The 60,948-nt window shown below is 51.8% G+C and overlaps 6 protein-coding genes across 14 annotated transcripts in view; 2 read left to right on the top strand and 4 right to left on the bottom strand.

Annotated features, from left to right (window-relative positions):
* The first annotated feature begins 6,446 nt into the window (after positions 1 to 6,446).
* On the top strand, positions 6,447 to 10,718 carry FICD (FIC domain protein adenylyltransferase). Of its 3 annotated transcripts, none has more exons than XM_041488275.1 (3): positions 6,447 to 7,348; positions 7,947 to 8,273; positions 9,564 to 10,718. In XM_041488275.1, exons 1-3 carry the CDS (start codon positions 7,255 to 7,257, stop codon positions 10,634 to 10,636), a joined length of 1,494 nt encoding a protein of 497 aa, XP_041344209.1. In that variant the 5' UTR covers positions 6,447 to 7,254; the 3' UTR covers positions 10,637 to 10,718. The 3 variants fall into 3 exon arrangements, with proteins under 3 accessions (XP_041344209.1, XP_041344211.1, XP_041344210.1); XM_041488277.1 differs by having other exon boundaries at positions 7,176 to 7,348; positions 7,933 to 8,273; XM_041488276.1 differs by having other exon boundaries at positions 7,333 to 7,348; positions 7,921 to 8,273.
* A 23-nt stretch (positions 10,719 to 10,741) lies between these two features.
* On the bottom strand, positions 10,742 to 27,970 carry SART3 (spliceosome associated factor 3, U4/U6 recycling protein). 6 transcript variants are annotated; one of them, XR_005956904.1, is made up of 20 exons: positions 27,372 to 27,970; positions 26,748 to 26,874; positions 25,980 to 26,084; positions 24,333 to 24,517; positions 23,221 to 23,326; positions 22,395 to 22,519; positions 21,834 to 21,989; positions 20,899 to 21,037; positions 20,432 to 20,539; positions 19,962 to 20,039; positions 19,698 to 19,756; positions 19,148 to 19,257; positions 18,825 to 18,937; positions 18,258 to 18,334; positions 17,717 to 17,882; positions 16,554 to 16,996; positions 15,746 to 15,898; positions 14,467 to 14,654; positions 13,246 to 13,587; positions 10,742 to 11,979 (listed from the first exon to the last, which is right to left on the bottom strand). XR_005956904.1 is itself a non-coding variant. In XM_041488272.1 (19 exons), exons 1-19 carry the CDS (start codon positions 27,537 to 27,539, stop codon positions 13,407 to 13,409), a joined length of 2,787 nt encoding a protein of 928 aa, XP_041344206.1. In that variant the 5' UTR covers positions 27,540 to 27,970; the 3' UTR covers positions 12,533 to 13,406. The 6 variants fall into 6 exon arrangements, 3 of the variants coding, with proteins under 3 accessions (XP_041344206.1, XP_041344207.1, XP_041344208.1); XR_005956905.1 differs by lacking the exon at positions 10,742 to 11,979 and adding an exon at positions 12,186 to 12,433; XM_041488272.1 differs by lacking the exon at positions 10,742 to 11,979 and having other exon boundaries at positions 12,533 to 13,587.
* Positions 27,971 to 28,033: 63 nt separating this feature from the next.
* On the top strand, positions 28,034 to 30,162 carry ISCU (iron-sulfur cluster assembly enzyme). The gene is made up of 5 exons (XM_041488278.1): positions 28,034 to 28,192; positions 28,266 to 28,379; positions 28,576 to 28,686; positions 29,270 to 29,348; positions 29,770 to 30,162. The coding sequence occupies exons 1-5, from the start codon at positions 28,109 to 28,111 to the stop codon at positions 29,862 to 29,864; spliced, it is 483 nt and encodes a 160-aa protein (XP_041344212.1). The 5' UTR covers positions 28,034 to 28,108; the 3' UTR covers positions 29,865 to 30,162.
* A 108-nt stretch (positions 30,163 to 30,270) lies between these two features.
* TMEM119 (transmembrane protein 119) lies at positions 30,271 to 34,301 on the bottom strand. Its single transcript, XM_041488280.1, is given in 4 exon segments — positions 30,271 to 32,738; positions 33,619 to 33,730; positions 33,733 to 33,819; positions 33,822 to 34,301. Coding segments are annotated over 4 exon segments (1,182 nt in total). The 5' UTR covers positions 34,033 to 34,301; the 3' UTR covers positions 30,271 to 31,966.
* Positions 34,302 to 36,952: 2,651 nt separating this feature from the next.
* On the bottom strand, positions 36,953 to 39,888 carry SELPLG (selectin P ligand). The gene is made up of 2 exons (XM_041488271.1): positions 39,761 to 39,888; positions 36,953 to 39,002 (listed from the first exon to the last, which is right to left on the bottom strand). Exon 2 carries the CDS (start codon positions 38,995 to 38,997, stop codon positions 37,792 to 37,794), a length of 1,206 nt encoding a protein of 401 aa, XP_041344205.1. The 5' UTR covers positions 38,998 to 39,002; positions 39,761 to 39,888; the 3' UTR covers positions 36,953 to 37,791.
* A 1,297-nt stretch (positions 39,889 to 41,185) lies between these two features.
* The window catches only part of CORO1C (coronin 1C), a 46,919-nt gene continuing 27,156 nt past the window's right edge, over positions 41,186 to 60,948 (bottom strand). For both annotated transcript variants that reach the window (XM_041488269.1, XM_041488270.1), the window contains exons 3-11: positions 54,249 to 54,371; positions 48,826 to 48,955; positions 47,900 to 48,081; positions 47,250 to 47,369; positions 46,299 to 46,403; positions 45,266 to 45,411; positions 44,697 to 44,754; positions 44,370 to 44,615; positions 41,186 to 43,706 (exon numbers count right to left, since the gene is read on the bottom strand). In XM_041488269.1, the coding sequence (XP_041344203.1) occupies positions 43,587 to 43,706; positions 44,370 to 44,615; positions 44,697 to 44,754; positions 45,266 to 45,411; positions 46,299 to 46,403; positions 47,250 to 47,369; positions 47,900 to 48,081; positions 48,826 to 48,955; positions 54,249 to 54,371 (1,230 nt within the window). In that variant the 3' untranslated portion in view covers positions 41,186 to 43,586. The remainder of the gene's footprint in view (positions 43,707 to 44,369; positions 44,616 to 44,696; positions 44,755 to 45,265; positions 45,412 to 46,298; positions 46,404 to 47,249; positions 47,370 to 47,899; positions 48,082 to 48,825; positions 48,956 to 54,248; positions 54,372 to 60,948) is intronic.

The raw sequence follows: 60,948 nt of genomic DNA, 5'->3' as shown, positions 1-60,948 counted from the left end.
GTTTAATTAATAGGGCAGCTTTATATTCGACAAATTAGGGAGCCTCTTGATGAGCTAATTTGTTAATTAATGGAAGGCTGGAGGCTCTTCCTTCATTAGATGTTGGCACATCCAAAGTGCAGCTCCTCCTTCAGCAGCCCTGGGCTCAGACTGGGAACAGCCCTGGCAGTGGATTTGCCATGGGAGAGCTCTTGGCATGGCTCCTGGCACTCCTGGGATTTATGGCAGCAGTGCATTCCCCTTCCCTTCCCTTTGGGAAAATTTACATCCCTTGCCAAGGAAAAGAGCAAGATCCTGAGGCCAAACAGAGCCCAGAGTTGCTCCAGGATGGAAAGAGGGAAAGAAATTGATAAAAAATTGGGAAAAAAGCTTGTAGCCCTGACCAGGGATCTGTGTTGGGAGGGAATCAGCGCTGAGGGTGGAGGATCCAGAGCTCATCCCAGCAGATCCAAGGATTCCTGGGTGTCTCCAACGCCCAGATCACTCCTGCAGGGAAAATGAACCCCCAGGGATATCCAGCTCATGGATCAGCCCTTACCCCATCCCAGGTGGCCACAGCCACCCCTTCCCAGTGCTTCCAGTACAAACCAGTGCCAGGATGGTGCTGAGGCTGGGGGGGCTCCACAAGCTGCTCCAAAGGATGCCAGGGAAAGAGGGATCACAGCAATCCCAGGACAGGGATCCCTGAAGGAGTGCTGGACCAGTAAGCCCAGTAAGAGCTGGACCAGTAACTCCAGTAAGAGCTGGACCAGTAACCCCAGTAAGAGCTGGACCAGTAACACCAGTAAGAGCAGGGTGCTGGGGCACACCCACACTGCCCTGGGATAAGATCCTGCTGCAAATCCACGTTAAAAACCAGGAATGTGGATCCCTGAGCTTGCACCAAGGAGCATTCCCCTCCAATCCAGCCTGTCCCAGATCCCATGGAGCAGCTCCCTCGTTTATTTTTATTCTCCAGTGCCTGCTGCATTCACCAGTTATCAAATAATTATGGGAAACCAGGAGAGGCACCCAGAGACTCCCTTATCTCAGTTTTCCATGGACTGGCAGTTCCTGGGATGTGTTTGCTCTCAGCCTTTAAAAAGCAACAGCAGGTTCACTTTCTGCCACTGGAGTTTGCCAAGTTTCCAGCTTTCCCTGGATCTTATCCCACCCAGGCAGGTCCTGGAGAGAGGGCACAGCTCGCTCAGACCCCAAAGGTGCAATAAAAATCACAGTGAAAGGCAAATTCCTGATGGATTTTCCACAAACACTCGACCAAAAAAAAATAATGTTGCTGTCAAAGCTGCCCTTATTTGGGTGCCTTTCCCAGAAGCTGTGCTCTGGCTCTGGATCCTGATCCATTCTCCAGGAATGCCAGGCACAAGGGACTCAGCTGATGCTGGGACACCTCCCTAATTCCTGCTGGAATGTGACCCTCAGACACTTTTCCCAAGGCTGATGCATCTCCCACTCCTGTGCACCCACAGCCTCCCTCCTGCCACGAGGGAACCGTTCCCACCCTCTGCTCTGATTCCCAACACTTTTGGTGCTCCAATCCTTCAGAAAAAATTCAATTTCAACACCCCCAAGAGTCTCTCTGCCCTCCCCAAAGAAAAGGCAATTCCAGAGCTGTGTCTTTATCCCGTTTCAGGTTGTGCTGGAAGTGGAAGAGAGAGAAGCAGATGCTTTTCCCTTGTGCTTTTCCTGATGCATTTCTCCTTCCACAGCCTAACACACCTAAAAAGAGGGGTCAAAAAACCCTTGGAATAATGTTTACAAGCTAATTAGGCAGAGAATTGATTTGAACATCACTAGGATACCAGAAAAATGCCAGCTGAGCTGGAAAGGCTTGGGCTGGTTTTCCATGGAAATTGAAATTGCCACAGGCTGCTGGAGGCAGGAGCTGGAGCCATTCCCTGGGAGGTCTGAGCCCCTTCCCACCCCCAGCAGCCTCCTGGAATCACTTGGTTTATCTCCAGTTTGTAACATGCCTGTGAGAGGTGAAGGAAAGGGAGAATAGGATTTCAATTCCTGTGCCATGGGAATAGGGAGAAATCCAAAACAACCTGGAAAGAAACACCAATTCCTTTTGATTCCTCTTCAGCAGCACTGCCTTGCCCAAATCCCAGCCAAAATTCCAGTTCCTGTACCCCAACAGATTTCCCACAAAGGGAGCACAACATGGAATTACTTCTCCTTCCATTCCTCACTTCACTTCCCAGCTTTGCTCCTTCCTGCCTTGCCAGACCTCAGCCCTGCACTGCCAAGGCTCCCAGAGCAGGGATGGAGGCACCTCTGGAGGCCCTGCAGGTCTCTCCTGGTTTATCTGGGCCATTATCCCAGTTATCCAACAGCCAGCAGCTGTGTTTGGAGCACTGCTGCCCTGTTTCTCAGGAATTATGGACCTACCCAGCCAAGGCACAGGGAAATAATTGGTTTTTTTCTGCTCAGACCCCTGAAATTCCAGGAGAAAATGAGATTTCTCTTGCTTGCTTTAGATCCTGGGGTTTCCCCCCCCCTCTGCTGGGTTTATTTTCGAATTCCCACTGCTCCTGTTCAGCTGCCAAACGCCAGCAGGGAGCTGCCAGTGGCATTCCTTTTGGGAAGGGACAGGGAGCTTGGCACTGCCCCCTGCCAGAGCTCAGGGAGGTTCACACCCAGCTCCTGCTCCAGCTCAGCCTCTTCCTGTGGAAAGCAAAGCCCAGCTGGGGGAATTTAACATTCCAGCTCCAAAGGAACTAAACCCAGCCTTAAAAAGGGAAATATTTCCCAACTCTGAGTTTTTGCAGAGTGCTGGAGGCACCTGATAAGCACAGGGTTCCACAAACAGGGGCTGCTCCTGCTGACAGGGGGAGAGGGGAGCTTTTAATTTAGAGGAATTTCACAGGATCCATTTTATCCAGCAGCATGCAGGAAAATGAACCCAGCACCCTGCAAAGCTGGGAATGACACAGGCTCTGTCTCCTTGTTTCCAAGGGGGCTCTCTGAGCTCTGCTGAACAGCACAGGTTTGCAAATCCATTTCTTCCATTTGCAAACCCATTTCTTCCTTTTGCAAGCCCATTTCTTCCCAAATCCTGCCCAATTCCTGAGTGAACATGTTGAGGAAAGAGTGGTGCAGAATTCCAAGGCCAGATTTCCTCAGTCTCACCAACCACAGAGGGGATTTATGATTCCTAAAGGATCACCCACCTGCTTTGGTTCCCATTTATCACAATCAGCACATATCAAGAGCTATTTGCATATCCCAGGCTCTGGGAGCCTTTGGAAACTTGGATCCATGGAGAAGCAAAATGTGAGTGGCAGGTGGCTCCTGAGGCCTCTGCTCCAGAGCTCCTGTTTCTCTTCCTGGGATTTAAAAACTTAAATAGCTCTTGAATTTCAGGAATATTCCTGTTTGCAAATCCCGCTCGGCGCACCCTGGTTGAGCAGAGCCCCTCCCTGGTAGCTCACACTGCCTGGAATGCTGGAATTCAGCCCGGGATCAGGACAGGAGAGCTCCAGCAGCTCCCCAGCACCTCTGCCAGGACACAGCTGTGTCCCAGCATCCCTGCACTGCCGTTGCCATGGAGACCGAGCATCGTCCCCCCTCCTGCCACCTTTAAGGAAAAATGTCCCTCCAGGGCACAGGGCTGTCCCCAGAGCACTGCCAGGTGGCCTCAGCCCCATCCTGCACCCAGGACATCCCCCAGGACAGGGATTGCTGCCCATGGGGAATTTCCTGCTGGCTCCAGCCTGGAGCTGACCATACCGAGGGAAAAAAAAAAAAAATCCAGGAGGATGCACACCTAAAATGGGAGGTTTGAAGTGAAATCCAAGCAGGAAGAGCTTGAGACTGTCCAAGACCAGCAGAGGATCCTTCAGCAACAACTGTTGTTCAATCCAGAGTGGTCTCTCAAACGTGTTGAATTGCTAATGTAAATTAACACCTCAAAAATCCAACCAGCCTGCTCCTCTTTCCTAAGAACATCCTTTGAGGGCTGGACAAGGTGGTCACAAAGAGAAGGACACCTCAGGAGCAGAATAAGAACGGATCTAACTGGGATATTAGGGACAAGATTGGGAGTTTTAAATGGAACTGATTCAGAAATACTGATGAATAAGCTGGCCACTACAGCAGGTGACCTGGCAAAATTGAGGCACCTTTACAGCCATCTCTACTGGCATTAGGAACTAGCCAAGATTTCAAAAGGGAGCTGACCACCACCAAGAAAAAAAAAATCCAGGAGGATCCACACCTAAACAGGGGGGGTTTGAAGTGAAATCCAAGCAGGGAAGAGCTTGAGGCCGTCCAAGACCAGCAGAGCATCCTTGAGCACAGAAAATCGTGGGTGCAGCACTGTCCCCATGGCTGGTGGCACTGGCAGCCCCAGGGGAGCCCCAAGCAGAGCCACCCCTGCCCCTGTGCCCTGCCAGGTCTCCCCTGGCACCCGCTGAGCTCTGACAGCTCTCAGGACCTAAGCAGGGGGCGAGCTGAGGAGTTAAAGGGAAAACATCTCCTTTTGAAACCTGCTCCCACTGCACTCCCACCCTCCTGCCCTTTTCAGCACTGCTTGTCCCACACTGGAGCCCTGGAGGTGGGAAATGGGGGGAATTGTTGCTGTTCAAGGATGTGACACGGGGTGAGGTCCCCTCCGCGTGGGACTGTGGCAGGAGAGGTGTTCATCCCCATCCCACTGCTCCTCTGGCACCCCAGGGAATGGTTCGGGTGGGAAGGGACCTTCCAGATTGCTGGGGAGGATGAAAGCTTGGCAAGAAAGTCTCAGAGATATATGGATGCTTGGCAGAAAGGTTTTTGAATGTAGGAGCTGAGGAAGGAATAGAAATGGAAGCGAGTTTTGATATGGAAGGAAAGAATTGCTGAGCCAGTCTCACTGGATAACCAAGGAGGCAAAGGGGGGTTTTTTGTCACTTAGAGCAAAGGATAAACCCACCTCAAACAAGATGTTTTTACCAAGCAGGAAGATAGCACAGGCAAACAAGTCAGCAGATGTTGCAAGTAGAAAAAAAGCTCTCTGAATTTTCCACTGCAAGAAAACTTAAAAACAACTTCTAGCTTCAACTGTAACGTACTAACCTTTAGTGACTGGAGAATCTTAACATGAATATGGTAATTAAAGCAGTTATGATAGGCTACAGGTAAAGGTTAAGGTATAGATTGGTTCTGCTGTGTTAAGATGCTCAGCAAAGAAAAGTATAGAATGCATTTGTAACCTAAACTAAGGGTGTCCAGGCAGCTGGAGCTGACAGCTGTAGGCACAGGCTCTGTCACCATGACCTGGGCTGCTGTGACACCTTGGATACAATAAACTGCATTTTGGAAGGGCTGCCTGCAGTCCCGCATCCCTCCTTGCACCAGATCACCCCAGGGCACTTCCCCACCCCAGGCTGCTCCAGCCCGGCCTGAAAGAAACAGCACGGATGTCTCTGCCTGGTCACAGCCCCCAGGTGGATGCCAGGCAGGATTATCCCGAGGATCAGCCTCACTGGGGCAAGCTGTGGGAAGGACAAGCTCGGTACAGCCAGGACCCCAGGAACCTCTGAGTGCACGTTCCAGGGAATTTTATCCCAGCACAAACAGTTCCAGAAGGCAGCCAGGGCCTCACTCAACCTCCGAATATGTTTTCCAGGATGGGTGCCTCCAAGGGCAGAAGGCGGCAGGTCCTGGAAGGGGAATGCAGCTGGGATGTTTCCATGGAGCAGCGAGATGAGTCAGTGCCATCTGCCGGCTGCAGCCACCCCGCCGCTCCCAAATCCATCCCATGGACAGGAACAAACCCCAGCCTGACGCTAAAGCTTCCAGGATCCCTCTGGAACGCTGCTCCGAGTGCAAATCCCCCTAAGGATCCAGGTGGGATCTGTTTGGCACAGCTGCATCGAGAATTCCCAGCAAAGTTCTGGTGTACCCAGGCTGCAGCTCCAGCATCCCACAGCTTCCCTCCCACCTTTGGGATCTCCCCTTGCTGTTCCTGACAGAGTCACACACGGAAATCCTCCGCGGTGTCCCCGGGGGTGGTGTGGCACCGTCGGCTTTGCCTCAGCCATTCCCAGGGCACCAGGAGGCATCCGAGCTGGCATGGGACAGCAGGCATTGCTGGCTGCCCCCCCCTGCTCGAGTGGATTTAATTAGGAATGGATCCTAAGTGTGCTTCTCACCGTTTTTTTTTTAAAGGAAAACTCATCCCTGCTCCGCTGTTATCCCAGAATCAGCTTTAGGTGCCAGATCCCTGAGGATTTTGTCTCAAGACAAACGCAGGTTTGTGTTGAAGCCTCCTCACAGAGATTTGCTTCTGCTGGTCCTTCCAGTGCTGGTTACCCCCCAAAGCTCTCTGCAGGCGTTTCCAAAGCTGCCTGCAGGACAGTTTGGAGCTGCAGAGACCCCAGAGCTGACCCTGCCAGGCTGGGTTAGGGATAGAGCTGCAGGGTGGCCTGGGGATCCGTGTGCTGCAGAGACCCCAGAGCTGACCCTGCCAGGCTGGGTTAGGGATGAGCCCAGCTCACCCAGCTGCTCTTGGCGATCAGTAAAACCACCGATCCTGCTTTTCCTGCTGAGAACAAGCCTGGAAAGGGGGATTGTCTCTGGGAAACTCCATTCGGGATGGAGTGGGGGCAGCACGGAGCTGTCTTGGATTGGGATGCTGGGCACGGGCACATCTGTGGAGTCTCCCCTCAGCTTCCTCTGAACTCAATTTAAATACCCTCAATTCATTTCTGACAAACCAGGTTATTTTTCCCCCCTGGTGATGATCTCCATCTGATAGAAAACCACCTTATCACCTTGCTAGATATTGATTCTGAGGGAGTTACCAGCAATTATTTAAAACATTCTCTTTTCCCTCAACTTTTTTCCAATCTCTCCCTATTCCTGGCCTCCAGCAGGAGAGGCACAGGCGTGGAACAGCTGCTGCTTAAGGCCAAAAATAAAATGAAACATCCAGAAGGGGCACGGAGAGGCGACGGGAGCTCTGTATCAACAGAAAGAGGTGATTTTCCATGGAAATGGCCAGAAATTGACGGAAATGGATTTAACCCTTGCTGAGCCCGGCCGCGCTCCCATCGCCTAGCAACAGCACGCCATGCCCTTATATGGCAACCGCGTCCGCCCACTCCCCGTCCTCCCTTCTCATTGGTTGCGCGCCGTGTGATTGACGTGCACACTCGCCATTCCTCACCCTCCACGAGCCTCTCCCGCTCCCGGGGCGCGGCGCTACCCGGAAGCCGGTGCAGGAAGCGGAGGGGAGGAGCGCGAGAGACGCGTCCGCTGCGCTAACCAATGGGAGAGGAGCTTGGGGGCGGCTCAGCCAATGGCAGCGTGCGGGGGCGGGGCTGCGGCAGCCGGCAGCGGGCGGCTTCGGGAGGCGGCAAAGGTGAGGGGAGACCCGGGGGGGAACCGGGGGGACCGGGCAGGGGCAGGACAGCACCGGGGGTGTTGGGCAGAGGGGATCTGAGGGAAAGCCTGGGGTGTACCGGGCAGGCAGGAGCCGGGCAGGGGGCAGGACAGCACCGGGGGTGTTGGGCAGAGGGGATCTGGGGGAAGGCCTGGGGGGACACCGGGGGACCGGGCAGCGGGCAGGACAGCACCGGAGGCCTTGGGCAGAGCGGATCTGGGGGATCCGGAGTGCTGTGGGGGATTCCGGCCGGGTTCAGGCTCCTGGAAGGAGCGGAGCACGGGGAGGGATCCCAGAGCGGTGCAGGAACCCTTGGCCTGGCGGGGCTCACAGGCCTGCAGGAGGGTGGGGAGGCGCCGGGGAGCTCCGTGACCCCGCGGGAGCGGCTGGCAGAGCCCGGTGCCCATGCTGCTCCCGGGCACCCGTGGCTCCTCCCGCAGCTGCTGTCACAGGAGCGCACAGCGGATCCCACGCGGTGCTTGGGGGCGGCAGGGACAGCCCCCCATAGCTGTGACAAACAGAGCACATCGCTCAGACCCGCTCTTACCCAGCTCTGGCTAAAGCTGTGCGTTCCCAGGTGGGAGCAGCGGCAAGGGGGATGCTGCAGGTGCCGGTGCTGGAAGCAGGATGAGTCTGGCGGCGATGGCGAGCGATGCCGAGCTCCAGTGGGTGTCCCTGCGGCTCCGTGTGCGCTGGGCGGCCGCGCTGGTGCTGCTGCTGAGCTCCCTGGTGATGCTGCTGCTGCCTCTGGACAACCAGTGCCACGCCGTGCTCAAGGGCCTGTCCCTGCTGAGGAATAAACTGGGCTCCTCGGGAATCAGCAGGCTCACGGGACAGAGCACGGAGCTGAGCGTCACCTCCAAGGGGCTGGAGCTGCTGGTGCTGAAGGGAAAAGCATCCCCAGGTGAGAGGTGCTGGGTGGGCATGGCTGAGCTCCTCTCAGGTCAAGGAGCTGCTGGAGAGGGTCCAGCAGAGGCCACAGAGGTGATTTAGGGGCTGGAGGATCTGTGGGAGCTGGGCCTGGTCAGTCTGGAATCTCAGCAATCCATACAAACATCTCCAGGGGGTGTCAGAGGATGGAGCCAGGCTCTGCTCGGTGGTGACAAGGAGCAATAAACTAAAACACAAGTTCCACCTCAACATGAGGAGCAGCCTCTTTCCATGAGGGACAGTTGCCCATGCAGTGGTGGAATCTCCCTCCATGGAGACACTCCAAACCCACCTGGACACCTTCCTGCTCCAGGTGACCCTGCCTTGGCAGGGGCTTGGAGTGGGTGATTTCCAGAGGGCCCTTCCAACCCCCAACACCAACCCAGAGATCTTCACCCCCTTCCTGACCGCGTCCTGTACCCCTGATGGGAGTGACACTGTACACTGATGGTAACAAACTGCAATTAACTGCAATTAACACTGGCTGTAAATGCCCCTGAGGTCAGGCAGGCCCTCACCAGCTCCTCGACTGCATTCCAGGGCCCTGTGCTGGCATTGCTGAGTCTCTCCAGAGTTTTTCCTCGTGTTTTCATTACTAGTAACTTCTGTGGAGGCAACTGGAACACAGAGAGGTGGTTTAATGCACAGAAATCTGGGCTACACAGCATTAACCCCAAAATCCTGGCACAGAACAGCCTTTCAGGCAATATCAGGCTGTAGCCATGGCCAGTATCAGCCAGGACATTAATTTGGAAAACACTTAAAGGAATTATTGCGATTCCAGCACTGTACCTTTGTTTGCATTAAAGCTCTTACTGCTGGGAAAACGTTGGATAGTTCAGTGGAAAAACAGAAGTGCTGTTGGCAGCCAGCATAACAATGTTAACATTTTAATTTCACCTAAAAGAATGCCAAGGGAACACTGTTAGAACACTGTTTCCTCCCACATGGAGCAGTTTGGTGGCCACCTGTGGCCACCTTGAACCTGCTGCTCACAGGTCCTGCCTCCCCACACTTGCTGCCAGGAATGGCTCTGCTGCCTCATACTCAGCCTGGAGACGTGGCATAAACCTCTAGGATTAAAAACTGGAACACAAATTCTGTTCCAGTTCTCCAAGGCTGGTTTTATTCAATTTTTATGTCAGTGAACAGTCATTCATAGAATGTCCTGAGTGGGAAGGGAGGCACAAGGATCACGGAATCCAGGTTTCCAGAAGTTTCCAGTAAAACTCACCACCCTTTACCTGTTACCATTTCATTCCAGAGGTGAAGTTGGAAGCCAGAGCAGCTCTGAATCAAGCCCTGGAGATGAAGCGCCAAGGGAAGCGGGAGAAAGCCCACAAACTCTTCCTGTATGCCCTCAAAATGGACCCGGATTACGTGGATGCCCTGAACGAGTTCGGGATCTTCTCAGAGGAGGAAAAGGACATCCTCCAGGCCGACTACCTGTACTCCAAAGCTCTGGCCATCTCCCCCCACAACGAGAAGGCTCTGAGCAACCGCGGCCGGACGCTGCCCTTGGTGGAGGAGATCGACCAGAGGTATTTCAGCATCATCGACAGCAAGGTCAAGAAGGTGATGGCTATTCCCAAAGGGAATTCCGCCCTGCGCCGGGTGATGGAGGAATCCTACTACCACCACATCTACCACACGGTGGCCATCGAGGGGAACACGCTGACGCTCTCCGAGATCCGGCACATCATCGAGACCAGGTACGCCGTTCCCGGGAAGAGCCTGGCGGAGCAGAACGAGGTGATCGGCATGCACGCGGCCCTCAAGTTCGTCAACACCACGCTGGTGTCGCGCATCGGCTCCGTCACCAGCAGGGACATCCTGGACATCCACCGGCGCGTGCTGGGCTACGCCGACCCCGTGGAGGCCGGGCGCTTCCGTGCCACGCAGGTCTTCGTGGGCCACCACATCCCGCCCCACCCGCAGGACGTGGAGAAGCAGATGGAGGAGTTCGTGCAGTGGATGAACTCGGAGGACGCCATGAGCCTGCACCCCGTGGAGTTCGCGGCGCTGGCGCACTACAAGCTGGTTTACATCCACCCCTTCGTGGACGGCAACGGCCGCACCTCGCGGCTGCTGATGAACCTGATCCTGATGCAGGCGGGGTATCCGCCCATCACCATCCGCAAGGAGCAGCGCGCCGAGTATTACCACGTGCTGGAGGTGGCCAACGAGGGCGACGTGCGGCCCTTCATCCGCTTCATCGCCAAGTGCACCGAGACCACGCTGGACATGCTGCTCATCGCCACCACCGAGTACTCCGTGGGCCTGCCCGAGGCGGGCGGCACCGCTGGATGCAAACAAACCATCCCTGTCAAGACTTGAGGGTTTTGGGCAAACTCCAGGAGCTGGTGAAGCCGTGGGAGAGCAGAACTCCAAGGCGGTCGGTGTTCCTGCTGGGAAATGACTGGACAGGAGGTGTCGCTTGAGTGTTTTGTTTATTTAAGTTTGATTAAATTAATATAATTTATTTATATACATGATGCCAAACGGAACTGGGGATGGTGGCTGTGCACTGGAAGGAGGTGGGGAGAGATGTCAGAGGGCTCAAAAAAATGAACTGAAATTGAATTTCTCCTTAAAATTAAGCTTTGAGGAGCTGCTTCAATCACAACCCTGCACCCAGGCAGTCTCTCTACTGTCTGACCTCAGCGAAGTCTAAACTGAGCTGATTCTGTGTGGCCTCTTCCCTGTAGCTCCAAAACACATCCCTGAAGGAACAGCACTCTCCCAGCTGTGTCCACCACACTTTGGTGTCAGTCACACAGGTACTGAGCAGGAAGGAGGCTGAACTCCAGCCCAAAGGCATCTCTTCCCCTCCCATTTCTGTTTCTGTGGCACTTTGCATGTTTACTTTCAGCTGCCTTTCCTGGGGTGAGTTTTGTACAAGTGGGAAGTGTTTGGTTTGGGATTACAGGTGATAGGAGTGGAACAAGAGGAGAAAAGCTCTGACTTACTTGAGGGAGGGCTCAGAAAACCTCAGCCAAGAGGAACCCTGGGAAAGAACAACTGTCCTTAGACATTTCAGTGGAGGGTTGGAAGGAGCTTGTCTGCAGAACTGTGGGCAGAAAAAAATCAGGCAGAGCCAGGAGACACCAGTTGTGCCAGTTTGGAAAGAATGCATACAGGAAGTTCGCCAAAAACTTCAGTTTTTTTAGTCTGGGTAAGGGAACTTCCAAAATTAATCACTGGTCATGTCATTGCTCTGATAAATGTGTCAAGAATCACTCGAGGCCTCTGTGTGCTGCAGGGGCAGTGCAGTGCCTGGAGCTGCTGAGCAGTTCAAAGAATCACTTTTGCCTTGGTTTTTAAGGTAAAAGTACCCACAGATCTCCCTACCCCAAACCTGCCAGGTCTGTAACAGCATCACTGACCCCACCACCTCCAAGCTCACAAAACTTCAATTTAAAATCCCAGTTTAGAGCATTTAACCTCTTGACAAAAGCTGCCAGGTTGTCCTAGGCTTAGTTTTCTTCCCTTTTAACTCTCTCTTACCTGACAGGGAGCTTAGGACATGTTTTAGAGAAGCAGAAACCAGGATGAGACTGGGAGTTCTCTGAGCACTGCTGCCAGGGAAAGCAGACAATACAGGAGGAAAGGTGTCCTGTCCTTACAAAGCATGTTATTTTTGTAGTGCAACCTGAGTATAAATAATGCACTTTAGAGCTCTGTGGGGGGAAAAAAATGTTATTTTAGTAACAGATTAATAAACTATTTTAATATTAAAGTCTTGGGTTGGAAGAGGCTGTTCTCAGAGCACACTTGGCTGCAGTGAACTAAGTGGTTGTGGAGGAGGAGAGGCCATGGGAGAGATCCTGGTTCCCTCAGCCACCTGCCAACATGAGCAGAGTGATCATTTCAAAGTAAAGCCAAGTGAAATCAGCACAGAAAAATAGTGTTTATTTGAAGCAGTGTTGGTGTTGTCCAAGTGAACTCAGCGCTGGGGTCCCCCCTCACATCCACCCCTCCGGGTGGTGACTTCCAGGGTAGTTGACAAGCAGGGATGCTTCTATGCAAGGTCACACCACTGTTGGAAAGTCTGAGGTGATGACTGAAGTGATTTCAGGATATTCAGAGCAGATGGAATGAGCTGCTTCAAGGCCTGAGGGACACTGAGCACACCTGAGAGGTGAGGTACATCACTAATCACCCAGCTGTGAGAGGAGAAGTGCAGTTCCAACACCCACATTTAAACAAAAGCAACAGTATTTATAGAAAACCTTTGAGAACTTGAGTTTAATAAACCGAGAAACGTCAGCTTGCACTTCACAGTTGTACAAAACCATACAGAAACCACCTGCAGAAAGACATGAGCTAGCTAGGAAAAACAACCAAAAAACAACCAAAAAATCTGGTCCTCAGCAACAGCACGTCCAGCTTCATGGGAAACAAAAATTACCACCTAAGGATCAGCTCCTGACACTTAAAAAGAATCATCTCAATGTCCTTTACAAATACACCATATAAAAAACAGGTCAACTAGAACAGAACAGGAACTGGATACATATATATGTATATCTGTGTATCTACATATACACACATATGTATAGAAACTCTCCCAATACTAAAAGAGGCCATTGTGGTGAAGTTGGAGCATCTGCTGTTGGATTCTGCATGGAAGGAGATGACAGTCCCTGCGTGCGTGGGTTTGGGTGAAGAATGGGGCTGTTGGCAGAGAGAATGTCTGCAATCCCAATCTGAGCTGACCAGTGGAGCTTGCTGAGGTCCTCCCATGGCATCTCATTCGTCAATGAAAGAGAAAATCGTTGGAAAGTACTCCAAAAACTCCATGTGGCATCCGAGCTGTGCAGGAAATACTTCCCCCCTCGTTACCCTCAATATGAGGGATCACATTAACGCCATTTTACCAGAACAAAAGTGTAACTCTTTGCTCTTAGAGGGAAAAAAAAAAAAAACCACGAAAAAACTACCACCTGGATTTGTGCCATCCTCCACTGATCCCGAGGAATGCAGCAGTCCAGTATTTACACGGGATTGGGACGGGCGTTCTCTCCTTGCAAAGCTTAAGGACACAACATGGCTTCCAGAAAGGCATTTCACATTGGACCAGACCCGCTGAGTGCACACTCCCTGCTCACTTTTTCAGGAGCATCTTGGCAAAATCAGCATTGGACATCTTTTTGGGTTCTGCAGGGGGGTCAGAGGACGCTGCTGGTGAGTTCTGGACCATCCCATTCTCAGCCTTGGCCACGGGGTTGCTCTGACGCTGCAGAGCCCGGGGCATCATGGAGAGCTGTGTCCTTCCCTTCCCTCGCCTGGAAGGGAAAAAATTCCCATTAAAACACACTCTTTTAGCTTGGGGGAACAATAAGGACTTGTGTGCTATGAGGAATGCACATTTCAATATCATTCCTGTCATTTGTTCCAGGGATAACAGGGGGTGTTCCAGGGGTGTCTTTGAAGCACCCCTGAGTTCTGGCAGACAACTGCCCCACAGTCCCCAGGGCTGAAGCTCTGTTTATCCACAGGGCTCATCCAATACAGGAGCACTAAAAGATGAAGGAGCAGCTTTAATGTTCATTAGGAACAATGGCTGCTTCTTCAGAGGGAGAGGATGTGGAGGTTATTGGAGATCAGTGCCAACATCAGACCCAAGGGGATGGCCAGTGCCTCATGATCTCGTTGCTACAGAGCTGTTTCTGTGGGTAAAGAGGAAAAATTTGCTTTTCCTCATCAATCCAACAACCCATTTTTTTATGGTGCAGTACCTTTTAAATGTTCTTTCAGATTCACAGGATCCTACAATGATATGGCTTGGAAGAGGCCTTGAAGATCACTCACTCACACCTCCTGCCATGGGCTGGGACACCTTCCACTAGCCCAGGTTGCTCCAAGCCCTGTCTAACTTGGCCTTGCACACTTCCAGGGATCCAGAGGCAGCCACAGCTTCTCTGGGCAGCCTGTGCCAAGGCCTCCCCACCCTGACAGGGAATGATTCCTTCCCAATATCCCACCTAACCCTGCCCTTTGGCAATGGGAAGCCCTTCCCACTTGCCCACATAAAAAACCCTCCCCCTCTTTTTTCTAAGCCCCCATATTCCAGCTAAGATTCCTCAACTTTAGCATATACAGAAACACAGCATTTCCTTTCCAGGCAGTGCCAGCACCCCTCCCTCAAGCCCTGCCCCACTCACGCTCCATAGATGTGCCGTGGTACCAGGGGCAGGGAGGCCCTGCCGGGCTCGGGCCGCTCCGGAAGCTTCCGCAGCGGGGGGTTGCTGATCATCACCTTGATGACGTGGTCCTTCACTGTCAGCCCATCCATCTTCAGCACAGCCTGAGAGGCCTGGGCTTCATTCTCATATTCCACATAAGCCAGGCCCTAAATTAAGGAAAGAAAGAACCTACATTAGGTTTTAGTGCTTCTGTAAGAGCTGATGAGGAATTCGTAAATGAAGGAAAACTCAACATGGCTCAGTCCCAGTGTTCATCACTCCCAATCATCATTCTCCTTAGAAACCTGTATTTCCTTTCACTCCTGATGCCCTCAATGTGTGGAAAAGGTATTAAAAAAGGAAAGAACCACTCCAAAAAAGCTATTAAAGGAAATAAAATGAAGTACCACAGCAGGCTCACACAGAGAAGGGCATCACCTCTCCCTGTTGTTACTCTTTTAAATGACATTCAAAGCCTTAAGCTGCATTTTTTGGATTATCCAGTTTCATAGGAGAGGCATCAGGTTTTACATAACTTTCCCAAAATACATTTATTTGTGGTTTACACACAATCCCAGCTCAAACTAAGCTCAGAACAAGAGTTGGGGTTCCCAAGAGCACTCATTACAAGGTGTGCACACAACAGAAGCTTCACCTGAGGTGATGCAAAGGGCAAGAAAATTCAACTTAAATCCAAGTCCACCATTCCCAGGATGTCCCTGTGGACAGGACCCACCACACAGACACAGCCCAGGTGTCAGAGTTTTGGCAGAGCAGCAGCTGGTTCAGAATCCCTTATTTAACAAGGAGTCATTTATTCAGGGATGGAAATAATGAGCCCTGTCAGAGAGGGCGTTCATTTCTCACTGGCAAACCCCTTCCTGCAGCAGATGTTAGGAACAAAAGCCTCAGGAAATTGAGGAAAGGAGGATGAGAATTGGTTGCACCAGGTAAACCCCATTTAGCCAGTTATTTAAAAACCAAACCTTTACAGAGTTGCCTGTTTTTACTACACTGAAAGTGTTATAAACATTTCCCCCTCCATCCTGTTTTTCTTATGCAATTTAACAAGTATTTTGGAAAAATTCCTTTTGGTTTTCTGCACAAAGGCACACTGTATAAATCCAAGCTCTTCCACAAGTAATAATACAACACCAGGCTGGCAACTTAATCAACCCAAATTTTTTGTCTCCAGACTCCATGACAAGCTTCTTTTTGAAGGATTCCTTAAAACCAGGAGTGTGGTAAGGATGCCTACCTTGGGTTTTCCAGCTCTGTTGGTGACCAGTCGAATGTCCTTCACATTCCCATGGGCTTTACACACCTCCTCCAGCTCCTCCTTAGTGCAGGAAAATGGCAAACCAGATATAAAGAGTTTATGTTTCTCCAGGGTAGTGCTGTACCTGAACACCTGGAGGAACAAAAAGGATGTTGGTTCACAAACCAGCCAGAAATTCCAAGGATTTCAATTCCACACCCCAAAAGCAATTCCTGTTTGTGGGATCCAAAACTGCCTCAAAGCCATGAGTAGTGTTTTGGAAGATATTTGCATGTAAACACCAAGGACTTGCAACTAAATGCTACTAAACCCCTTCCCAATGAGGGCAGACACTGAGAATCATAGCATATCCTGAGCTGGAAGGGATCCAGAAGGAATCAGAGCCCAATTCCTATAATAATGTATTTATAATACTGCCCTCTTACTCAGCTGTCACTATGGGAACATTGAATTTTTCTGTGCAGGAACTCCAGAATGCAGAAATCCCGATTACACAACTGAGCTCTGGTACAGAACATCCCCAGCCAGGGGATTGGGTAACAAATGCTGACCAAGAAAGCACTTCAGAGGTTGAACCTGGGTAGGTCCCACAACTAAACTGCTCAGATCAGCAGATTTCTGCAAATCTTGAATAAATTATGTCAATCCTGATGTCTGGCAGAGTAACAAGATGCAAAAAGTCCCAAAAAAAAAAGAGTTTAAAGAAGCACAACATAAATCGATTGGACAAATTCCACCAACTCCCTTCCCCACATCCACTGTCAAACAGGAACCACCAAAACTTCACCTTAAAGTCAGGATTCTTGTTCTTGTCAACACAAGGAGACACAAACATGGGCCTGCCCTCCACGGCCGTGCGATCCAAGGCCAGGGCCTGCCGAGCAGCCTCCTCCTCCCTGAACTGCACGTAGCAGTAGCCCCGGAAGGTGCCCTTGTTGTTGAACACTGCTCGGATCTCCACGACCTCCCCACAGCTCCCAAAAAGCTCCCTCAGCTTTGCCTCGGGCTCTGCCATGGTGTAGGAGAGGTTGCTGACAAACACAGTGACTTTATCCTTGCTGCTGTCGTGGAGAACTTTGGGCGCGTCCTTGCGGCTGGTGGACGCCTTTTCCTTTGGGGCTGCGGGGCCATCTGGCTTCTCACTGCTCCCCAAGAGCCCAGTCTCCACTTCCATGTCCTCTTCAGGGAGCACTCCATCACCCTCTCCCCTGTACCTCTTGCTGGGCAGCTCTGATTGATGGAATTGAAAGCCTTGTTAGAAAGAAATTACCCCATTTCCTTCCCCATTGAAACTCCCCTGCCCTCCATCCCCACTGTGGAGCTTGGAAATGGCACATGGAAGCACAAATACAATGACAGGTCTTAAAGACACCACATAAAAACCTCCCTCAGGTTTTAAAGAACAAATAACAACAGATTATTCCACCAAGACAGCTTTAGATGAAAGCAACTGGAATATTTGTTCCTTTTTTTCAGCCAGTCATAACTGACAGTTGCTGATTCATGTTCTTTTCTTTGTCTAATGGTTCTTTATTTAAAAAAAAAAAATCTAAAAGCTCACAAAAATCCCAGGGGCAACAACCTATTAAAGTCTTCTGTTCCCACCTCCAAGAAGCTGCTACAATTCTGAATAACCCAATTTAGACAAATGGCTCAGTATCATAGGATGAGTCAGAAAAAATTACTTTAAAGGAAAATTAAGGAAGAAAAAAACCAAAATCACAATATCCAAAATAAGAAACCCCAAGAAAACTCTGGAAGTTCTTATAAACCTGTTTTTCTCTTGGTATAAAACCATTTAGCCTTGTTTGCATTTCACTCCCACACTGAACACTTCCCAGGAGAAAGCAGCCCTGGAAAGACAGCAGTGCTGGCAATTCCTCAGCTCCCTCTACCACAAGACAACCCTGTTGCCAGAGCTCTGAAGCTTCAATTTAATTTTATTTTTACCTTCTTCTTGTCCCCATTCACCCTCGTCATCCTCGTCTGCTTTGCGCTTGTCCCCAGTCCTGGTTTTTTTGGCTTTTTTGGAAGCTTTCTTCTCTGCCCTTGCTTGCTTTCTCTGCTCAGCTCTCTCCTCCTCCTGCTTTGCCAGAGCAGCTTCTTTCTCAGCAGCCTAAAACACAGAAGATTTATTTCTTTTTTCTCCCACTGGCTGCAGATTGCATTTTCCAGAGCACTGAGCCCAGAGGGTTTTCTCGTAACCCCAGCACTAATGGGGACATCATTTAAAGCTCATCCCAATTCTTTGCTCTCACAGCTTTCCTGGAGGGCACATCACTCTTGTGGCCATCCAACAGGCAAAAGGAGAAAGATAAAAAGCAGCAAGAGGTTGTTAATCATAGTTTTAAAGTAAAAATCAATAGTTCTAGGGCTTGAAGGCATGTCAGGTTTATGTGGGGGGAAGCCACATTAAAAATGTGACATTCAGAGAAGCATGGATTTAATTTAGGTGTATAAAATGCTTTGGTAGCTCACAGAAAGTTCAGACCTTTGCTCTTTGTTCATTCACTCGAGCCAATCTGTTCTCAGTTTTCTGAACAGCTGCATCCCAGTCTTCCAGTGTTCCTAAAGGATAAAATTAAAAATAATTTTAAAAAGCCTTTTATTTAGCTTTCTCATAATTCAAAGATACAATTCTGGAAAAATAAGAGTCACTGAGTTCATGGCACCTGCTGTTCATATTTAACATTACACATGAAAATTCTACTTGTAACAACTAGCCTGCAAGGTAAAAAAACCCAAAGAGCCAAGCAGAGCAGAAACCTCTCATTCATAATGCAAGACTCCAAAAAGGCATGGAAAAATCCAGTGATTTCAGAAAAGCAAGGAAAAAAAGAGCTGTCTGTGGATTTGACAGCAGTGCAAAGTGAGACTTCAGTGGAGCACAAAACACAGGATCAAAAGCCTGTGTGCCACCTCTGCCTAACCAGGCTAAGAGATGCAGTAATTAATTACCTTCTGCCAGTCACTTAGTTACCTTCTTTAATTAATTACCTCCTGCCTGTCACTCAGTGACCTTTTGTCACGTAGCCACCCCCTGGCAGTGCCCAGGTACCTTCTATCCTCTCCAGGGTGAGCAGCACCTCGCAGACGTGCTCGGGGTAGTCGCTGGTGCACTGCACTGCCCGGTGCAGGGCCTTCCTGCAGTGCTGGGTGTCCCCATGGGCCCTGCAGGAGGGACAGGACACTGAGGGGACAAACCACACACAGTTCCAGCCATGCAAACATTCCCCTCTCCTTCCCCAGCTCCTGGAAGCCACAGCAGAGCCGCCCCAAGAAGCTCGAAGGTGTTTTGTAAACTCAAACAAAACCCATTTGTTCTAAACTGTTTTCTCCCACAGATGAGGTAACTAAAAAGTGAATTAACCAAGCTCCTACCTTTCCAGGTTGTAATATTCCAGCCACATGTTGGCATACTTGGCATTTCCTTTAGTCATGATGTTGTCCCAGAGCTCCCTGGCTTTCTGCATGTTGTTACACAAGCGGGCCTGCAACGGAGCATCCAAAATATCCTTCAGGATTATTTGTTCAACATCATTAACCCCAAACTAAAAACACCCCCCAGATGCTGCAAACAGACCCAGCAAGATACATCTGTGCCTTACAGGGGTAAAAATAAACACCTGACACAATCCTACTACCGAATAATCCTTCCCTGAACACCTCTCCCATTAGTCTTGGTTCTGGCTCCCACATCCATTGGATTTTGGTGATTATAAAATAAATTAGAGAGCTGTTTCTGAATTTCTTCCTTTTGTTTTGATGAATGTACCTAATAACTCCCCAGACTAAGAACTTGGTTTGTGTTTAGGAAGAGGAGAAATGGATTGGAAAAGGACTGCATTCCATGGTTGGAATGTTAAAACATTTTATTTTAAATCCATTTTATCAGGTTCAGCAACTTAAATACAGCAGAGAGAAACATCACCTCAACTCTTGCCCAGTTCTGCATGATGGTGCAGGATGGATCTCCACTTTCACTGAACCCTAGGAAGAGAAACAAGAGCTGTTTGTTGCACTTGGCTCTCAGAAATAGAAGTGTTTATTAAACAGGTCCCACACGGAGATGAAATCTTGATCTGCAGCTTTCTGCAATGTTCAAGATTCTTGAAGACAAACACTGTGTGGAGAACTGATCTTATAAGAATGATTTTGAAGAGGAGAAAACACTACTTGAGATGATTTCACTTACTTTCTTCTACTTCTTGTTTCAAGTACTCCACAGCTCGTGCAAACGCAGAGCGCAGCTCCTCCAGCTCCTTACTGGAGTCTGCAGGAAAGAAAAGAAACATCTGAAAATAATAATTTAGTTTTTATTTCCCATCCAATAAAACCATCTCCTTAACACCCACAATGAATTTATTGGGTAGCAGGGGGAGATTAAATTTATTATTCCTCGTTGTTGTTATTGCTTAAATTCATGATTTTATAACAAGTAAAACTCACTACATAAATAATTTAAAAAATCAGGTATCAAAAATATAAGGCAGGGCATTTTTGCAATAGCAAATGAAACAAATTCCTATTTTTTATAGACATTAACTGGCCAAACAAAAATTTTTGTGAAATATGAAAATACTGCTCATTTTCTTTAAAAAAGTAATATCCAAGAAGTAAAAAAAAAACCAGTATAGATATTTATTCTGTACTTATCATACAGACCTTGTGTAAAATCCACCCTTCTCCTCAGGTAATCCAGGTAGGCCTGCCAGATCTCTACATAGTCTGTTGCTTGAATAAAACCTGCATTCAGAGCTTTTTCAAACATTTCTGAAAGAAAAATGGGGAAAAAACAGTTACTTCCCATATACTGTCAAAATGAGCAAGTAGCAGTGATAGCACAAAGAAATATCTACACAAACACCACTGGTTTCTAGGAAGACAGGAAAAACAATCCTACACAATACACTGGTTTAGGAATTGAATTTAAAGGCAGCTGAATTCAGCAATGTTCATTCCAAGCTGTTCATTGCTTGCTCAGGGTGAAGCTGCTCAACCAAAGCAGCTTTGCCCTTGCAGGACCTGCAGCCCGTGGCAGGATGAGAACAGATCCTTCAAGTCCCATTTATCCCAGGCTGTTTGGAGGGCAGAGAGCAGCTCTGAACTGCAATTGCTGGTTCTTTCCTCACCAGAAATGATGCTGTGCTCAACTCTGTGCCTCTCCATGGCCAGCAGGTACCTAATCCACAGCCCAACAGTCCAGGGGCAGTTCCTGACAGCGCGGTCATGAGCAGATAAAACCAATTCCTTCACCTTCAGCTGCCTGTCCTGAAAGAATCACACAAGAAAACTGAAGTTCCTGTCAGCCAGAGACCACACAAGACAAACCTCAGCTTATAAAGAGCCAACACCTAAAACCCAGCATTTTCATTTTATATTTAAAAAGCTCAGGTGAGTATTTTAAATTCTGTATTCCTAAAAACCCAGTGAACACCTTCCAGTGAGGAAGAGCACGCTCAGGAAAGAACTACCAGGCCAGTGAAGTGTTTTCTGCCAAAGACATAAATATAATAAAGGCACTGAGTGAATCCCCAATGTTCCTAGAATGTCAAGGATACAAAGAAGGAGCACACCCAGCCTATTTGTGGAGGTGCTGCTCCACCTGCAACCTGCTGTGTCCAGCTGGGAAGAGAAAGAGATGATGGAAAAACTGAGTCTGGATAAGCTCCTGCAGGGAGTCACCCTGATCCCTTAATCCAGCCACCTTCTGTCCTGCCTCTGGAGCTCTGCATCAGCTTCAAACTGCACTAACAACCCCCCTGGAAACAGAGGCTGAACATCTGGGTTTGCTTCAGTGCCCACACCCTGTTATTCTGCAGAGAAAACACAGCTAGAACTAACTAGAGAAAAGTGAGAAATGCTCACAAGAGGAACAAACACATCCCTGAAAACAGGAGGAAACCAAAGGTGAGGTGAAAATCAGTTTCTGGAAGATTTACACATTACAGGACAGGACTGAGGTAGAACTTAATGGCTGTTTATCAGCAACTGAGATCAAAAAGAAACAAACAAAAGTAAAGGCAGGAAAATAAATCTGAAAACATTCCTGGGTTTATTTCCTTACCAAATACTGGTTGTAGCGTGCCCAGAGGTCTGGGACAAGGCAGTTCTCAGCCAAAGCTCTCTCATAGATCAACTGAATCCGAGCTGGGTCACCTGCTTTCATTTCAAAATCAATGTAAGCTTGGTATTCTGCCAGCTTTGGGGTTTCAGCACCCAGCTGGAAAACAACCAGGGAGACACAACATCAAACTCTTCAACAAAGCAAGACTCCAACAGTTCAGCTGTTCCTCAGAGCAGCTCTTGTGCAAGATTTCACACAAGAGATTTGTCTCTGTATCAGCAGCTGTTGATTTTCATACATCTCTGAATGGGTCTGAAATCAGTCAGATCCTGGGTTTATTCCCCTTAACCCAAACTGGAAAACACACCCAGATTCCTTATTTGCACTCTTAGCACACTCAATTCACCCCATAATTTCCAGCATTCCCAATATATAATTGTCTGTATTCCCATTGCTGACAAAGTCCCCCAGGTGGGGACTAGAAAAATAATAAATTTGGAAAAATAATAAATCCCCCCCAAAGCAATTCCCTCTTAGTTTGAAGGAAGGTGCCAGCATTACCAGTGCCTCCTCGTAGGGTTTACACTTCTCCAGCTGCTGTAGAGCTTTTTTGTAGTTCTTTATTGTTGTTTCTGGAATGGGCTCTTCTGACCACTCTTCATATTCAGCATATGAAGCCTCCATGTCTATTAAAACATGAAATCCCATCAATAATGCACTTATGAAACTAAAAATTCAGATTTCAACCTATGTTCGGTTCTAAGACAAATTCATATTTTTATTTATGTAATATTTATAATTTATTTGGAACAAATATTTAAATTTTTATCCTCTTTTGGTCCTTACTGTCACACTGCTGCACCCTTAGAGGCTTTGACATTTCATCTCACATAGTGCCCTATAACAAACTCAGGGCAAGTTGTATTAAAGCTGCTCAACTGGAATTAGAAAACCAAAGTGGCAAAATTTTCCCCAAGGCTTTAGAGAAAAGAGAACCCAAATTATTTCCAGATGGAAATGAAGTCAAAAGAACTGTGCTTAACTTTCTCCCATGAGCAAGAAAAGGGACTCAAGGAGTTTAAAGCAGGAACTAAAGAAGGCAGAATTCCAACAATCCAGCTGCCAGATACTCCCTACCAAGGATTTTATGCAGCAATCACAGCTGAGCTCCTCATTTTTAAGTCACATTTTGTGCTCCTTACTTCTACTTTAACCATTCTCAAACTCCCAACCCGGTGACCCAAGTTCCAACAACTCAGAACATTCCTGATCCAGAGGGATCTGTGCCTCATCCAAGAGAGCACAAGACCTCCAGCTGCACTTGGTGTGGCTGTGCCAGGAGAATCCTGATGCCTGGATCCCTGTGTCCCAGCACTGCAGCCCTTACCCAGCAGTGGGATCCCCAGCTGGCGCCGGAAGAGCGTGTGGATCTTCTCGAGCTGGCTGCACAGCACCTGCTGCTGCTCCGGGGATGGAATGCTGCCAGGAGCTGGCTGCAAGCAAAAAAAAAACAGGGAAATTTAATCCATTCCCTTCAGCCCCAGCTGATGGACATGAGAGGGAATTGTTTATGAGCTGAGGGAACTGAGATCCAAGTGAATACGTGATCCTTTAAGTGCACACAGGGCCAAGCTGCATCTCAGTCGCTGCTGGGAAAGCTAAAACTTGGGAATTGCTGCCCTTGGAAGGTGGATGAATGGGAAAAGTATTCCTGACTGAAAGCTGACACAAGCATGGGGAAATGATCACCTGAGAACAAGGAAGCAGCAGGTGACTGTGCCATTTCACAGCCCCACTGTGCTGCCAAAGAGGGTTTCAGTAAATCCCTGGGGTGTGGGGAGAGGATCTGAAACTTCCAGCCTTAATTGTGTTTGGGAATGAAAGAACATCCTCCTGTTACTCCTTTGTTAGGGGTTGAAAAGGACCTTTAAAGATCAAATAGTTCCCACTGCCACCATGAGCAGGGACATCTTTAAGCCTCCATCTCTTATGTAGCAAATTATCAAAAATAAGGAAATATTCCCATTCTGGCCATCTTGGAAAGGTGACTTTTGCAGATATCAAACTGTACTGTCCAGGGATAAAATACCCTCATCCAAAAGTCTGTGGATAAAACACCCCCATCCACAAATTGTGGAATAATGAATGAGTTAAAAGCTGAACAGTCTAGGAATTTAAACTCTGTTGACTCTGTGCAGAAACAGCGACAGAACATTGTTTAATAATGGAACATTCAATTTAAAGCTGCTCTTGGCACCTCAGACAGCAGCAGAGCCAAACTTTGCTCCTGGATTCGAGATGATTTTAGGATTTTACAGAAACACAAATCCTTTACTTCATCAGCCAAACCCACAGAATGGTTTTTCCTGGAGCACAGGGCTGGCTTTTACAGCCGGGAAGAAACAACTGGGACATGACAGGGAGGAGACAGCTCCAGGTGACTCCAGGAGTTGCACCACAGCTTTTTTTTGGGATGGGAGCAAAGTGGAATGAGCTCACCTGTGCTGTTTCCAGGATGGCATTCTCAAATTCCCTGTAGGCTTCCCACAGGGCCGTGCCCTTGGTGACGTGCAGCCCCACGGCCGTCAGGGCCCGCTCGAAGATGGAGCGAACCCTCTCGATGCCTCCTTCCTGCCCAATGCCTCCAATGGAATACTGGGCATATTCCAGCCAAATCTCAGGACCTAAACAAGGTTAGGAGAACAAGGTGTGTAGGAATATAAAAAGGTAAAAGAGTTTAGAAAGTGCAAAAAGGCTTCAGAAAGTAGACGCAAAGATAAGAAAGGCTGGGAAATTTCTAAACCTTCTCATGGAGAACTAGGAAGTTAAAAAACAATTTATCATAAGGAACGAGAAAGAACAAGAACTTATTGACAGTTCAAGATGTGAGAAGTTCTAGATATATGCTTTGCAAAGACAGAAAAAGTTTCAATCTTAAATAATGAATTATTGTGTATTGTTTGAGGTTTGTAGAAGTCCTTTAGTTAATGTTAAACCCACGTGGGTCCTTTTCTTATTGGTTAGAGTATAATGATTTTACACCTTCTCTTTTATGCTAATGGTTCAAAGAATATGTAGAAAAAGGCTTTGCATAAGCTGCCATCTGGATTTGCATGGATGTTGTTATTTTCCTGTGTCTCTTGCTTTTTGCTTGTATGATACAGGCACATAAATCCTCAGTCTGCAACCAGTCAGGGTCCCATCCCGTTTGTGAGACATGGCCTGATCCAGCAGACAGGTGATTTGACTTTTTTCAAAAATACTAACAAAGAAATGCAGCTCTGCTTCCCCACGTGCCTGATGTGCTGCATATAAACAGAAAAAGAAGTGGTGATATTCTTTTTTAGGCAAAAAAAGTTAAAATATTTGGGAATTGTATTATGCTGCTGGTTCAGCAGCAGCAGCCCCAGTTTCCTCCTGAGTGGTGTCACTCCTGTGGTTCTGCTGACAGGGACTGGCCCTGCCTGTCACCTCTGCCACACAAACCACACAAATTCCAGCAAATTCCCATTTCCTGAGCTGGGATCACAGAGCTGTGACACTCTGGAATAATTCAGATTAAAAGCAGCTCCTCCTGCTCTTTCTGAATTCCTGAACTTCCCTGATCAGCACCTCCTGAAGCAGCTGAACCCTGCAGGTGAAGGGGAGGTGGGAGAACAGCCTGGCACCACTCCCACCAACCCCAAATTCCATTTAGGGACCCTCAGGCTGGGAAAGTGCCTCCAAACCCCAAATGCAATCCAGCAGATCCAGAGGACAATTCCTCACTTCTTCACCTCCATTCCTTCTTCCTGAGGGATCACCAACACCACGTGACTGATGTGACATTCTGCACACAGCTTTTGAGGGGGATTTACCTCCAGATTCCCTCCATTTCCTCAGGCTTTGTTTTTCCAGCTCTTTACCCCAATCCCCAAAGAATTCAGGGATTTATCCCCAAAATTTTAAGCTACAGCTGCAGCAGCTGCTGAGGAATAGAGAGACCAAACACCACATCCTTCCCTTGCATCACTTCACACTCAGATTTTAGAAATTAATTTGAAATTTTGACCAAATCCCTTCATTATAAAAGAAGCAAGAGACTTCCCTACAAAGCCAAATGTGGATGCAACAAAACCCACTTTAGAGCATTTTTGGGTGACTTACAGATGTAATCTTTGACAGCTCTTTCAAACAGCTCATAAACCTTCTCTCTCTCAGATATCTCTGAAGCCATTTTTATCTCATCCTTCAGCCAGTCCAGCCAAATTTCTGGAAGGAAAAAAAATTTAGAACACATCACTAATATTAAGAAATAATAAGTAATGTCCACTTGGTGAGTTTTTAGCAACAGACTTAAAACAAAAGAGGGGGAGCAAGACAAAGAGAGGGATTTTAACCTCCACAATTCCTAATTAATTTCAAATAAAAGTTGGGCGGAGACTTTTTAAATTGGTGCTAAAAAAGCACCTTTTTACTAAAGGGAGAAGTTGGGATTTCTTAGGACTTTGAAAATCATCCCATTCCACCCCTGCCATGGGCAGGGACACCTTCCACCATCCCAGGCTGCTCCAAGCCCTGTCCAACCTGGCCCTGAGCACTTCCAGGGATCCAGAGACAGCCACAGCTTCCCTGGGCACTCTGTGCCAGGGCCTCTCCATCCCTTTCCAGGAATAAAATCCCCCAGCCTCTGCAGTATGTCCATCACCTCTGAATTATGAGCAAAAAGAGACATCCCCACTTCAAGCACCCACAATTTCCACAAGCAGGGAATTCTCTTTGCTGCCTGCCTGTGAAATGTCATTTTTAGCAGGAGTTCGCTGAGCTCTGGCTCACATTCCCCGATCGAGTGTGCTGAAAATTAGCCTAAATATTTTTATTTCACTGCTGAAACATCTTGCACAGGCGATGTTTCACCTGTGGAGAGCTCCGTACCTTCAGTGAGGGGGAAGAGCTCGCTCATCTTCTGCCGAGCCCTGCGGAGCTTCACCAGCTCTCCCTCCTGCCGGAGCAGCTTGATCAGATCCAAGTGACAGTTGTAGTCAAAAGCATTGATGGAGAGCTTAAAAAAAAAATAAAAATAAATCAATTTTAAAAGCCGTGTTGAGTGGTGGACGCGAAGAAGCCAGAGAACAAACCACACAAAACAAATCTCACACAGAAGACAATTCTCGTGGTGCGATCACTGAGCCAGACCAGGCAGAGCTTTCAGGTTTAACCCAGCCCCGGCCGCTCCCTCGGTCCCGCCACTGCTCCCAGACAGAATTGTGCTTTAATTTCTTTAAAGGCAATAAAAACCCGCGGGCAGCCGGCTCAGGTTTCCCAATGAACTGCTTGCTATGACTTCCCTCTTATTTCCCTCTCAAAAAAAATCCCAAGCTGGTCCATTTCCATCTCCGACTCCAAACATTCACGGCATAAAATCACGCAATATCCCGAGCTGGAGGAAACTCACAAGGAGCAGGGGAATTCACATCCTGACAGCTCCCAGCACCGAAGTGCCGGGGCAGACACGGATTATCGCCGTTCCCGCCACACCCGCTGCCCCGCCGGGCCCACCTGCTCCTCCAGCCGCTGGATCTCGGCCTCGTTCTCCTTCTCCTCATCCTCGCCGTCCCCAGACGAGTCCGAGTCGCCCTCATCGTCCGAGTCCCCGCCCGACTCGGGGTCTCCCTCCGGCAGCCGCTTCTCCTCCTCGGCCGCCGCCTCAGCTCCCGCCGCCGCCATCTTATGCAGCTCCGCTCGCCGCCCGCCGCGCTCGGCCGGCCGCCGTGGCTGCCCTCGCGCCGCCCGTCCCGCTGCTCCGCCCCACCACCGGCCGAACCGGGCGGGAAAAATGGGGATCCTCAGCCCGCCCCGCCCCGCGCTCGCCCGCACACCGGGGCCGCGCTGAGCCGAGTGCGGTCGCGGCGCGCCCCTTTGTCTTCTGGTGTGTGGCGCAGGCAGCGCCTCGGGCACCCCGCTGTGTGGCCATCAGGGGGCCTCCGAGAGGGTCCGCGGCGTGCGCGGCGCCGCTCGCCCGCCATGTTGAGTGTGGCGCCGCGTGCCGCACACGCGCCGTCTGTGGCGATGGAAACCCCGACGCGACTGAAAGGCCGTTCCCATCGTTTATTTATTCACGGATCGTTTCAGCCGCAGCGCGGCCTCCAGCGCTCGCGCCGTCCGCGCGGCCAACCCATGACCGGGGCGAGCCGCGAGCTCCGGAGGCGAAGGGGCGTGGTCGGGGCGTACCTGGGGGCGTGGCCATCACCGAGGTTATAAAAGGGAGGCGGACACCGCTCCTCCCCTCAGTCAAGATGGCGGCGCTTAGGGCGGCGGGGGCGGCGCTGCTGCGGCCCCGGGCCGGGCCGGCCCCGGCCGCGCTGGGCTACCACAAGAAGGTGAGGGGCGAGCGTGACACGGGGAGAGACGGGGGAGCGAGAGGTGCCCCTCGCTGACGCTGTGTCTTGGCAGGTGGTGGATCACTACGAGAACCCGCGCAACGTCGGCTCCCTCGACCGCAATGCCAAGAACGTGGGCACCGGCCTGGTGGGCGCCCCGGCCTGCGGCGACGTCATGAAGCTGCAGGTGACCTTGGGGACCCGTTGGCACCTGGGTGGGGGTCACACGGGGCTGTTGTCAGGGTTAAAGCTGCCCGTGTCCCCTCAGGGCTTCCCTCATGCCCGTGCCCGGGGCAGGGACAGCCCTGCTCCCCGCGGGCCCGGCTGGGGGGACCTGACCGAGCTGAACCGGGCACTGAAGCGTCCCCAAAATGCTCCCGCAGGTGGAAGTGGATGAGAACGGCAAGATCGTGGACGCCCGTTTCAAAACCTTCGGCTGCGGCTCGGCCATCGCCTCCAGCTCGCTGGCCACGGAGTGGGTCAAAGGGAAAACGGTGAGGGAGCTCCGGGAAGGCTGCAGAGCTTCCCACGTGCCTGTGTTCTCTGTTGGGATTGTGTAGGAAGTGCTCTCCAGAGAGTCCCTGCGCTGCTCTGTGCTGTAGGAGTGACTGCCAGCACTGTCAGGGTTTCAATTGTAGGGCAATAATTGTCTTTTTCAACAGCCATCAGAGAATCATTAAGGTTGGAAAAGCCCTCTGAGAACATCAAGTCCAACCATTCCCCCAGCACTGGCAGCTCCACCACTCACCATGTCCCCACGTAAACAATTTCAGCAGGAAATGACTTTGTGTCTTATGCAATGAGCAAAACCAGGCAGAAATTTTAGGTATAGAGAACCTTTAGATGATTTCTGCCAGCAGTAAATGCACCTCAGTGCTGTGATAGAGGATGAATAGGACTTGAAACAGGCCAAGTGGGGACAGTGTGTGACACTGATAAGTCAGTCAGACATTCCTTAATTCCCACATCCCTCACTGCCCTGGGAGGATCTCCCCTGTGGATTCTGCTGGCTCTGGAGCATTAAACCTTAGCAAACACAAACAGCAGGGCCCTTGACCACCTCTGCCTTTGTTTCAGGTTGATGAAGCGCTGAAAATCAAGAACACAGACATTGCCAAGGAACTCTGCCTTCCCCCTGTCAAACTGCACTGCTCCAGTAAGTAAAAACCCTGGATCTCAGGTACTCTGGGAATAGCACAGATGCTTCTGGATGCTGTTTTCCAAACACTTTCTGCCCAGTGTTGTCCTTAAGAGAAAACCTTTTCAGATTTCAGGGTTAATTCAAGAATTTTCAGATCACTTCAATATTTGGAGCCTGTGGCTCAGCAGACTGATAATAAACAATCAGATTCTGAATTACATCATTATCTGAAGTTATATTGCATGAAATCAGCGTTATAGGAATTCAGTATTGTAAGAATTCAGTGTTTTAGGAATTCCTTTCAGATTCTACTCCTAAGACCAGGCTGTGCTGCTGGTCTTGTTTGCTCACTGCTGCCTGCTTTTGTTTTTTACTTCATCCTTTGTCCTAAAAGCCCTCGAATTGTCCTTAAAATGCCTTTTTTTTTGCTTTGCAGTGCTGGCTGAAGACGCCATCAAGGCTGCCTTGGCCGATTACAAACTGAAGCAGGACTCAAAGAAAGAACCCGACAAAAAAGCCGACAACGCCTGACCTGCCTGCGCAGCCTCCCCTCCTCACTCTGCAGTGCAATTCCCGAGCTGTTGTAGGACCCTGTGCACTACTCAAGCTGTAAGATACGCACAAGTTACGCACAACGTGTCCCTGTGGTGTCCAGCCACCCCGTAGTGCTCACGTGGACGATGGGGGCTGCTGTCCCCTCGGGAATGCCGCGGGAAGACTCCGCTCCGGAGACCAAACCCCGCTGTCCGGTACTGCAAGGGCTGCACTTTCCTTTTTATTTTGGGAAGATGTCTAGTTTTGCCTAATATTTTATGGAATTTAGTGGGAAGTGTTGCCCTGGTTTGGATGTGTGTGTCAGAGCTGTGGGGCCGTCCCTGGCTCTGGCTGCGTCAGGGTTGGTTTCACAATCCGGGGGCAAATTCCTGCTCTTGGAATTCTGGAACTTTTTGCTGGTGCCAAAGGGAAAAGTGACCAGGAAACACTGGTGGTTTCTGCTCCCATCCTGTCACCACTTAGTTTTTGAAGTTCTTGTTTGAAGAACAGCCTGAATTTTGGGTGTTTTCTAAGAATTTCACTTCTTCACTCACCAGGTGCTCTCTTAGAGCTGTAATTCCTGAGCTAGAGGAAAGTGTCCCTGCTCAAGGAAGGGGTTTGCAACTGGATGACCTTTAAGATCCCTTCCTACTCAAACCACTCAAAGATTCTCTAAAGTACCCCCTCAGACTGGAACCCCAGTGGGGAATAGCAGAGCTGGAATGCAGAGCTGAGGGGGAACTCCCCAAGTTCCTCTTTTCTGGAGGAGTATTTCCAAACCAAGCGGACAATACATTGGCAGACTTCACTTTTTAACCTTCTAACCCCCCACAAGACACATCACTTCCCATTTTTCATACTAAGGGTGTTGTTAAACATTTAAAACCACATTTTTAAAAAAAATGTCTCATTCTACTCCATCCGGGCACAATATTTGTAATTTTTAACACAGAAGTCACACGTTGCTGCAAGTTTGTCACTCACATGGTCCCTCTTGTGGTTCCTCAGCTCCTGGCACCCTCCAGCAGTGAGGAACGTGTCTCTCCCTCATGGAACAATCCTGCTGTTTCCCAGTTTCAAAAAAAAAAAAAACAAAACAGGGAAACTTCACACACTCACATCTGCTTTGGGGCAAAAGCAGCTCTTTGTGGTGGCACACTCTTCCCAGGGGAAGGTTGTCCTGAGGCAAGGACATAATGGGATAAAACACAGGGATACAGGAGGCTCAGGGATACAGGGATGTGCTGCTTTTGAGGCAGAACAGCCTCACTCACCTTCCAGGCTCCCCTCCTGTCCCCACTGCAGCAGCTGCACCCCAGGGCCGTGGCTGAGCCCTCCTCAGCCCCATAGCTGTGGGTACAAGATAAAGGTTTCCTGGAAGGGCACGTGGTGTGCTGATGTGGGGACTGATAACACCCTGCCCAGGGCTCCATTGGCCCTGGAGTCCAATCCAGCTGTGCCCTTGGAGGAGCACAGGGACTGTCCCCTGGCCACCCCACGGCTGCAGAGACACACGGGACAGGAGCTGTGCGGAGGAAATGTTTATTTCTAGCTGAAGGGGTTCAGGAAGTGAGGCAAAAATCCAGCTGGGCTCTGGGGTGGAAGAAGGAAAGGAGGGTCCTTGTCCCTAAATCCCCATCCCTCTTTCCCTTGGCCATGGGCAAAGCTGACCCGTGTCCTACAGACCTCCAGCCCTGGTCCCATCCCTTCTCCCAGAGGGACACAGCTCCCAGCCAGGAACCCAGCATGGACCAGGCTGCTGCTGATGATTAAAATAACATTTGTGAGGAAGCTGTTGGCACAGTGGGGGCAGAGCTGCAGCTGGGGGGATGCACCCACTCAGTGCCTGGGGTAGGAGAAGCCCCTTGGGCAGCAGGAGCTGGGTCTGACAGCATTCCAGTGCTGGGGAAAACCACCAGCTCTCAAATCCCTCCCCCATGAGCATCCCATCAGCACCAGGGTCGGGGGAGCTGGGAGGGAATGGGATCTTCATCGGGGCTTCCTTGAGCCACCACGTACGTATGGAGCCTGATCCACCATGTCCATCCTGTGTCCCAAGCCAGCAGCTCCTCAGGCTTGCCCGGGACTCTGTCCCTGCCTCACATTCCAGAGGGAGCCTGGGAGCCATCCTGGGATGCATCAGGGGTCTCCTTGCTTCCTGCGCTCGCCGCTTCCTCCACACCTGGATTTTGGGCAGCGAGCTTGGGTTGCTCATCCCCCAACTTCTTCTTTCCTTCCTCCTCTTCCTCCTTCTCCTCCTCCTGAGGGGAATTCTGCTCGCCCTGGGCCCCGTTGGCCAGCGGTGCCTTGTGGGGGGATTTGAGGTTCTGGGCAGCAGCCAGGATGTCCGCCTGGAGCTGCCGGCCGCCGTCCAGCGGCTCCTCCGCGCCCGCCTCGGGGCTTTTCTCGGGCACCTCGCTGAACGCCCGCACTCCCCCCGACTTGTCCCGCTCATCCACGTATTTCTTCTTGGGAAAGGAGGAGGGATAGTAGGCAGAGGCCTTGTGCTTCTGCCGGACGATGACGGCAGCGCAGATGATGAAGAGGAGGACGAAGGACAGCGAGCCCACCACCACCACCAGCAGCAGGTACTCCTTGAAGAAGTCCACCAGCCCGTCCAGCACGCCCGGAGCCGAGCTGTTGGTCACCGTGGTCCCCGGTGTGTCCCCCACGGTGGGGCTGATCCGGGGGGTCACGGGCTGGGCGGGCAGCGTGGCCGACGCCTCGTCCCCGTCCCCGCTGCCCGCCGTGTCCGGCAGCACCGGGCGGTGCCGCGGCGCTGCCGCCTCTGCCGGGGCTGCCACCAGCAGCACCAAGAGCAGCAACCACGTGCCCATGGCTGAGCCCATTCCCAGGATTCCTGCAGGAGACCTGTGGGATGCAGAGATGTGGGGGGACATGTTAATACCCCAACAGAGCGAGCCCTCCAAACCAGCTCTCACCCCCCTGAATTTCCTTATGGAAGTAGAAAGGCAGCTCCGGTTTTCTCGCCCTGACAGAGCAGGGGGCTCTGTTTGTTTTGCAAGGGTGCAGCTGGAAGCCAGCTGGGTGGGATTGCTCAAGGCCGGGGGACCGGGGCTGCTGCCAGCGCCCGGCTCCAGACAACGGTCATTTGGCCGATTAGAGAATTCCTGAAAAATGGAGGTTTGCAGTGGAAACTTTGACACAGGCGACGCTACAAAGGGGCTGGGCCCTGTGCAAGAGGCATTTCCCAACCGCCGTCCCAGACCGTTAATTCCCAGCTGGAACATGGCTAAAAATAGTTTGGGGCAGGATTTCACCCCGGTGCCACCATGTGCTTGAGTGGAGCTGGGATGGGGTGTGGGACAAAGGGAGTGCAGGGAATGGTGTCCGGCTGCCTGAGTGTCCCTGCGAAGGGGGGAAGGCTGGCTCTGTCCCTGTGCTGTTCTCCTCCCCTGGATGGGGCTGGATCTGCCCCATCCCACAGCCCACAGTGCGAGCCCCTGGCCGGGCTCTGCGCCCCACGGGATTTGGGAGAGGGACGTGACCGTCTCCACCGCGTTGTGAGACATTCCCGAGGGACGTCAACGCGTGCCACGCCATGTAACGCCATCCAGCCGTTCCCAGGGCTCTTCCCCTCCACACGGCTCCATGGGGAGGTCTCGGGAAACAGGTCCCCAGGTACAACAGCAGGGACCCCCCCATGACAATTCCCCACTCTCAGGCTCCCCAAATTCCAGCCCACGTCCCATTATCCCCCAAACAAACCCAAGCCAGCAGCTCTACAGACCGAGAGGGACTCCAGCAGCAGGATTTGGCTTCCAGGCTCTCTCCTGGCTGCACAATCTGGTTTCCATTAATCCAGGGCAAAAAAATAGCAGCAGAGGTGGGAGGTGCCCCAGCCCCCAACCCTCCTGGCTCCCCGTGGGCACTGCTGCGGCTGTGGGGTCACAGCACTGACCAGCACCGGCAGAATGAAGGGTTTGAGGGGTGAGATGAGCCCCTTCATCCTCCTCTCCACCCCAGACAGGGGCCCCTCGGCGGGAAAAGGGTCCTGGAATGGGGATGGCATCAATTCCCCGGCAGCCACCAGAGCTGAGGAGCAGCCACGGCCACGGAGGGGCTGAGCAAAGCCCAAAGCAGTGCCAAGAGCAGGCCCTGGCACCACGGGCACTGCCAGCCCTCCACCCCATCCCAATCCCATTCCAACCCCTTCCTTGCCCACCCCCAGACCCACAGCCTGTTCCCAGCTCCACTTCCCAACCGCTCCAGAAATTCAGGATTTTGGTGTTATCCAGAGGCAGCAGGCTCAGATTCCTGCCTGGGAATGCGGCCATGTGGCCGACTCCGTCCCATGTCCCGCGTGGGGACCATGCCCAGCCCTCACTGCAGCACCCCTGGCTGTGGCACAGCCTGTGCCCTGCTCCAGAACCCCCCAAAATTTGGGGAGCAGCTTGGCACGTCCAGTGGGATCCTCACCTCGCCCGCAGCCGGCGGGAGGCAGCCGGGAAGACGGGATCTGTCCCACACACCTCGAGCCCCTTTCTGCAGCCTGCTGGGATGGAGCCTCCTCCTTCTCCCTCCTCTCCTCCTCCTTCTCCTCCTCCTCCTGCGTCGCAGCCTGGGACCAGCTTGTTCTCATTACGGCCGGGATGGGGAGGGGGTGTGGGAGGCCAGGGAAAGGCAGGCAGCCCCCAGCCCCCTCCCAGATGAAATCCAGCTGGGGCTGGGGGTGTTTCCTGGCTTATCCCGTCAGTGAAGGAGCCACGGTGCCCCCCATCATTTTGGGGGCCACATTTTGGGGTGCAAGTGGGGATAAGGGTCACACAGGGGATTGTTTTTAATGTTGTTTTTATCCACTAAGGTGGGGGTAAAGCCTATCCAAGGGTCCAAGGGGGGACAGTGAGGGATGTGGGCTAGCGCCGTGGCATTATTGAGGCAGTGGGGCAAACACGGCTTAGGACCATCCCCGTAATTTCAGAAGAACATTTCCTAAAATCCCAGCCTGGAAATGCTCTGGCCTGGGCACCTCTGCCTTGGGGTGCAGGCAGGGACACAGGCAGGGGTCCCCCTGCTTCCCCAGGCAAACACAGCAGCTGCTCAGCTCCCCGGGTCCTGGTCTCCAGTCTTGGGGTCTGGGGGCATCTCTTGAGCCCCCCCAGTCTCTCTCTCCCCCTGCCCTGGTCCCCTCGGCCTGGCCTGAGGTTGCTCAAGAGGCTGCAGCCGCTGCGTGACCTCATCCTGTTGCTATTTTCCTCTGCTCCTCTCTGGGGACCTGCCAGACCCCCCAAAAAGCCATGGCCAGCGCCTGGGGACCGTGACCCCCGCGGGGTGGGGGGCAGGGATTCTGTCCCCCCGGCTGGAGGGGGGCTGGCGCCGCTGGGGTTTCTCCGGCGTCGCCGCCGGCGTCGCAGCTCCCCAAAATAAAGGCTCCGTCCGTCTGGCTGCCCCGGCAGCTCCCTGCAGCTGCTCGGGCGGCTTTTCCCGGCCTTAAGTGCTCAGTGATGAAATCTTAGAGGGGAAGGGGGAAAGGCGAGGGGAGGGCGAGGAGTTCCAGCAGCATCCGGCCCTGCTCCTGCAGCCCAGGTGGGGCTGGGGCTGAGTTCCCCCCACGCACCCAGTAATGCCGGTGTTGGGCTCAGTTTCATTGTCCAGGGTTTCCATTCCACCCTGCCCAGTGTCTGCATCCCACATCGTCCAGAGTCCCCACTGTCGCTCATCTAAGAGCTCCATCCCACCCCAGCCAGGATCCCCATCCTGCTTCACCCACAGCCTCCACCCCTCCTTTTCCAGGATCTGCATCCCACCCTGCCCTCACTTCCCACCCTTCATTGCTCAGAGTCCTCATCCCTCCCTGCCCAGTGTCCCCACCCTCGCAGCCGGGATCCCCGTCCCAGTTCCCGGTGCCAGCTCCCACCGCCCATTACGATGCCGTTTTTGCCTGCAGCGGGCGCGGGCCCGGCCCCTCCGAGCAGGGCAGGGCCGGCCCCGCCGTGTAATTTGGGGCAGCAGGAACGCGCGGCCGCGCAGGGCTGGGCTCGGCGGCACAGCCCGCCCGGGGAACCGGCAATTTGAGGCATTTCAGCCTTGCTCTGCTTCTAATTTGCTTCCCTGGGCTGCGCTTTGCTGTGCCAGCAAAATACCCGGAGGGCGCCCGTCCTGCAGAGATGCACGAGGCGTGTGGTGCTCCATGTGCAGCGTCGTGCGTGGGATTGTGCCACCCCGGCCCTCTGTCACCCACCACGGCCCGGTGCCACCCCCGGCCCCTGTCACCCACCATGACCCTGTGCCACCCCAGCCCTCTGTCACCCACCACGGCCCGGTGCCACTCCCGGCCCCTGTCACCCACCATGGCCCCGTGCCACCCCGACCCCTGTCACCCACCACGGCCCGGTGCCACCCCCGGCCCCTGTCACCCACCACGGCCCAGTGCCACCCCACTGCACCCCACCCTGAGGATCCTGCTGTGACACCGCGCAGGCTTCCCGTGAATTCCTCTGCCGTGAGGTGGGCGATGGCAGCCCGACAGGACCTGCTGACTGCGCCAAATAGGGCGATTCTCGGCTCCCGCGGTGAAAGAAAGTTTCTCTTCGCTGGGCTCCTGCTGGAGAGCGGCTGGCACAAGGCTGGGAGTGGGAGCAATCCCCCGGATCTGCACCCATCCTGTTCCTCAGGACACACCGGCCTCATCCTCACCGGGGGCAGAGGCTGGATGAGCTGCTGTGGGGTGAGGCCAGAGGAGGGATGCTCCCATCCTGTGGCTGCTTCGGCTGGCAGGGTGCTGGTGTGGGGACACAGTGGGACAGAGCAGGGTGGCATCAGCAAGGAGCCCACTGGCAGGGTGTCCTGCGTGGGGACAGGCCACGGCCACCAGCTGTGGGCCCGCCTGACTCACCCATAAACATTTACATTCACAGCCGGAGCGGGGCTGTGCAGCTGCCAGGATCCAGATGGAAAATATCCCAAGCTCAGGGTGAATGTAAACAGGCAGCAGGGCTGGGATGCAGGTGAATGACCACGCTGGCAATTGCTTCTGGACAGCCAGCCCAGAGTGGCCTTCGAGGAGGCTGCAAGCTTGGGGATATGGGGAAGGGGATATGGGGATGCGTCCCCCCGCGTGCTGAATCTGGCAGGGCAGGGGTGAGGATGGAAAGATGGGACACTGAAGCTGGTAACAGCAGGGATGGGGATGTGGGGATGGGGAGCCTGGGTGGAGCAAAATGGAAAAATGGGGACATTGAGCCTGGCAGGACAGTCCTGGCCTATTTCCACTCCCCCAAGGAAGGGATCAGCTGGTGGCCTGAGGGGTGACTGACACCTGCCTGAGCGGGGGAAATGGTAGAACCTTCGCTGCCCTCTCATGGATTTGCTCTCCCCATTCCTCCCAGTCCCAGCTGGACGATGCCGAGACCCTGCGGCCACCGTTCTCCCTGGGGCCGAGCACCTGACAGGCAGCGGCCAGCTCAGCCTCCGGAGGCGTCCCCGCCTCGCTGCAGCGACCGCAGGCAGGAACACGTTGTGCCACGAGCGCACCCGTCCTGTCCCTGTCCCCGTCCCCCCGCGTTTCCGCCCCGTCCCCCCCGCCCTTCCCGCTCCCACGAGGCCGAGCCCAAGCGGGCAGGAGGTCCCGGGGGCTGCGGTCCCATCCCCAAAGTCCCGGGGTCTGGTCCCTGTCTGGCGAGGAGCGACTGCGGGTTTCGTTTCTGCTCCCCCAGGGGCTTTGAGGGGGAGTATGGAGAAGCGAAATTTTGGCAGCAGGATGTGGGCAGGCGGCGGGGCCGGGAGGGGGCTGGCGAGTGCCCTCCCTGCCAGGAAAAGACCACCGTGTCCGGGTAACTCTTTAATGGGATGCGCCTCGGGGGCGCAGCTCCGTCACAGTGGTCCAAGCGAAAACACCGGGGGGACAGGGGCACCCTGCCCGCGGCCCCGCAGCTCTGCGGGATGCAAGAGCCATCCCTGGGGCTCAGGAGTGCTCCGGCAGGAAGCTGCTGAGAGTCAGGTTGTCTCCATCGGGCTCGGTGCTGCCGTCGGGCAGCAGCAGCTTGTGCCTCCGAGCGGGGACCGGCCGGGGACCGGCGGCCGCCTCGGCGTCGGGCAGCAGCGAGGAGATACAAACCATCTCGGTGCGGCTGAAGCGGCGCTCCCCCGTCCGCGCCCGCCGCCACAGCAGCGTCCCCAGCACCCCCGTGCACACCAGGAAGGTGGCGGCCACCAGCCCCAGCAGCAGGATGGCCAGCAGGCACTTGCTCATCACCCAGCTGGGCTCCCAGGATACGGCGGTGGCCACCGGCGTCGTGTCCCAAGTGGCCGGGAGGGTCGATGCAGGCGGAGATCCGGATTTCTTGGGTTTCCTGTAGCCCGTGCTGGTGAGGACAAAGGCTGGGGGGGCTGTTGAGCGCGGCCCCGTGGAGGAGCTGCTGTCCAGGCCATCAGTCACTGCGTCCTCCTCGATGAGCCAGCTGGGGGTGGTGGTGGCCATGCTCTTTTGGGCTGCTGTCGGTGTGGCAGGCTCTGAGTCTGGCAGCAGTTCGGGAGGAGGGGAATCGGTCTCATCCATGGGATCAGCTGTGGTTGGCACCACCAGTGCCCGGCTGGCCTCGCTGCTGGGTGCTGGTGGTGGGGCAGAGCTCAGGAGCAGGTCGGGATCAGGGGGATTTGTCTCATCCATGGGATCAGCTGTGGTGGGCACTACAGGCACCCAGAGCAGGCTGGTGCTGGCACTGGGCACGGCTGGTGCCACAGAGTCCTCCAGTAACTCAGGTTTTGGGGAATCTGTCTCATCCATAGGCTCGGCTGTGGTGGACACTGCAAGCACCTGGAGCAGGCTAGTGTTGGTGCTGGGCACTGGTGCTGCAGAGCTCAGGAGCAGCTCAGGCTCAGGGGAATCACGCCTGGGATCGGCTGTGGTTGGCACTCGGAGCAGGCTGGCCTCGGTGCCGGCTGCTGGTGGTGGCACAGAGCCACCATCGCTCTTGTCACTGCCGATCATCGTGGCTGCACCGGGCTCCTGCCCACTGTCATCCCTCTTCCCACGGGAGAGGGGCAGGGGCTTGGCTTCCCCCCAGACCCACTGCCCGCCCCAGGGCAGCCCTGGCTCCAGCAGCTCAGCCCCACACGCCCACAGGGGGCTCAGCACCAGCAGCACCAGCACGGCCCGGCCCAGCGCCATGGGACCTGCAGGGGACAGAAAGGGCAGGTGACATCGGGGTCCTGCTCCCCACAGGAGAATGCTGAATGTAGAACTGCCCCAATGTGGGATCACACTCCAATCGAGGATCCTCCTTCCCCTCTGGAGGGGGGTCCTCGGGTTTGGGAGATGGAGGAGGCACCCAATATCCTCTTCCTGCCACAGCCCCCTCCTGCGGGAGCTCAGCGCCGATGGCTCTACTCCAGGAGCAAGTTTTGATAAGGAAGCTGAGTGTCTGGAAATGGGAAATCAGCCGTGATGGAGGCGGCTGCTGCGGGACAGGGCAGTTGCGGGATGAGTCTCCGTGTGGAAATGAAACCACCGGGATGTCACCGACGTTCTGACAGACACTCCTTGCCAGGGTGCCCATCCCCCCCTCCACCCGCCAGGCTGGCACAGGACTCCAGGGTTGAGGCCACCATGAGCCTGTGTCTCTGTGCTGGAGCAGGAGAGGCAAATCCACCCCAAACTCACCCCAAATCTCCCTGTTCCATCACCAATTTCCCCCCACACTCTCTCGGCAGCCCCACTGGGCCCGAGGTCCCGAAGATCCGCACCCAACAGCATCCAGACACGGCTGAATGTTCCAAGCTTCCCAGGAGGCTCCCACATCCCCAAAGCACCTCCTCAGATGCCCAGGCACCAGCACGGAGCGTGGCACCCTCAGGGACCCGGAGCATCCCCTTTGCACCCAGAGCATCCCGGGGGCCGAGCCCCGCTCCAGCAGCTTCCCACCGGGGCTCACCTGTGCTGATGGACGCGGTGGGATCCCAACTGCAGGACTCACCGGCGAGGGCTGGCACGGGGCGGGGGGCGAGGGCGGCCCTAGCACAGGCACCCGCGGGGCGTCGTGGGCCACCCTCCGCCTGCACCTCCGGCCGGGCGGGGAAGGGAGGGAGCGCGGAAAAGCGGCTGCGGTTTCAGAACCCGCGGGGGGAAGGACGTCACGGCGACAGCGGGGCCAGCGAGGGCTGGGGGGCTGCGGGCACCCCCGGGGAGGGTGGCAGGGTGTGGGCTGCACCCCAAAAAGGGGGCTTCCTCGGAGGGCTCGGCCCCACCGGCTGCCCCGCGGAGCAGCTGCGCTCCGGGGCTCGCGTCGCTCCGAAAGCAGAAGTGACGGCAAACCTGGTGCCAGGGCTGCCACCCCCGCGGGCACGGTGTGGGCATGGCCAGGAAGGGGAGCAGGGTGCCCTGAGATACCTCAGCACCGGGAAACGCTTTAGCACACGAGGTGGAGGAGGGTGAGGCCCTGACTTGATGTTTTTGCACAGCCCTTGTGCCGGGCTCCTTCTCTCTGCACCATCCTCAGGATGCTCGGAGGGGCTCTCGGGGGGGCTGCCTGGTATTGTCCTGGGTGTTGTCCCGGCCTCGTGGCATTGGCACGACAGGAAACCCCCCGCCCCAACCGCAGGCTCTGGGGTGGGAGGCGCAGCCGCAGCCGCAGGAAGGTGCTGCAAGAGGCGCATCCGCAGGAACGGGCTCGGGGTGTCAATAACCCCCCGCCCTCGGAAACCCCGGCCCGTCCCTGCTCCGAAACACCTGGCCAGGGGGCTGGAAGAGGGAGGAAATGGGGCTCAGGCCTGTGGGATGAGCATCCCTAGGATGGATCCATGGTTCTCAGGGCGCACCGACTCTCTGGGAGCCTGCCCGGCTTTGGGGCGGTGCCGGGGTCAGGGTGTTCTGGAGGTGGTTGTGCAACATCCCCTGAAATGCCTCAGCCCTGAGAAAACTCAAACCTGGGTGGAGTAAGAGATGCTGTTTCCAGCCCAGGCTCTGTGTCATTTCAGACTTCCTGCAGCCTGGAAACAAATTTCACCTGGGGAGAAGCAGAATGAGCCCCCACCCCCCTGATCCAGGGTATTTCCCAAGCTGGATGCAGGGCTGTTCCTTCCTGGGAACACATCATCCCCATCCACCCCGAGATCCCCCAGCACATCTGTGCCATCACATCCCACGTCCAGCCAAGCTCTTGGGTTCATCACTGGGGATCACCAGGGAGGATTCCATGTGTGACCCCAGGAATGGGCCCTGGCTCTCCTGGAACAAGAGCACAAGGTCCCCAAGGACCCCCTGAGCCACAGCCTCCCACTCAAGTGTCCCTCACTCCATATCCCAGTTATCAATCAGAGCTGGAATGCCGAGAGCCAAAGGAAAAGCCAAGCAGAGGCAGTTTATAATCAATGACTTTTATCTTTTGAAAATGGAAGCAAATATTTGGACAGATACTCTGGCCGCTCTATAAGAGCGCGTCTTTCCGGACTGGGCTGGTTCTCTCCCGGGATATCACGGCTACAAAAAGCTTCAGGCACTGACTCCGGTTGAGCCTGGCGAGGCATCAGTTCATTTAAATAAAATACAGGCTAGGAACTAAAATCTCCCACACCCCCACCCCCGGGCACCTCAATCCAGCGGCTCCCAAAACTGATTTCCCTCCACTGTTAAGGAACAAACCCGAGGTCCCCGAGCACACAACCCTGAAGTCACACGTACAAATCAACACAGAAATCACCACTGTGGGGAGAACAACCTTCGGGTTTGGGATCCAAAAGAAAAAAAAAATCCATAAAAATACACATCTCAGGCATTTACTGCAATACAGAAACGTCACCAAACAGCCAAAGAACCTGGAGCAGCCGGATTGTGGATCCACGGGCACAGGGCAGGGGATGCCACTTGTCCCTAAAACACAGAAATCCCGCTTTTCTGAAGCTTTCCTGCTCTGCAATCCCACCACATCCTCTGTCTCCTCCATCCCATCCTTGTGCCTCTCAGCTACGTCCCCCGGCTGATTCTGCCTCCACACACACATCCCTCCACAACAGGGAATCTTAACCTGGAATTCTGAACATGCAAACACTGGGAAAAATGGAAAATCGGAAAATTCCTAGCTAAACTAATGGAAAATAAAAAAAATCAATCACTTCAGCCTGGATGAGGGACTCGTGTCCACTGGGATGCTCTGGGTGGGAGCACATGGAGCTGCCACAGGAACAGAGTCCAGCTGGGATAAGGATCCAGAGCTCTCAGACACCTGATGGTCTCTGCCCACCTGTGGATTCAGGATGGGTTATCAGCACTCCCTGGCACTGCAGGGATGGACTGTGCCAGGAATGGCAGCAGCAATCCTGCCTGGCACAGCTTCCAGGGGTGTCCTGGATCCCATTCCCAGCACAAGGACACAGCCTGGGAGCAGGGAGCCAGCCTGCCCCATCCCTGACAGCTCCTCCACAGGGGAGACCCTGCCTGAGCAGAGCTTTGCTGAGCTGAGCCTCCATGGAATTCCAGGAGGAGCTCGCCAGCCTAGAGCCTCTCCCTGCAGGATCCCGAGGGAGCTGTGTGAGAAACCAGTTCTCCAAACTGGGAGCAAATCCATCCTCCCAGTCCCTTCTGCTCTGAAGGGCTGGGAGTGCAGGGGGGGTTTGGGGTTGGAGGTCACTCATCTGATCTGGGAACAAATCCTTTCCTGCAGGGAAGGGTGGGAGGCAGGAATGGGAATGATGGACAGGAGAAAACAAATGATAAAAAAATAACAACAGAGGCATTTTTTTTGTGGAGAATTGTCATGGAAAAATCACCTTTCTGCTGCTAATGCTGCCTTGGAAGCACAGAAAATTCCTATTATCAGCACTGGTGTGAAGGGCTGATGGATTCCAAAAGCTCCTTAAAATCCATGAGCTCAGGAGTGTTGGGGGGCAGGAACAAGGATTTACAGCAACGACTGCTGGCATCCCACAGCTCATCTGGAACTCCATGCTCCATGGATAAAAACATTCCTGCATGGAAGTCACTTCTGCCTTGAAATGGAAATAAAAATGAGCAAGTAAAACAAGTGAGTTTGGTCATGGAAACAAACCTTGGGATTGTAGAAAAATGGGAACATGGTGCTGGCTTGAAACTTCAGTAGGAAATAAATCCCTTCGTTCAGAATGATATATTTGTATTTTTCTGTCAGCCAACAGGGCTGGGGACACATTGTGGAGCAGGAAAGGCAGCTGATCCCATCTCCAAGGGGATTCCACAGGAAAGAGAAAGGAAGGGAACCCACCTGATTGTTCCAAATGGAGGATTTATACAAAATAGCTTCAGCTTTGTTCTCTGCACAGTGTAAACACCCCCCACACCCCCTGTCCCTTGGAATGGAAACACAAATACTGCAAAAGTGGCAAATAAGAAAAATAAAAGCAACTTTTTTTTTCTATTTTTTGGCAACTCTAAAAAAAAAATGGTTAAGAACAATGTGGCGTTGGTCCCTAAATCTAGAAAAAGATATTTGGGCATGACACTGAAAGTCAAGAATGGATTCGTTTTTCAAGGATTCATAATAACATCTGGGAAAAAACCCAAAAAAACTGTAAAAGTAGCACTTCTCGTTTTTGCCTTGTTTTTGACACAGTCACAGAAATTCATTGGAACATCGGGAAACGAAAAAAGATCTTTCACTAAAAAGCTTGGCTTGAAATCATCGCCTCTCGTTGACGTGGATTTAGGAGAACAGGAAAGCTCGTACTGGAATGCTGCAGGCTGCTGCTGGCTGAACTGGGAGCTGGGATGTGCCTGGGCTGGCGGCCCCGTCAGTCCGCGATCTTGGCCATCTGCTGCTCCAGCTTGGAGATGCGCTCGTCCTGGTTGGAGATCGTGTCCTTGATGGATTTCAGCTCCTTCAAAATCTCGTCCAATTTGGCGTCGTTTTGCTGGAAGATGAGAGAAGGATGAGTGAGGAGAGCTCTGGGGTTTCCCAAGGAAAGGGCTCCTCCCTGTGGGATTGTTGGAGGGATGAGGGTGTGACGGACTCTGGAGCAGTGGGATGCTCAGGGCATGGAGCAGCATCTCCAGCAGCACCAGGGCACCCATCCAGGACCAGCAGCTGCTCTTTAAGCCATACATCCCAAAGGACAGGGATTAGTGGTGAACGAGGTGCTGGTGCTGGGTTAGGGCTGGACTTGGGGATCTTCAAAGTCTTTTCCAACTTTAATGGTTCTGTGATTTAGAAAAAACAATTTCAAGTAATCTTCCATATCTATAGAAGAATTAGAATCACAGAATCATGGAATATCCCAAATTGGAAGGGATCCACAGGGATCATCCAGTCCAACTCCTGGCCCTGACCAGGACACCGCAACAATCCCACCCTGTGCCTGAGAGCCTTGTCCAAATGCTCCTGGAGCTCTGGCAGCCTTGGGGCTGTGACATCTCATGGGGAGCCTCAGTACCCTCAGTGGGAAGACCCTTTTCCTGATATCCAATCTAACCTTCCCCTGACAGAGCTCCAACCATTCCCTCAGGCCCCGTCACTGGTCCCACCCTGGCATTCCCACCTGAGGCCATCATCCCCAAAATTCCTGGAGTTTACTCACGGAGTTTGAGGCATCCGCTGCTTTCTTTGGAGCATTTATGAGATCAGTCTTCTTGTTCCCAGCAGGTTTGTTGTCCAGTATGTTCTTCTTGACCACCTTGAGATCCCTGTTTTTGCCTGGAATGTACCCGTGCTTCAAGGAGATGAGGAGAGGATCAGCGTTCTTCCCCTCAAACCACTCCTCTGCTTCCAGAGCTGCTTCCGGGCCGGCTGTGTCCGGGTACAGGTCGTCCTGGAAGAGGTCAGACTGCAAGGCAGGAGACATGGATCAATCAGGAGCTTTGGGAGGCAGGAGCTGGCTCCAGCCCGGCCCCAGGATAGTGCTCACCTTGCGGGGAACCGTCATGATGATGGGCTCACACTTCCTCTCGTGGAGCTTGAAGAACCTGCCGTGGAAAAGGAGAGGTGGGACAGGGAGTGAGGATCAGGGAGATGGAGGAGATGGGAAAGGAGCAACGCCAAGGAGCCACAGAAATCCCTGAGACCACCAAGTCCAACCATTCCCCCAGCACTGCCAAGGCCACCATAACCCATGTCCCCAAATGCCACATGCACAGGGCTGTTAAATCTCTCCTGGATGGGGACTCCACCCCTGCCCTGGGCAGCCCCTTCCAACACCTGACCCCCCTTTCCATGAAGAAATTGTTCCTAATATTTGAGGACATTTCCCCTTGTCCTATCACTTGTTTCCTGGGAGAAGAAATGGCTCATGTCCCCAGCCAGCAGTGACATTCCCTCCTGGAGCCACTGCAGTGACATCCCAAGATGTTTCCTGCCCTTCCCAGGTTTTCTGAACCACGGCTGCCCTGTGCTCACTGCTCTGCTGCTTTAACCACTGCTGAAATCCCCAGCCCCAGCTCCCAGCCTGCTCCCAGCCCTGGGATGAGCTCTCCTCACCTGGCAATCTCACACTTGTTGACGTCGAGGCCCCTCTTTGGCATGAACCCCATGCCCCTCTGCGGCTCTTTGCTGCTGAAGGTGTTGAGGTAGTGAACGTACGGGGACTCATCCGTGATCTCGAAGTAGCGGATGCTGCTGTCACCCTGCAAGGAACCCCAGGAGAAGCTGCAGGACCTGTGCTCCCTGTGCCCACACTGATGCTCCCATTTCCTTCCAGGAATGCTGCCATGGACAGCTCACAGCTGTTTTTGAAGCAAGGCTGATCCCCTCCACAATCTGAGTCCATCAACTGAACAATTCCTCCAAGTCCTGTTCCAAACACTGTGGGACAGGGATTGAGCTTGTGCTTCCAGGCTGGGAGTGGCCCCTTCCTCACCTCTTGTGGAAAAACCTCCTGCCACTATCAGCAGAAAGGCTATAAACCAGTTTATCCTCCATTCCAAGCAATTCCACCACACTGCTGTCTCTGAAACTGCAGGAGGGATAGCAGATAGAAACCAAATGTTCCTCATCAGCTGCTACAAAGATGGGATTTATGAACATACTTGTATGGATCCTCCTTTGTAATTCCTTGCTCATCTTGGCTTGGGCTCCTATTTGTAGGAGTCCATCACATGTGGGTACCAAATTCCTACAAATTGCTTTTAGAAAGGAGCACCTAATTCCAGTTTTCTGTTACTTAATCCCATAAAAGTACAGAGAGCTGCCACATGCTCCAGCATCTCCAAGGACAAGGAGGAAGGACAAAACCCAAAATGTACCTTCCTCCCATACCAGTGTAAAATAATCCAGGTCAACACCAGTAAGAAACGTTTAGGCAACAGTGTGGGACTTGTTGTATTAGGAGCAGCTTTACCTAAACCATCTCCAAGAAACATCCAGGTCCTTCCCAGATTCTGCAGAGTGAGGATCAAACCCATTCCAGAGCAGCCTGGTCTCTCTGCAGCCCCATATTCGCTGCACCACTGATATTTGGGGGAACATTTCACAGGCACCACTCCCTCCAGGTGCCTCCAAAGCCTCTCCTTACCTTCCCACACAGGTAAATGATGTTGGTGTCTGGGTCGTAGAAGGGCAGCAGGACCCCGTTGCTGGTGTCCATCTCGTGAAGGGCTATTGGCTCCTCCATGTTTTTCTGGAAATAAAAATGCCAGGGATGTTAATAAAGACTGGAAAAGCTTCTGTTCACAGAGGGAGGGTCTAAATTATTAACACTCTGCAGGCAGTGAGCTCCCAGTGATGTCTGCACCACCCAGAAGGATCCGTGTGTTACAACAAATGCTGGGAATGTTCATGAACTGATTCATTCCCCAAGGGCACTTTAATCACTAAATTAAATAAAAACAGGAGCCAGGAAAATTCACCAAGTCAAGAGAAATATGTGACACAGTGAGTTAGTGTCAGGAGGATGGATGATGGGACAGAGCCTCCTTCCCTGGAGACACTCAAAAGCCACCTGGACACAATCCAGGTGGTCCCTTCCACCCTGAACCCTCCTGGGATTGCTGCTGGCCTGCTCTCCACAATGCACAGAGAGAGAGAAGTGACCTTCCCACAGCCCCTCTGCTCCCTGTGCATCTTCCCAGGCACTTCCAACCTGCAGCTCCCAGCAGATCACTGCTCCTGCTCAGTTCCTTCACTGAGTGACCGCACAGCCCAAATCATGGAAGCAGGAGCAGGCAGCAGATGGAGTGGGAATAACCTCAAGTATATAAACTCTAAATTCAGGAAGGAATTCTTCCCTTTGAGGGTGGTGAGGCCTTGAAGAAGAAGGCCCCAGAGAAGCTGTGGCTGCTTCATCCCAAGGCCAGTTTGGATAGGGCTTGGAGCAACCTGGGCTAGTGGAAAGTGTCCGTGCCCACGGACTGGAACGGGATTGGCTTTAATGTCCCATCCAACCCAAGCCATTCCATGATTCCATGGCTGCAGGGCTGGTTGGTAACTCCATGGATGTGAGGAGCACATGGATTTGGGATCATACCGGGTTCCACAGGGCCAGCTGCCGCTCGCTCATGCGGCTGAAGCCGGTGGTGAAGATGTTCCCGTCTGCCAGGAAAATGGCTCGCATGGGCCGGGCTCCCTCGTGGGTTTTCTCCTTCTCCTGGAAGAGAGGAGCAGGTCAGGATCAGCAGTGAACAGAAAAACCCTTGGAGTGGTGGCTCCTGTCTGGACACACTGCTCCTCCATGCAGGAAGAGATCCAAGGAGCAACATCCAGCTCTCCTTCCCTGCTGCCTGAAGGAAGAGCCCAAACACTGAGCCACGGGAGAAGGGGACATTCCTGGCTCATTCCAGCTTTGCCAACCAGCCTCTTGCAAGGCTGAAGGAAAACCTCTTTGTAAGCTACAACTAAAGCTCTGCTTTGCATGCACAACTCTGGAACTGTAATTATACAAAAGGATTAGATGTGGAATTACACTCCTGCAGGTTTAAAACTGAGCCCTAAAATCCCAGTTCAAACACTAATCCCAATAAACCCAGACAAATCCTCCAACTCCTACTATTCCTCCTGTAATTTTTGAAGAAAGCAACTGAACATGGTGCGTAAAATCCACATATTTCTTCCATATTTTCTTGCTCATTCCCTGCTGGAGTGAATCCAGTTGTTTCTTTAATGATTAAGCAAACTCACAGCAACAATTTCTTGTTTTCTGGGGTCAATAACTCGGACTTTTTTGTCTTTGGAAGCTGTGCAGATGAGGCTGCCGTTGCGATTCCAGCTCACATTGTAGATCATATCCACGTGCATGTCATCCAGGTTGATGAGGGCCTCTCCTGTTCCCACATTCCAGATGATGATGGCATTATCACAGCCTAAAATGGGAAATAACAGCTCCAGTCACAGCATTGGGGTACACAGGGGCAAAGCCAGAGGTGGGGAACAAGGGATAAACCCCCTGCAGCTCCAAAGGTTTTTTTGGGGAAACCAAAACCCAGACTGGGAGCTCAGGAGGGATTTTTATCAATGGAAAACACCCAGCTCATCCAAGAATCCAGCTGAAAGAACTTCTTTCCTTGGGACCCAACCTATAAAAGTCTCAGAGCATACCAACAGATAATGAATTATCCAATTTATTTCCATAATGATGTGATTGATTTTCAGTGGTCAAAAGAATCTCATTCCATGAATGTACTGATCAAGGAGACAATTTGGAAAATGCTGTCCATGAGAGCTTGTGAGAGGAACAGCCGGACTCTGGGATACTTTGCAGGGATCAAGGGAAAGGAGAAACACTTGGTCCTGTTCTAAAAGTATAGGAAAGCAGGGATGTGGGCAATGCAGATGTAAATTGTTCTTGCAGATCAAATAAAGTCTGGAACAACTTTCATACTTCAATTCCAGACAATTCCTTGGTGCTTATCCCTGTAAACTGAGGATAAAAAAGGCTGAGATAGAGAGGGGGCTGTGAGCCACGTGTCCCACTGTTCCCAGCTACTGCCGCAGGTAGTAGGTCTTGTGATTCACAGGGATCTGAGCAGCTGGGAGAGGGAAGAAGGAAAAGCTGGAGAGGAAGGAAGGCAGGGAGAGGAGCTGTTGCCCACTCCTGTGCTCCGTACCTGCGCTGAGCAGCACGTTCCGCGCCGTCGGGTGCCAGGCCACGATGCCAACTCTCTTGGAATGGCCTTCTAGCACTACCACGGGCTCTGTCAGGGACAGGGTGAGCCCGTTCTCAGGAATCTGCCACACCTGGGAGGGACAGGAAAGGACAGGAAAGCTGCTCAGGCAAGGCCAGCCCCAGTGGAGAGCGTGTGGCTCGGCTGCTTCCCGCGTCCCGCAGCCGCCGGAGCTGTCACTTCTCGTGTAAACAGGAAGGGAATCAGGGAGGGAATCGTTCCCAGCTGTCAATAAACCCTTGGCTGATCCATGAGGAATGTCCTTCCTCACTCATGTGCCAGTACAAACCCACAGCTCCTCATGGTGCAGCCCCTGTATTTCCATGTCCATCACCCATCCACTCCTTTTCCCCAAGGAGTCTGGAAAATCTCCCCTGCAGCTCCAATTCCCTGGGAACAAGCTGCTGTCCTTCCAAACTGTGCCTGTCCCTCACAGGGATGATGCTGCAGCTCTACCACTGCCTACTTTTGATTACTTTAGAAACACCAGCAAATCATTTTCCTGTTAAGATTCAGGATCCTCCCAGATCCCATTTAATCAGGGAAGAGTGGCTTGGTCCTGGAAGAAGCCAGAGCAGCCCAAATCAGCACTGCCTGTTCACTTCTTGCCTGGTTACACAACCCTTCTGTTGCAAACTTCCTCAGGGAAGGGCCACCAGGAGGAGGAGCAGCCCCCCAAGGATGCCTGAGCACTGGAATTCCAGCAGAAGGGAGGTGGCTTTTGCAGCTGGCAGCAGCCAGGGATGGGACAGACAAACCCATCACCCCAAAGCCCCAGGGCAGGATCAACCCCACCGAAACTATTCCTGCAATTCAGCACTGGACAATCATCTTGGAATTGAATTTGACCTACATAGAGGGTATTAAAAAATGACATGGAATTCCAGGGAGAGCTCCTCGGGGAGCAGTTGGAGCTGCTGTAGGTAGGTGGCAGCATTAGAGCGCGTTTGCTTTGCTTCCCATTGTTTGCTTTTCCTGGAGTTGGGAGAATGGGGCTTGCCAGCCCCTGCCCACGATGCCAAACAAGCTGTGGGATGTGAGGGAGTGGATTTAGGAAGCCAGGCAGACTGAGATGGACACGTGGATTTCTGTGCTAATCCCAGCTTTTCCCTTCTCAAAGGAATGACTGGCACTGGAGGAAAAGAAAACCAAACCAGCAAGATGCAGAGATTCTCAGTGGGTACCAGCTCACCTCTAAATAACCCAAAACTGATTTGGTTTTTCATGGACACAGCCCCCAGTGCCATCCTTCCCACTGACACCCTCAGTGTCCCAGGAGGAATGTCCACAACAGGAACACTTCCTCAGGAGAGGATTCTCTGGGATGTCTGTGCAGGGCCAGGACCAAATCAGGTTCACAGGGAAATTACAGAATTTTGGATGCAGGACTTACCCTGCCAAGAGGGAGGACTCTGTTCTGTTCTGCACCATCTCAGCCAGGAAGGATCCTGAGATCCCTCTGAGCAAGTGCAAATGAGCCAGAAAACTCCAGAACCAAATTTAAACATAAGACAGCAAGTGCAGGGGGTGGGAAAGGGAAGGGAGACAAAATCCCAGGGAAAAAGGTGTTTTTTTTAAAGCCACTGGAGGACAGGTGGAATTTTCTGTCAGGTAAAGCCCTGGTGGCTGGGAGCAGCTGCAGAGCAGTGCAGTCCTGGGCAGATTTCACACTACTGACCCAAAAATCCTGCCTCCTATTCCCAAAAATAATAAAGAAACAAATGTGAAAGGTCAGGGCATGGTCCCAACTGGCCCAGCCCCTCGTTCCTGCACAGGGTGGGGGTTTGGCCTCAGCCTGGGATCAAATCAGGTTCACAGGGAAATGACAGAATTTTGGATGCAGGACTCACCCTGCTGAGGGGGAGGACTCAGGATGACTCCAAGGAAACCTCAAATTGCTGCAGGATTGCCTGGGCTTTAGTAAGTGCTTGTCAGCTCTCCCTCCCATGGGTGTCTGGCTGTTTTTTGGGGGGTTTGATGTTATCAAGGCTGTTTGTTTGTGCAGGAGGAAGTGGAGCAGTGGCACAGCTGAGGGAGAGGTTTGGGGCTGCAGGAAGGGCAGGAGGGGAAGGTTTTGCACAAACAGCACGTGAGAAAGAAAACAAAGCAAACTTTTCTTTCACCCCCTTTAAAGAGAAGCAAAAACAGCCTCCTCTGGCTCTGCACAAGTTGAAAAGATTATTAAATCCATGTCTATAAAAAACATTGCTTCCTACATCATATGTATCAATTTTTATCACTTTAAGTAAGCAAGCAACTGAATTTGAGGCCTGGATTTATCCACAGCCCTGCTCCCATATCCCTGCAGGAAAATGCTCTTGGTGCATGATTTTTGTAGAGTCAGACCTTCTCCTCATTCTCCCTGTCCTGGTTGGTGGCTCAGGTCACTGCAAGGGCTCTCTTTGACTTTTAAAGGAATTTGCTCCATCACATGAGCTCTGCTCTGGCCTTTCCACACAAATTCTTTAAAATCCACCTTCTGATGAAGAAAATTTTCCATATCTGACGAAGGGCCTCGATACCATCTACAAATCTTTATCCACTAAAACATTTTCCAGCTGAACAAAAAGCCTGCAGCACATCAGAGCCATTCAGCACAACATCAAGCAGGAATATTTAAGTAATTCCTCATTTGCTGGCACAAGGAAACAATTCCTCCAAGGGAAGAGGCCACAGAAGGTATTTGCAAGGAAGCCTCTGGAGAGGGATGTCAGGTCCTCTCTTTCCCAGTCCCCTCTCCAATGCTATGTCTGATAACACCAAAGCTGTTCAAGGTTTATGAGCAGGTTTTGTAAAAATCTGGGAATTTCTTTAGAGGAAAATGTTTCTGGCTTTGGATAGGGCCAAGTGAAGCTTCCTTGTGCCAAACGGGGGCTGCAGAGTTATGGCTGCAGGAAATCAGCCCTGTCCACCTGGAGACAATGGTTTGCACCTCAAATCCATGTTCTCTCCCTCAATACCATCCCAAATCCATGTTCTATCCCTCAATACCATCCAAAATCCATGTTCTCTCCCTCAACACCATCCCAAATCCACAGTCTCTCCCTCACACAATCCCAAATCTGTTCCCGCCCTCACATCCTCCCAAATCCACATTCTCCCCCTCAATACCATCCCAAATCCATATTCTCTCCCTCAATACAGTCTCAAATCTACATTCTCTCCCTCAACACCATCCCAAATCCACAGTCTCTCCCTCACACAATCCCAAATCTATGTTCCCTCCCTCACATCCTCTCAAATCCACATTCTCCCCCTAAATACCATCCCAAATCCACACTCTTCCCCTCAATACCATCCCAAATCCACATTCTCCCCCCCAATACCATTCCAAATTCACTCTCTCCCCCTCAATACATATCTGGCTGACATAGCTGAGATTTCTTGTGGCAGAGGGTGAGATCCTAAATCCCTGAGTGCCAGGGCACAGATGGTCCTTAAGAACAAGGTCTTTTCTCCAGCAGCTGGAATTGCCACAGAATCCCCACGTCACTTTTCCGTGTCTCCCCCCGGCAGAGCTCGGAGCCCACGAGCAGCCACGTGTCCTGTAAAGCTCCCTGGGTTTATTCTGCTCAGGAAGCAGGACCCAAACCCTTTGCCCAGGAAAACAGGACACTGAACTATCCATGCCATTCCAGAAAAGAAATTAAAATTGGGAAAGCTCATCAGCTCATTCCCAAAAGTCCAGGCCAGGGGTGCTCTTTACACACCAGTGCAGTTCCCAACTGTCCTGAATGATTTGGGATCCATCATCTCCCATTCCAAACCTCCAGCTAACACACCCCCAGCATCTTCCAAACCCTGCACATCCCTGATCCTGGAAGTGCAGCAAAGAGTCACCTATCTCCCCTTCCACTCCAGACAGGTCACACCAAACATGAGCCCGAGGGTGCAAAACCCCCAGAGAGCTTCACCCTGCTCCACACCCCACCCAGGTCCATCCTCCTTCCCACACAGCTCCTGCCTCCAGGGATGGATGGGAAGCTCATCCCCACCTTGGGATATATGGAGAACCCCCAGAGTCCAGCAGGATGTGCAAATTCCTGCAGTTTGTGTCCACATCAGGATGGTGTGAGGGAGAGAGTGGATTTGGGATGGTGGGAAGGAGAGAGCTTGTCCACTTGGACAACTTGTCACTGAACTCTGTCAGTTTTTCTCCACAACTCAGTCCCTCTGGAGCCTCCCAACATATTTCTCATTGCACTTGGATTACAGACTAATTTTGCCTCCAAGGAGGCAGCTCTGGGCCTTCACTGATGCTCACATTTCAGAAACATTCCCAATGTGCAGCCCTTCTACATTCTGGTTGGAGAAGCATTCCTGCATCCTTCCAAAGCTCAGTTCCAGCCCAGTAGTGAGAGTTGCTAACACAGAAGTTGTTGTTTTGTTTAATATTAAATATAGCCCGTTTTGTTAACATGTTTCAGCTTCCAAGACTGAGAGATCACAGGCAAGAGCTGTCCCAGGAAAAGCCTCTTGGGATGAATCCCCTCCCAAACATTTTAACGATGAACAGAAGCAAAGGAATTTATCTGACATGATCTATAATAAGATTTCAATATAACATTCAGCCTACAGCATTTCTAAATATGGCCAAAGATCCCTGGAGTTATTTGGCATTATTTCATCTTCCAAGGATTTTCTTTCACTTATTCTGCTGTGTTTGCATACATGGGATTCCACATCCGTCACGGAGTGAGCCCGGCTGGGCTATCACTGAGTTAAAACAGGTCTCAATCCAAGGCTGGCAGGTGCAGAATTTGGGAGATTATTTTTATTTATTTATTAAAAAAAAAGACCTTTTGACACCTGCTCAAAACTTGGAGATACAAGGAAAATTTCAAGCAACTTCCTTAAATCAAGGGCTGAAGGAATCTTGAAACCTGCTGGGCTCATTCTCTTCCAATCCCTACCTCTTCCCAACACACACCTCTACATCCATTGGGATATTTGAGGTGTGTGGAACACCTGTCTTCTCAAAGCTCAACAAATCAGAACACCTCACCACACACGGGCACTCTCATTCCTCTTCCCAAACATCAAATGCCCAGGGGAAGGAAAAATGGGAAAGATTCTTCCCTGTGAGAGTAGCAAGGCCCTGGCACAGGTTGGCCATCCCTGGAAGTGTCCAAGGCCAGGCTGGACAAGGCTTGGACCAACCTGGTCTATGGAAGGTGTCCCTGCCCATGGCAGGGGTTGGGACGGGACGAGCTTTAAGTCCCTTCCAACCCAAACCCTTCCATGACGACCCTGCCCTCACCTCACCTCGGAACAGAAGGTTCCTGGAGACACCTCCAGGAATTCCAGTGTCCTTTGGAGCAGGAGTTCCAGCAGGGAGCAAAGCCCACCCCACAAGGAACACTCACCATGACGGTGCAGTCCTCGGAGCCGCTGGCGATCACCTGGTCATTGTGGGGACACCAGTCGATGTCCAGCACCGGCCCCGTGTGCCCACACACTGTGGGGTAGGACTTGTCAATCCTGCCTGTCTGGAGGGAAGAAGAAGAAAGAGAACTGTGATATCCTGAAGGAAGGTGCTTCCCAACCTTCTGCTTGCTCTTTCATATCCACAATTCCATGAGATTTGAGCTCATGGACCAGCAAAGGAACAGAGCGGCTCTTCTCCAGCATCAACAAGCTGGAAACTCCCCAGGAGCAGAAGAAAGGGTTCAGAGATCCAGCACAGCAGGGAGGTGATCCCACATCCCACCACCTGCTGCCACACCATCCCTTTTTCCACCCCAACCTTTTGGGAAGAGCAAAGCTCTGGTTTCATCTGCTTCCCAACAGAGACAGCTGAAGACAACCAAAGTAAAAATGTCATTGGAGGGCGTTGCTGGTCACTGAATTTACCAGGTCTCCCTGGTTTCTTAAAACAGAAGGATTTTGCTTGGATGGGAAGATTTTAGGATGCAATTGCGCAGAGGAAAATATTGTTTTGAGGAACAAATGTTGCCAGCGTGGACTGTGACAGCCACACCTGCCTCTCCATGGCCAGAGGACCGAGGCCACCAATGCCAAGCTCCCTACAGAGATAAGATTTCCAAGAAAATGAGCTAATTAACCACTTAAACCTGAACTGGCACAAATCCAGTGATGCCAACTCAGTTGATGTTGAGACACCAATTCTCCCCCTGGGTCTACATTTTGCTGAGGAGCCCCTGAAGGTCCTGAAGCATCTGATCCCACAAAGAAGGAAAAGGAAAATCACTCTCATCATCCTTCTCTCTCTTGGCCAAGCCTTGCACACCAGGAAAGCAATATTTACAATACTGAAGATGCACAGCAGCAGCAGCAGAGTGAGGAGGAGACTCCTCCACTTCCACAGCCACACCCCTGGTCCTGCTCCATGGGTTTTTGTTTCCAGGGAATGACCTTTTCATGATGAGTGATGGGAGAAGAGACACAGCAGGGAGAGGTCTGGGATGGGGTCACCTTCTTTTGTGTTTAAACATGCAGAAGAAATGGCTGGAATTTCATTTGTGCCACTGGATGGTAACATTCCCCAACCTTGGAGGTGACATTCCTTAATTTATGCCTCCCACCCTGCTTCATGTGGGAGGCAGCTCCTATTCAAGGCTGATAACCAGAATAATGCTGGACATTGGCTTTAGAGGATGACTGACCTGGAGCCCTCCACAAACACCAAAACAAGATATTGATCCCAAAAGATCCCACTAGCTCCTAAAAGGCCAAATTTAGGCTTCAAAAGAAAAAAAAAGACTCAGTGATTCAGCTGCTTTTGGAATTATTAAAAGAGGAAGAGTTGTAGATGAAAAGCCATAAACCTGCCATTCAAAAATTAAAGCCTGTGTAATCCCTCTTGGATGCCATAATGTGAAATAGGATTTAAAAAATTAATACACCCAACTGCCATGTAGAATTCATCCATTTTAATTTACCCAATTAAAAGGAGAACCATGCAGAGCACACGAACTGCAGAAGGCACATGACAGGCCACAGACAAATACAGGCCTGAACCAAAAGGAAAAATAGGAATAATAATAATGCAAAATGTCAGGGACTGCCTGTTCTGGCTCCCTGGCAGGAATCAGTGGGATCCTCCAGGAGGAGCCCCTGGTAACTATTTCCAGGCTGCACAAGCACTTGTTGGTTCAGTTTTGGGCTTTTACAGTCATTTATTACTGTGGGGAGGCAAAAAAAAAAATTAATTTGAGCAAATTAAAACCCAAATTTCACCTTTCAGTTTGGCTTATGATGAACCGGCACAGCCTGAGCAGGAGCAGCCAGTGCCTGTGACAGCAGTGACACCCAGGAGCTGCTTCCCATCACCTGGGACGGAGCTCAGCTCTTAAACCAGGATCCTGCATCTCCACAAGGAGCAGATTCCAGAATCATGGAATGGGTTGGGTTGGAAGGACCTTAAAGATCATCCAGTCCCACCCCATGTCACGGGGAGGGACACTTTCCACCATCCCAGGTTGTTCTAAGCCCCGTCCAACCTGGCCTTGGGCACTTCCAGGGATCCAGGGGCATCACAGCTTCTCTGGAAAACCCAGCCAGGGCCTCACCACCCTCATAGTCAGGAATTGCTTCCCAGTATCCCATCTAAATCTACCCTCTTTTGTCTTAAAGCTATTCCCCCATGTCCTGTCACTCCATCCTTTATCCCAAGTCCTTCTCCAGCTCTCCTGGAGCCCCTTTAGTCACTGGAAGGGGCTCTGAGCTCTCCCTGGAGCCTTCTCTCCTCCAGGTGAACACCCCCAGCTCTCCCAGCCTGGCTCCTCAGAGCACCTCTGTGGCCACCTCTGGACTCTCTCCAACAGTTCTACATCGTTCCTTTGCTGGAATTCCAGAGCTGGAGGCAGCTCTGCAGGTGGGGTCTCACCTGAGCAGGGCAGAGGGGCAGAATTCCCTGTGCATCACCTACAGAAAACCCAGCCAGGGCCTCACCACCCTCATAGTCAGGAATTGCTTCCCAGTATCCCATCTAAATCTACCCTCTTTTGTCTTAAAGAAATTCCCCCATGTCCTGTCACTCCATCCTTTATCCCAAGTCCTTCTCCAGCTCTCCTGGAGCCCCTTTAGTCACTGGAAGGGGCTCTGAGCTCTCCCTGGAGCCTTCTCTCCTCCAGGTGAACACCCCCAGCTCTCCCAGCCTGGCTCCTCAGAGCACCTCTGTGGCCACCTCTGGACTCTCTCCAACAGTTCTACATCGTTCCTTTGCTGGAATTCCAGAGCTGGAGGCAGCTCTGCAGGTGGGGTCTCACCTGAGCAGGGCAGAGGGGCAGAATTCCCTGTGCATCACCTACAGACACCCCCTGTCCCCCCCTGCACCAGGAGAGTGACACCAAACCCCGTTTCCAACAGGGAACAGACAGGCAGGACAGGGAAAGGAGATGTTATTTAGCAGCAACCTGAAGCTTGTTTATCCACAAAGAATTATCAAACGAAGGAAGAGAGGACAAACAGAGCAGGAGATGTCCCACACAGCAGCTCCCTGGGATCTGGCAGAGGAAGACAATCCCAGGGAGATGAAGAGCTCAGGGGCATCAACATCTTCACTTGGGCATGAGAGGAGAGACTCTGCTGCTCACCAGCTCCAAGAATAATTCCAGAATCATTCAGGTTGGAAAGACCCCCAAGATCATCCAAGCTGTGACCAATCCCCACCTTGTCACCCAGCCCAGAGCCCTGAGTGCCACATCCCCTCCTTCCTTGGCCACCTCTGGGGACGTACAAAAACGAGCAGCAAACATCAAAACGAGACTAAATAAGGACATTGAAGCGCTGCTGGAGGCCCCAGCCCTTGGAGAGAAGCTCCTGCCTTGTGGTCAGAGGCACCAAACGGTCTCTGCAGAGCAGAGGAAACCGCGGTGCTTTCCTGAGCACGTTCCGAGAGCTCGGCGCCGCATCCGCCCCTCGTCACCAGCACCTCCAGCAGAGATGTCCCCGAGGCACTGTGGGGACAGCACAGGACAGCCACCCACAGCAGCAGCCCAGGGTGGCTGTCCTGTGGGCAGCTTTGAACTCAGGGATGTATTTTATCACCTCTCAGCATCGCTTTTGCAAATTCCATCCACGGGATTCCTCCTCCCGGCAGCATTCCGCCCCCCCGGAGCAGGGAACCCCAATTCCCAGCTTTGTGCCGTGCTCAGAAAAGCTGGAAAAATCAGTATTTTAGGGGATTTGCCAAAAGGGAAAGCTGCAGTAGGGTTATAAAAACCCAGCAGGCTGCAAAATCCCCAAATCCCATGGTTTTCAACACAATTCCTTTGCAACCAGGACGCCACGAGGTTTGGCAAGGTGGTTGGCAGCTGGGTGTGTTTCCATGCTGCTCTAATGCTCCCAGGTTTGGGGATTTATTTATTTATTTGGAAAATGTAATCTTATAATTAGGAGAGGATTTAAAATAAATCTCAAGTGCTGATACTCAGCTTAAAATTAACTTCAAGAAATTCAATCCTTCTCATAATCCGCTGGGGTTGTGGTTTGACACATCCTTGATAACTTTTGAAATCTGGAGTAGTATTTTATAAAATGTTGGTCAAAAGGGTGAATTTGAGGATTTTTCATAAAGTTGGTGTTGACTGAATACACACTCAATATTCAGGTGTTTCAGCAAGGGGCAAATTTGCCTTATTAGATTAATTGTAATTATTAAAATTAATTTTCATGTGTTTCATGCATTCCAGATCAGAAAAAAAAAAAAAAAGTTAAATCATCAGAAATATTAAACCCAGACCAGAAAAAAAGTGACAGATGAGAAGAAAAAATATGATTAAATCCAAAAGGGATGGATAAGCAACACAAGAAAACTGTTCTTAAAAGTGGGAGTTTTATGAATTAATTTGAGTGTCTTGTGATCGTTTCTCTGCCAGAAAAGGGCATTTGGTGGCAGGAAACAGCTCATGGATTATGGTAAAAATATCAAGGAGAACAGCTGCTTCCCCAGCCCATGGCTGTGCTCCTTGAAATCTCCATTTAAATTAGGGAAGTGGCATCGAGTTGCACAAGCCAAAGCAGCTCCCCCCTCACTCTGCACAAGTTTGAGGAAGGAAATCAGGTCACAACTGCAGAGTTTGAAACCCCAACCGACTGCACCTTTTCTCTGCTAGAGAAAATACTCCTCTTTTCTTTAAATTGTGGATTTTTCTTTTAAAAAAGTCCTAAATTTCATCCAGGGAACTTCTGAGCACTGAGCCTCCATCTCTGGCTGCAGCAGCTGGGCCTGGAGGAGGCAACTGGGAGAAAAATGGGCTGAAATGGAAACTCCTGCCCATGCCCAGCATGCACCAGTCACCCCACAGCCCAGCCCAGGCATCCTGAACTAATCTGGAAGATTAGGAAATGTTATTCCCAAAAGATCCACTGGAAAGTCAGGCAATAAGAGGCCACTGTGCTCTCCAAGAATCCCCCAGCAGTGCTGCTGTTGTCACTTTGGCAGCTGCAGGGCTGTGACGTTGGATATTGGGGGAAATTTCTTCACTGGAAGGGTGGCCAAGCATGGAAGAGGCTCCCCAGGGAAGTGGGGGAGTCACCTTCCCTGGAAGTGTTAAAACACAAGCACTTGGGGCATTTTGTGATGTGGTTCACTTGGTCAAAGGTTGGACCTGATGAGCTTGGAGGTCTTTTCTAACTTTAAGGATTCCATGATTCTGTGATTCCATCCCAGGCTGCCACAGAATGGACACATGCTGGCTTTAAAAAGGAAAAAAAAAACAAACCAAAAAACAACACCAACAGCCCTCACAGCCAACCCAACCTGCAAAATCCCATCACTAGGAGCTGAGAGTACAGCACAGCTGCATGTCCATGGATATCTGTCCCAAAAATGGCATTACAATTAAAAAGGACAGAGTCAGTGCTTTTTCCCCTCTCAAAAATATGATTTCCAAAGTAGTTCATCCCTCTGCTCCTTCCCAACTGAGGGAAAGCCAATGGGTATCCCAGAAGCTGAGGGCTCTGGATAAAGTGGTAAAACTCTGCTGCTGTTCAGAGGATGAGCATCCACCCAGAGAGAGCAGAGCTGCTGGGCAAGGACACAGGGATCCAAAAGGATCCACAGGGATCATCCCCATGAGCTGGGAACACATGATCTAGGGCCCCACCAAGTACAACTTTCATTTTTATTACTGGACAAAACCTTAAAATTGCAGGGATATTAGTAAAAACCTCTGACTGTAAGAAAGGGGATGGAATTTGCTGCTTTTTTCCCTGGAGGAACAAGATCCATTAGCCCCTCTGCTGCCCTCTCTTCCCTACTGCATTAGAACCTGATGATCCATTGGAATCAAGCTGACAGTGATAAATATAAACTTCTTTTTACAGAGAAAAATCCAAGGTGAAATAAAAGGACAAAATCCATCACACTCCCCCTAAAATGGCTGGAAAGGCTCATTAAACCCATCACAGCAAAAACCTGATTTTATTCTACACACAGCTCAGAAAAAGATGATTTTCTTTCCCCCAAATCCTTCCTGGTGGAATAGGAATTGGGAAGAGCTGCTTAACAACTCTCATATGCCATGGATGAACACCAAGGCCTGTCACTTGCAGAACAACATATTCCTTGGAGAAGATCATTCCCGAGGTGTGCACGCCCCCACCCACATGCTGATTGCCTCTCAGGGCACCATCTGATCCCAGATCCTGCAGGAATGCTGCTGCTGTGAAGGGAGTGCAGGAAGGGATCAGGAAAATGGAAAAATCTAATAAAAGCTATATCCAAAGGAGACTGAATAAATCTCTGGTAAAGGCCTTATGTAACACAACTCGTGGCAGAACGATCTTTCTGCATGAACTCAAACAAAAAGGAACATTTGCAGCAGGTTCTTCTGTGCAGATAAAAACTGCAAAGAGTTTTTGAGGAGGGGAAAAAAGAAATTTTTTTTTCCAGTTCCACTGGAGCACAGATCCAGCACCAGACCCACCCCCTGAATCCAGGTGTTTCCAAATGATCCTGCCCAACATATCCGGAAAACCAGAGAATTTTTATCTGGTACCTTCCCTGTGTACCCAGAGCTCTCCCTGGGATAAACCTCAGAGAAAACCAACTCTACAACCACAGCTCAAAACAAGCAGGGAAGTTTCCAACTCCTTCAG

Source organism: Pyrgilauda ruficollis, unplaced genomic scaffold (assembly GCF_017590135.1).
Source record: "Pyrgilauda ruficollis isolate IOZ18807 unplaced genomic scaffold, ASM1759013v1 scaffold9, whole genome shotgun sequence".
Classification (NCBI taxonomy): Eukaryota; Metazoa; Chordata; class Aves; order Passeriformes; family Passeridae; genus Pyrgilauda; species Pyrgilauda ruficollis.
This window is presented reverse-complemented; position numbering and strand designations above follow the sequence as displayed.

What these genes read in the sequence shown, in the direction of transcription:
- SART3 (XM_041488272.1), bottom strand. Translation starts at nt 27,539, where the DNA reads ATGGCGGCGGCGGGAGCTGAGGCGGCGGCCGAGGAGGAGAAGCGGCTG. An exon ending in TGAGCACAGCATCATTTCTG is followed by an intron (nt 20,540 to 20,898) that starts GTGAGGAAAGAA and finishes TTTTTCTTTCAG; the next exon opens with AAATGTTTGAAAAAGCTCTG. An exon ending in AGAACTGGGCAAGAGTTGAG is followed by an intron (nt 19,258 to 19,697) that starts GTGATGTTTCTC and finishes GCTCCGTTGCAG; the next exon opens with GCCCGCTTGTGTAACAACAT.
- ISCU (XM_041488278.1), top strand. Translation starts at nt 28,109, where the DNA reads ATGGCGGCGCTTAGGGCGGCGGGGGCGGCGCTGCTGCGGCCCCGGGCC. An exon ending in CGCTGGGCTACCACAAGAAG is followed by an intron (nt 28,193 to 28,265) that starts GTGAGGGGCGAG and finishes GTGTCTTGGCAG; the next exon opens with GTGGTGGATCACTACGAGAA. An exon ending in AGTGGGTCAAAGGGAAAACG is followed by an intron (nt 28,687 to 29,269) that starts GTGAGGGAGCTC and finishes CCTTTGTTTCAG; the next exon opens with GTTGATGAAGCGCTGAAAAT.
- SELPLG (XM_041488271.1), bottom strand. Translation starts at nt 38,997, where the DNA reads ATGGCGCTGGGCCGGGCCGTGCTGGTGCTGCTGGTGCTGAGCCCCCTG.
- FICD (XM_041488275.1), top strand. Translation starts at nt 7,255, where the DNA reads ATGGGAGAGGAGCTTGGGGGCGGCTCAGCCAATGGCAGCGTGCGGGGG. An exon ending in GGCTTCGGGAGGCGGCAAAG is followed by an intron (nt 7,349 to 7,946) that starts GTGAGGGGAGAC and finishes GTGCGTTCCCAG; the next exon opens with GTGGGAGCAGCGGCAAGGGG. An exon ending in GAAGGGAAAAGCATCCCCAG is followed by an intron (nt 8,274 to 9,563) that starts GTGAGAGGTGCT and finishes ATTTCATTCCAG; the next exon opens with AGGTGAAGTTGGAAGCCAGA.